The following is a 71,115-nucleotide window of genomic DNA, read 5'->3' as shown; positions in this document are numbered from 1 at the left end:
CAAGATTTGAATAATATAATCCAGTACGAAAACCTCAATCATTCAATATCATCATGAAAATCCAGCCAGTTTTGGCTATTAAAGATTTGAATACCTCATCGGTTGACAAGTAGATCCGGAGTTTTAATACCTGGCGGCTCTTGGCCGATGACGACTTAATGCGCATTCATTGTAAGCCGGAATTTTTGTAACCCGGTGGCCTATACCCTTGAGAAAATCAATAATTGATAACCCTTTTGAGACACCAATTTCAGTGATGAGCTTGGACTGAAGCATTTATATAAGTCATAGTTCTGCAAATCCTGCACAGAGTTTAAACAACATATGCCCTGGCGACTTAACGTCAAAAGCCAGGGCGGGTAACCACCCAAATGTAGTCTTACCCTGCACACAAGTAGATCACAAGAACCCCTGGCGGTTTGCCGCAGGGCGGGTCATAATACCTCACATATAACCACTGTGATATTGAATTTGTACTGCCGGTTTACATGACCTGTGCAGTAAGGGTGATAACCCAATCCTTAGAAGCCAATACTTCAAAATATATGATGATTGTCACATGTTGGCGACTTATCGTCCAAAGCCAAGCCGGGTTTCAACGAAACCACACTTATATGCTTCAGATATGAGCAAAAAGTATCAAAACCCAAAAGATTTTTTGCAAAAACTTAAACCAAATAAAAATCGAGGTTTCCGATTCGAATACGATCAGTAAATCGTTCCAAAGGGGTTAAGCTAGGATTCGAATACGATCATGTAGCCCCCAGTGGCTTTGGCGTTGCGCCGATCAAGAGGGTACCGACAGCTATGTTCTCTTTGGTTTGAATACGACCTATGTTTGAACAGGAAGCCCCCAAATGACCTTGAGAGGTTTTTAACGACCCTGATTCGAATGCGATCCAAGTCGAACCCAAAAGGGGTTAAGCTATGATTCGGATACGATCAAGAAGCCCCCTAGTGAGTTTGGCTTTGCGCCGATCAAAAGGGTTACAACAGCTATGTTCTCTTTGGTTCGAATACGACCTATATTTGAACAGGAAGCCCCAAATGACTTGTCACTGTGGCTATGAGCCGGATCAAAGGGTAATCATAGCTTAGCTCAATAAGCCGGAAGCCCCCAAGTGATATATTTCCGAGCTGTGCTCGCGGGGTGCCTATGTTTGAGTTGTGCTGTGCAACAAACTCTCTTTGGTCCCTGTAATTTTTTCTGAAAACTCGAACTTGCGAGAGATTAATTCTTTTTGAACCGGAATTTCTTAAACCGGATATTGAGAGCTTCAAAATTTTGTAAAAGACAAATTTACCTTGAGCCGGATGTTTAAACCGGATTTGAGAGCTTCAAAGCTTTGCGGGAGAGAGATGTCTCTTGAGCCGGATTTTAAACTGGGATATTTGTTTTGAACCGGCAATTTTCTGACGGCCTTTAAATTTTCATCAATATGGCGGTAGCCTCCGGAACCGGGTTATCATTCCCTCCGATGACCCGGGGTCTTAAATCTCACGATATTTGCTAAGTCATGTCATCGTAGCCCCCCGAGCCTCAAGGCGATTTGAGGAGTTGGCTTGAGATTCTCCATCTTTGACCGTGATATAAACTGGTAGGAGTCATTCAACATCTCAGTGATATAACTTGTCCTGCACTGGAGAACTTGCAAGCCAGAGTAATTGCTCTTTAAAAGGAAGCAATAAAAAATATACTGGATGAATCTCACCTGATATATCACACTGATGTATTTATGATCCTCAACGGTGTCCGTTAGTCAACCTGGCACGTTGAATTGGCCGGACCGCAGGGCGGACAGTAAAACGACCGCATCATCAGAGGCGGCACAGACAGATGAGTCGGCCGCAGTGTTTGTAAGCCGGCTCGGGCGGGAGAGTCGGCCACGACGTTGTAAGCCGGTGCGGACGCGGTACCGCCATGAGGGCAGATGAGCGAGTCGTCCGTGGCGTTGTAAGGCGGCGCGGACGGGTGAGTCGGCCACAACGTTATAAGCCGGTGCGGGAGTCCGTTGAGTAAGGACGACCACTTGTGCCGATTGATGTTGGCACACCTCCATCTCCGTAGTATAATGCCACTTTGTAATAAATAATTCTCCTGCATATAAAACACAGCAGGGCAAAGTATTTTTGCTCGGATGAATTAATATGCATTTTTAAAAATAAATAGGATAAATAGCATCTGGTATTTTTTGTTGGATGAACTAGACAATGATACTGAGTGTAGTTAGACACAAAAGATAATCTGTACATATGCACGTCATCTACGTGTTTTTCCTTTGTCTTTTCCCCCTTCCAAAGTAATGATTGCATGCATGCTGACTTTGATGTGTGGCGACGAGTAGCATCGGTCTTTTACCTCCGCAGACCCGTTAGGTCGGCACTAACTGACTCGTGAACGCATCGTTGGCTTCTGTAGTACTTTTTCTGAACAAGTATGCATCTGCTTGCTTGTGAACCAACTGGGTGCCGCGGGAGACGGACGGCGTGCGGAGATCTCGGCCCTGGCTTGGCGACTTGGTCGGGACAGCTTGCAGCCGCGGTAGCTCGCAGCTGAGGCGGCCTGGAGGTTTGTTGCAAGGCTGCAACGGGTAAGTCGGAGCACCGGCGGCGGCTTTCGAGCAGTTTGGAGCAGCGACCGGTGGAAGCGAAGCGCAACGGCGGGTCAGCCTCTCACCCGGAGGAGTGATGCGCGGCGGGTTGGATCGAGGCCACGGGCGGCCGGCTCGACGGCTTGACGGAGACCGCGGAAGCGAGGCGTGCAGAGCACGGAGCGATCCGGCAGCGGAGCTCGAAGACAGTCGTTGGTGAGGTCGCGAGTGCCGAGGTGGAGGCAGAGACGGTGCTTTGGAGCGGCGGCTTGCCCTGGCACCTGTCAAACATATGTGGTAGATGTTAGGAGATTGCCCTGGCACCTGTCAAACAGCGGAACAAACGTTGGTTTATGGCAAAAAGCAATCTCGTGCTTGCTGTGGAGATTCGGCAGGCTGCCGACCACATATGGCATAGTTTAAACAACCGCTGATTGGGACTTGAAAACGCCAGGTAGTCACCTGAACGGGATATTAGCTCCGAACCTCATACGACACAGTCAGACGGTCGGACACGGAGAGCCCTCGCACCTTTGATTTGACGATCCCGTATTAGTACCAGTATCTAGCACCACGTTGATTTGATGTGATGGCTTGATGGATCAGTAGATGTAGTGCTCAACAGCCATTGAAGCATTTAAAAATATGAAATATAATACTCTAGTAGTATTGCCTCCACGTGAGTAGTACTAGTAGATGAACATGCTTTTGGCTTTCACACGAACGGAAAATCACAAACAGCAACGAATCGACGCCTCGGGACTTGTGGCATGTCCGATCAGCAAAATAGATGTACTATAGTAGAAACCGTCTCGGCAACTTGATGATCTGACGGTGTTGCAGCGGAAATTAATCCGTGTAGATGGATCGCCTCGTCGCGCGTGGCAGTGCACACAGATGCAACCCTAACTTTTATCTTGATCCAATCTTGTATATGACGTCCCGACTATTCGTCACTAACGTGGATCCTTCCATGCCAGCGGCGGAAAACTTCGCAGCGACCACATGGAATCTGTTTGTTTGATGTGGAGCTTTCAGTTCCGGTTCTTCATGATCCGGATGATCGCGAACTCCCCAATCCCTGAGATAGATCCCTTCAAGAACTCAACACCACCATGCGCAGGCCCCACGGTGGGCACCAACTGTCGTAGAATTGTCACGGCAGATATCCTTAGTGTCAGGACTTAGTCGCAAGGCCAACGCATCTATGTGGTAGCTTGACAGGGGTTGAGCGGAATCGAGAGACACGACACAAGACAAGGGTTTAGACAGCTTCGGGACCCGGAAAACATCATCCGGTAATAACCCTACATACTGTTTGTGGCTACGTCTCATTATGATCATGAGGAAGTCGCCGGTAGGCCGGCTTTTTATGTCTAGCCCTAAAGATTATTTTTCTCTCCCTCTTTGGGAAGCCCTCCCCTTCTTATATATGTTGAAGGGGCGGGTTACATATGAAGTCCTAGTAGGAGTAGGACTAGTCTATCCTTTCTCTCAAGTTGAATACAAGTCCGGGTCTTGCTTCCTCGTAAAGGAAATAATCGTCATCCCTTTCCTCTTAAGCCGGCCCACAAGAGTATAAGCCGGCCTGCTGGGCCTTGGGCCTTGTCGTCCGTCTGATCCGTTCGCCGGGTCTCCAGTGAGTCACAATGTTCAGGCGGGTTACATGTAAACCGCCATGTCCAGGCGGATCACCAGTGAGTCGCCAAGCTCCAGCCAGGTCTCTGGTGAGTCGCCAAGCTCGGCATAGTCATGATTCCGGCCGGGTCATACCGCGGGGTATATCCCTGACAGTGTGATTGAAAAAAAAATCTTCACACTAGGAAATAGCATCAATTTTCATCCACACGATGAAAATTGATCTCAACTGCAAACTAGTACCAATATTGTGGTGTATCTAGCCAAGGAACAACTAAGTTCCCCCACCACACAACACAGACACAACAATCCCAAATATTATTTGTCCTATCTGGACCGAGATCCAGTGACTTGCCTCTAGCAAGTCATGTTGTAACATGCCCTTTTTTATCTGTCATCCAATATAGATCCAATGCACGAGATTGTTCGAAAATAAACTAGCGCACACCTACGGACTTAGCAGAAGCAAGAAAACAACAACAACATGGGACTTGAACATCTCCTGATTTCTGACTTTTACAAGTGCTAGTACAGGAATAACAAACAAACAGTAAAGCACTAGAATATCTCAAATTGCTGATTTTCACGACACACTTGCACGCTTAATAGCAAGAAACGGCACCATCCAAGCATTGGACCCTCTTTAAAGTGCAGATTGTGTACAACATAACAGCAACAACAAAGCACTAGATGCATCTTTGGAGCCTCACTTACAGGCTTAACAAGAACACAAGAAACAATTTATAACACTGGAATTCTAGCACATAACAGCAGCAACAAAGCACCGGAACCTCTCCAAAATTGAACATTTTTTTAGTACTTAACACTGAAAGTTCTAGCACATAACACTGAAAATGTGTAGAACTAACATAGTTTTTTTGTACCAACAAGTGGTACAACTGAACAATAAATTGAAGTATTGAATATACCAGGCTAGTCTAATTGTACACTTTATAAGTTTGTAGCAGCACCAGATATGAATAGGCTACAATTTCTTGTAAGAAATGAACAAAAAAGTTGCAAAGAAGCAACAACAGTGTTGGCATCTCTTGACAATACATTTCCCTTCAGATTTTCTTAAGAGACAACCAGGCAACACAACTGAACTAGATGGGCAAGGGACAACTGGACTGAACGGGCAAGGGATGCACACCACACTCCTGCGATGCGGTGGCCCCGGGACTCGTCCATCCTGTACATCGACGCAGCAGGCTCCTCACTTTGCTAGGATCCAGCAACCTTCAGAACTCCATTTTTTTGGTCAATTCAGCTTGTTTACACCTCCCAACTGCATAATTTCTTGGAGCCTCACACCCCTTGGTCCGCCCCTGGAGGAGGTGTTGCAATCACGGGCTTCGAGGATGACGACTAGGCAGCGACTGACGCCAGGGAGGTGCCAGAGGTCGCGGCCGTTGGGGCGGAGGGGGTCCAGTGGATGGGTTGTGTTTCCGGCGGCAGCTTGCTCGGATCCATGGGCGGCGCCATGGGAGCTCCCATGAGCAGAGAGAAAGATATGATAGAGAGGGAGGAAGGAAGGAAGATGAAGGGAAAAGGAGGGAGCAAGGGCCGGTGCTGCGGTTTGGCTTGCCGGCGACGGCTCGTCGGAGGAGGATGCGGCGAGATGGGCTCGGACTTGGCGGTAGGGAGGAGGAATTAGAGGAAGACACCATTGGCTGGGGACTTGGTGCGGGGGAGGAATACGGGAGGAAGACTTATGCGTGTGATACCGATCGAAGGGACACCGAGTGGTGTGGCAGTTTTGCAACCGGGCACAGGGTTGCCAAATACATATTTCGATAGTGCCAATTATATGTATAGATGTGGAGCCCACTGACCTAGCAGAATATTTTAACTCTAATCTCTACTCCTAATGGAGCAGTTGGTAGCCTGGTACTCTGGTTTTATTTTCGTCTGGTTTTATTTCCTTCCACCTCCCACCACCCCCTCCCATGGATTTTCTTATCCATTGGTTTATTTTTTACTCCACTATTTTCTTTAAAAAATCAGCACTTTCCAAACATACAAAAGATCACGGATCTAACTTTCCTAACTTATCCAAATCAACCGATCTCTCTCATCAATGCAATTTGCTTTAGGAAACAAATAAAGGATTTAAAAAATTAACAAGTAAACCATGACAAACAAATCTTATTGTGGAAGTGTTACTTTTTTCTCTACTCCTAAAGGAGGAGTCTGCGGTCATGATGGTAGGTATTGTCGTTTCGTTCATCCGCTCCGACTCATAGCATACCTCCTCCCGCACGAACATGTAAAAAAGGAAACTCCTCCGTCAAAACAGCCACGATTCACGGACGCCGAGATCATTCCCCACCACGAATCCCATCCCTCCCTGATCTACACGCTGTTTCGTTCGTTGCTCTACCGCCTTCCCCTAGATCACATCCGCTTTTCTATCCACGTTCGCGCCAGATCCATCATGTTGGGGAACGTAGTAATTTCAAAAAATTAACGCACACGCAAGATCATGGTGATGCATAGCAACGAGAGGGGAGAGTGTTGTCCACGTGCCCTCGTAGACCGAAAGCGGAAGCGTTAGCACAACGCGGTTGATGTAGTCGTACGTCTTCATGATCCGACCGATCCAAGTACCGAACACACGACACCTCTGAGTTCAGCACACGTTCAGCTCGATGACGTCCAGCGAACTCCGATCCAACATAGCTTCACGGGAGAGTTCCGTCAGCACGACGGCGTGGTGACGGTGATGATGTTGCTACCGACGCAGGGCTTCGCCTAAGCACCGCTATGATATGACCGATGTTGAATATGGTGGAGGGGGGCACCGCACACGGCTGGGAGAGATCAACTGATCAACTTGTGTGTCTAGAGGTGCCCCCCTGCCCCTGTATATAAAGGAGCAAGGGGGAGGCCGGCTGGCCCTCTATGGGCGCGCCAGGAGGAGGAGTCCTCCTCCTAGTAGGAGTAGGACTCCCCTTTCCTACTCCTACTAGGAGGAGGAAAGGAAGGAGGAGAAGGAGAAGGAAGGAGAAGGAGGAAAAGGAGGAAAGGGGGGCCGGCCCCCTAGTCCAATTCGGTTTGGGCTAGGGGGGCCGCGTGCCTTGCCTCCTCTCTCCACCACTTGGCCCATGAGGCCCATTACTTCTTCCTCGTATTCCCGTAACTCCCCGGTATCCCCGAAAATACCCGAATCACTCGGAACCTTTCCGATGTCCGAATATAGTCGTCCAATATATCGATCTTTACGTCTCAACCATTTCGAGACTCCTCGTCATGTCCTCGATCTCATCCGGGACTCCGAACTACCTTCGGTACATCAAATCACATAAACTCATAATACAATTGTCACCGAAACTTTAAGCGTGCGGACCCTACGGGTTCGAGAACTATGTAGACATGACCGAGACATGTCTTCGGTCAATAACCAATAGCGGAACCTGGATGCTCATATTGGCTCCCACATATTCTACGAAGATCTTTATCGGTCAGACCGCATAACAACATACGTTGTTCCCTTTGTCATCGGTATGTTACTTGCCCGAGATTCGATCGTCAGTATCTCAATACGTAGTGCAGTCTCGTTACCGGCAAGTCTCTTTACTCGTTCCGTAATACATCATCCCACAACTAACTTATTAGTTGCAATGCTTGCAAGGCTTAAGTGATGTGCATTATCGAGAGGGCCCAGAGATACCTCTCCGACAATCGGAGTGACAAATCCTAATCTCGAAATACGCCAACCCAACAAGTACCTTCGGAGACACCAGTAGAGCACATTTATAATCACCTAGTTACGTTGTGACGTTTGGTAGCACACAAAGTGTTCCTCCGGTAAAAACGGGAGTTGCATAATCTCATAGTCATAGGAACATGTATAAGTTATGAAGAAAGCAATAGCAACAAACTTAAATGATCAAGTGCTAAGCTAATGGAATGGGTCAAGTCAATCACATCATTCTCCTAATGATGTGATCCCGTTAATCAAATGACAACTCATGTCTATCGCTAGGAAACATAACCATCTTCGATTAACGAGCTAGTCAAGTAGAGGCATACTAGTGACACTCTGTTTGTCTATGTATTCACACATGTATTATGTTTCCGGTTAATATAATTCTAGCATGAATAATAAACATTTATCATGATATAAAGAAATAAATAATAACTTTATTATTGCCTCTAGGGCATATTTCCTTCAGTCTCCCACTTGCACTAGAGTCAATAATCTAGATTACACAGTAATGATTCTAACACCCATGGAGTCTTGGTGCTGATCATGTTTTGCTCGTGGAAGAGGCTTAGTCAGCGGGTCTGCAACATTCAGATCCGTATCTATCTTGCAAATTTCTATGTCTCCCACTTGGACTAAATCCCAAATGGAATTGAAGCGTCTCTTGATGTGCTTGGTTCTCTTGTGAAATCTGGATTCCTTCGCCAAGGCAATTGCACCAGTATTGTCACAAAAGATTTTCATTGGACCCGATGCACTAGGTATGACACCTAGATTGGATATGAACTCCTTCATCCAGACTCCTTCATTTGCTGCTTCCGAAGCAGCTATGTACTCCGCTTCACATGTAGATCCCGCCACGACGCTTTGTTTAGAACTGCACCAACTGACAGCTCCACCGTTCAATATAAACACGTATCCGGTTTGCAATTTAGAATCGTCCGGATCAGTGTCAAAGCTTTCATCAACGTAATCATTTACGATGAGCTCTTTGTCACCTCCATATATGAGAAACATATCCTTAGTCCTTTTCAGGTACTTCAGGATGTTCTTGACCGCTGTCCAGTGATCCACTCCAGGATTACTTTGGTACCTCCTTGCTAGACTTATAGCAAGGCACACATCAGGTCTGGTACACAGCATTGCATACATGATAGAGCCTATGGCTGAAGCATAGGGAACATCTTTCATTTTCTCTCTATCTTCTGCGGTGGTCGGACATTGAGTCTTACTCAACTTCACACCTTGTAACACAGGCAAGCACCCTTTCTTTGCCTGATCCATTTTGAACTTCTTCAAAACTTTGTCAAGGTATGTGCTTTGTGAAAGTCCAATTAAGCGTCTTGATCTATCTCTATAGATCTTAATGCCCAATATGTAAGCAGCTTCACTGAGGTCTTTCATTGAAAAACTCTTATTAAATATCCCTTTATGCTATCCAGAAATTCTATATCATTTCCAATCAATAATATGCCATCCACATATAATATCAGAAATGCTACAGAGCTCCTACTCACTTTCTTGTAAATACAGACTTCTCCAAAATTCTGTACAAAACCAAATGCTTTGATCACACTATCAAAGCATTTATTCCAACTCCGAGAGGCTTGCACCTGTCCATAAATGGATCGCTGGAGTTTGCACACTTTGTTAGCTCCCTTTGGATCGACAAAACCTTCTGGCTGCATCATATACAACTCTTCTTTCAGAAATCCATTCAGGAATGCAGTTTTAACATCCATTGGCCAAATTTCATAATCATAAAATGCGGCAATTGCTAACATGATTCAGACAGACTTAAGCATCGCTACGGGTGAGAAGGTCTCATCGTAGTCAATCCCTTGAACTTGTCGAAAATCTTTTGTAACAAGTCGAGCTTTGTAGACAGTAACATTACCGTCAGCATCAGTCTTCTTCTTGAAGATCCATTTATTCTCAATTGCTTGCCGATCAACGGACAAGTCAACCAAAGTCCACACTTTGTTCTCATACATGGATCCCATCTCAGATTTCATGGCTTCTAGCCATTTTGCGGAATCTGGGCTCACCATCGCTTCTTCATAGTTTGTAGGTTCATCATGATCCAGTAGCATGACTTCCAAAACAGGATTACCGTACCACTCTGGTGCGGATCTTATTCTGGTTGATCTACGAGGTTCGGTAGTAACTTGATCTGAAGTTTCATGATCATTATCATTAGCTTCCTCACTAATTGGTGTAGGCGTCACAGAAACCGGTTTCTATGATGTACTACTTTCCAATAAGGGAGCAGGTACAGTTACCTCATCAAGTTCTACTTTCCTCCCACTCACTTCTTTCGAGAGAAACTCCTTCTCTAGAAAGGATCCATTCTTAGCAACGAAAGTCTTGCCTTCGGATCTGTGATAGAAGGTGTATCCAACAGTTTCCTTTGGATATCCTATGAAGACACATTTTTCCGATTTGGGTTCGAGCCTATCAGGTTGAAGCTTTTTCACATAAGCATCGCAGCCCCAAACTTTCAGAAACGACAACTTTGTTTTGTTGCCAAACCACAGTTCATAAGGCGTCGTCTCAACGGATTTCGATGGTGCCCTATTTAACGTGAATGCAGCCGTCTCTAAAGCATAGCCCCAAAACGATAGCGGTAAATCTGTAAGAGACATCATAGATCGCACCATATCTAGTAAAGTACGATTACGACGTTCGGACACACCATTACGCTATGGTGTTCCAGGTGGTGTGAGTTGGGAAACTATTCCGCATTGTTTCAAATGTAGACCAAACTCGTAACTCAAATATTCTCCTCCACGATCAGATCGTAGAAACTTTATTTTCTTGTTACGATGATTTTCAACTTCACTCTGAAATTCTTTGAACTTTTCAAATGTTTCAGACTAATGTTTCATCAAGTAGATACACCCATATCTGCTTAAATCATTTGTGAAGGTGAGAAAATAACGATATCCGCCACGAGCCTCAATATTCATCGGACCACATACATCTGTATGTATGATTTCCAACAAATCCGTTGCTCTCTCCATAGTACCGGAGAAAGGCGTTTTGGTCATCTTGCCCATGAGGCACGGTTCGCAAGTACCAAGTGATTCATAATCAAGTGATTCAAAAAGTTCATCGGTATGGAGTTTTTTCATGCGCTTTACACCGATATGACCTAAACGGCAGTGCCACAAATAAGTTGCACTATCATTATCAACTCTGTATCTTTTGGTTTCAACATTATGAATATGTGTATCACTACTATCGAGATTCATCAAAAATAGACCACTCTTCAAGGGTGCATGACCATAATAGATATTACTCATATAAATAGAACAACCATTATTCTCTGATTTAAATGAATAATCGTCTCGCATCAAACAAGATCCAGATATAATGTTCATGCTCAACGCTGGCACCAAATAACAATTATTTAGGTCTAAAACTAATCCCGAAGGTAGATGTAGAGGTAGCGTGCCGACCGCGATCACATCGACTTTGGAACCATTTCCCACGTGCATCGTCACCTCGTCCTTTGCCAGTGTTCGCTTAATCCGTAATCCCTGTTTCGAGTTGCAAATGTTAGCAACAGAACCAGTATCAAATACCCAGGTGCTACTGCGAGCTCTAGTAAGGTACGCATCAATAACATGTATATCACATATACCTTTGTTCACCTTGCCATCCTTATCCGCCAAATACTTGGGGCAGTTCCGCTTCCAGTGTCCAGTCTGCTTGCAGTAGAAGCACTCAGTTTCAGTCTTAGGTCCAGATTTGGGTTTCTTCTCCTCAGCAGTAACTTGCTTACTGTTCTTCTTGAAGTTCTCCTTCTTCTTCCCTTTGCCCTTTTTCTTGAAACTGGCGGTCTTGTTGACCATCAACACTTGATGCTCCTTCTTGATTTCTACCTCCGCAACCTTTAGCATTGCGAAGAGCTCGGGAATTGTCTTATCCATCCCTTGCATGTTATAGTTCATCATGAAGCTTTTGTAGCTTGGCGGCAGTGATTGAAGAACTCTGTCAATGACACTATCAACAGGAAGATTAACTCCCAGTTGAGTCAAGTGATTATGATACCCAGACATTTTGAGTATATGTTCACTGACAGAACTATTCTCCTCCATCTTGCAGCTATAGAATTTATTGGAGACTTCATATCTCTCAATCCGGGCATTTGCTTGAAATATTAACTTCAACTCCTGGAACATCTCATATGCTCCATGACGTTCAAAACGTCGTTGAAGTCCCGATTCTAAGCCGTAAAGCATGGCACACTGAACTATCGAGTAGTCATCAGTTTTGCTCTGCCAGACGTTCATAACATCTGGTGTTGCTCCAGCAGCAGGCCTGGCACCTAGCGGTGCTTCCAGGACGTAATTCTTCTGTGCAGCAATGAGGATAATCCTCAAGTTACGGACCCAGTCCGTGTAATTGCTACCATCATCTTTCAACTTTGCTTTCTCAAGGAACGCATTAAAATTCAACGAAACAACAGCACGGGCCATCTATCTACAATCAAACATAGACAAGCAAGATACTATCAGGTACTAAGTTCATGATAAATTTAAGTTCAATTAATCATATTACTTAAGAACTCCCACTTAGAAAGACATCCCTCTAATCTTCTAAGTGATCACGTGATCCAAATCAACTAAACCATAACCGATCATCACGTGAAATGGAGTAGCTTTCAATGGTGAACATCAATATGTTGATCATATCTACTATATGATTCACACTCGACCTTTCGGTCTCAGTGTTCCGAGGCCATATCTGCATATGCTAGGCTCGTCAAGTTTAACCTGAGTATTCTGCGTGTGCAAAACTGGCTTGCACCCGTTGTAGATGGAGGTAGAGCTTATCACACCCGATCATCACGTGGTGTCTGGGCACGACGAACTTTGGCAACGGTGCATACTCAGGGAGAACACTTTTATCTTGAAATTTAGTGAGAGATCATCTTATAATGCTACCGTCAATCAAAGCAAGATAAGATGCATAAAAGATAAACATCACATGCAATCAATATAAGTGATATGATATGGCCATCATCATCTTGTGCTTGTGATCTCCATCTCCAAAGCACCGTCATGATCACCATCGTCACCGGCGTGACACCTTGATCACCATCGTAGCATCGTTGTCGTCTCGCCAATCTTATGCTTCCACGACTATCGCTACCGCTTAGTGATAAAGTAAAAAAAAGATATGGTCACCTACGGCCTGTTTGCAATTTTTTAGAATCCTCAAATTCCAAAAGGAAAAAAAATATGGTCAAATTTAAGTTTTTTTAAATTTTTTTCGTTAAATCTGGTCAAACTACTTATTCAAGAAGTATTAATGTTACTACATAATTATTCAAGAATATTAGTGTTACTAAATAATTATTTCAATTTTTTGAATTTTGGTCAAATCTGGTCAAACTGTGGTCAAACTATGGTCAAACTGTGGTCAAACTATGGTCAAACTTATTCAAGAAATATTAGTGTTACTAAATAATTACTGTTTTTTAGAATAATAGTTTCAAACTCAAACAGTGAAATGTGTGACTTCATGCTCAAGCAAAACTCCTGAGGGTTAATAGGATTGACATCTTACTATTGTTAGGAAAACAACAAGTGCAGACTTGGAAACGAAGGAGAATAGAACCCGAAAGTTAAGCGTGCTCGGGCTGGAGTAGTGAGAGGGATGGGTGACCGGTCGGGAAGTTAGATGATTTGGAATGAGTGATCCACACTTGAGCAGTTAAGGGAGGTGATTAGAGACTAAATCACCAAATAATTTAGAAAAATTAAAAATCGGAAAAAAAATTAATCAAAAAAATTTCCAAAATTTTCAAAAAAAATTCAAAAAAAACCTTTAGTGCCGGTTGGTAACACCAACCGGTACTAAAGGTCCACCATACCAGGGCGCGAGCTCATGCCACGTGGTGGCACTTTAGCGCCGGTTCGTGCCGAACCGGTACTAAAGGGGGGCACCTCCGAGTTCAGCACACGTTCAGCTCGATGACGTCCAGCGAACTCCGATCCAGCAGAGCTTCACGGGAGAGTTCCGTCAGCACGACGGCGTGGTGACAGTGATGATGTTGCTACCGACGCAGGGCTTCGCCTAAGCACCGCTACGATATAACCGAGGTGGAATATGGTGGAGGGGGGCACCGCACACGGCTGGGAGAGATCAACTGATCAACTTGTGTGTCTAGAGGTGCCCCCTGCCCCTGTATATAAAGGAGCAAGGGGGAGGCCGGCTGGCCCTCTATGGGCGCGCCAGTAGGAGGAGTCCTCCTCCTAGGAGTAGGACTCCCCTTTCCTACTCCTACTAGGAGGAGGAAAGGAAGGAGGAGAAGGAGAAGGAAGGAGAAGGAGGAAAAGGAGGAAAGGGGGGCCGCCCCCCCTAGTCCAATTCGGTTTGGGCTAGGGGGGCCGCGCGCCTTGCCTCCTCTCTTCCACCACTTGGCCCATGAGGCCCATTACTTCTTCCTCGTATTCCCGTAACTCCCTGGTACCCCTGAAAATACTCGAATCACTCGGAACCTTTCCGATATCCGAATATAGTCGTCCAATATATCGATCTTTACGTCTCGACCATTTCGAGACTTCTCGTCATGTCCCCGATCTCATCCGGGACGCTGAACTACCTTCGGTACATCAAATCACATAAACTCATAATACAATCGTCACCGAAACTTTAAGCGTGCGGACCCTACGGGTTCGAGAACTATGTAGACATAACCGAGACATGTCTCCGGTCAATAACCAATAGCGGAACCTGGATGCTCATATTGGCTCCCACATATTCTACGAAGATCTTTATCGGTCAGACCGCATAACAACATACGTTGTTCCCTTTGTCATCGGTATGTTACTTGCCCGAGATTCGATCGTCGGTATCTCAATACGTAGTTCAATCTCGTTACCGGCAAGTCTCTTTACTTGTTCCGTAATACATCATCCCGCAACTAACTTATTAGTTGCAATACTTGCAAGGCTTAAGTGATGTGCATTACCGAGAGGCCCAGAGATACCTCTCCGACAATCGGAGTGACAAATCCTAATCTCGAAATACGCCCACCCAACAAGTACCTTCGGAGACACCTGTAGAGCACCTTTATAATCACCCAGTTACGTTGTGACGTTTGGTAGCACACAAAGTGTTTCTCCGGTAAACGGGGGTTGCATAATCTCATAGTCATAGGAACATGTATAAGTTATGAAGAAAGCAATAGCAACAAACTTAAATGATCAAGTGCTAAGCTAATGGAATGGGTCAAGTCAATCACATCATTCTCCTAATGATGTGATCCCGTTAATCAAATGACAACTCATGTCTATGGCTAGGAAACATGACCATCTTCGATTAACGAGCTAGTCAAGTAGAGGCATACTAGTGACACTCTGTTTGTCTATGTATTCACACATGTATTATGTTTCCGATTAATACAATTCTAGCATGAATAATAAACATTTATCATGATATAAGAAAATAAATAATAACTTTATTATTGTCTCTAGGGCATATTTCCTTCACATCACCACAGTGTCTCCCCCACCCCTCGTCGTGCCATGGCCACATCGGCTTACAGTCACGTCGCGCTCCGTATGGAAATGGGGCGTATATGCACTAGAGGAGGGAAAGGAGCTCCAGTTTGATCCGATGTTTACAACTATCTCCGAGGATTTAGTATTACGTGGCCTTACTTGAGTTCAAATTATACTTTGTATCTATTAAGGATTCCCATTCAATTGTAGATTCGATCCGCCATGAGCATCAGCGGCGACGAGGAGATCCGCAGCCCGGGCACTGGCCAAGGAGAGCGGCAGATCCCGCAGCAGCCGCGGGATTCCATCCGACAACCATCACATCCTCCACGCACATCTCCGGTTGCCGCGAGACGAGGAATCCCGCAGCAGCCTCGGCGGGAGGAGCACGCAAGGTCGCTGGTGGCGGCTGACGAAGTACGAGGAGCTGGCCCCAACGGCGGCGGCCTTGAGAGTGGAAGAAGCGTGGACATGGCGGCGGCCTCGAGCGATGGGAGGATGCACTTCTCCCGTGCCACCAACCCATTCTTTGGCATGCGCTCTGCCTCCCGCGGGAGTGCTGGCGACGATCCCTCCGGCAGACGCTTTGACATCCTGTTCAAAGCCAGCGACCCACGCCGAGCCACTACCTCACCAGGCCAACCGCGGTGTCGAGGACATGCTCTCCGTGAGCTCTTTGCATTGGCACACCATGATGCTTTAACCACAAGTCCACAACAGACACAGGCAATCCTGCAAGTGAAGGAAATATGCCATAGAGGCAATAATAAAATTGCTATTTATATTTACTTATATCATGATAAATATTTATTATTCATACTAGAATTGTATTAATCGAAAACTTCATACATGTGTGGATACATAAACAAAACAGAGTGTCCCTACTCAATAGCTAGGAACGCTCCAGGCGTATGAAATTGGTCGCCTGGCCCCAGGCTAATGGTGACGCCTCGATTAGCCCAGGCTAATGACGATGGCAGGCTATTTTAGGTCAGACATTTTGTGAATCCCCTAGAGCACAAAGCAAACGGGTATCAGGCAGGTCTCAGGCACGCTCGTGGTCTCGCACAAGATCGTAAGGAAGGCATCCAAACTGACCCTATAACTGGAAACCTACATTTTCTTACGGATTGAAAGATATATTTTTTGTGACACGTAATTTATGTTTTGTTGGTCAATTCAGTGGCGGAGCCATCACCCGACGACCCTGGGGCAGCGAATGGGCTGGCCCAGGTGACCCGTCTCCTGTGCGAAGCTGCAACATTTTGCCGCAGTAAGCGGCACGACTGACAGCCCCGGTCTCTTCCCTCCCGACCAGGCCAGATCTCAGCTTAATGGGCTCGCAGCCCAAGGATAGCACCTTGTTCCAGGTCGAGAATGTTATGGTTTCGTGTTTTTTCTGGTTTAGGAATGTTCTATTCCTGGTTTTCATTTTTCTCATCCTTTCTTGTTTTCTCTACTGGTCTTTATTTTCCTTCCTTTTACTTTGATTTTCTTAGTTACAATTTTTTTCTAAATGTTCATAGTTTTCAAAATTGTTCTAGAAATTTCATTTTTTTACATTTTAAGCAATCACTTTTTCAAAAAAAATGTTCATATTTTTTAAAAAAAATCAAAACATTTTTTTACCAAAATTTATTTATTCCATTTTTCAAAATATATAAATATCAGTTTTTTACATTTATTTCAAAATCGGCTGAAAAATAACTGGAAATCGATAGAAAATCAAACTTGCATGCTCCTCTTGTCCACTTGTTTTTTGGTTTCCCTGCTTCTCTCTGTTTTTTGACCGGTTTGCGAATCAAAAAATATATTGTGAAATGAAATTGCATGCTCCTCTTGTCCCTATTTATATGGCGTCATTGCTTTGTATGCACTTTGACCATTAGTTTCATCAAAATATATTAACTATGTGTCAAAAATTATAAATCAGAAACTACATTTTACTACGAATTGAATAATATATTTTTATGACACATAATCTATGTTTGGTTTGCCAATTTTGTGGTCAAACTTGGACTTCGTAATATGTGTGTTCCATGTGATTATTAGGAACAAAGGGTGCACGTCCCAAATTTTAAAAATATTTGTGAATTTCACACGTTGTTTTCATGCAGTGCACCATTTCCAGCGTTGAGCACCCGAAAGGCTGTGGTGCGACAACACCAGTGTCAGCAACCTTTTCCATGTCAAGTACTACCTCTCTAACTTAATATAAGATTTCTTTGACACTATGACAGTGCCGAAACATGGTATATATTAAGTTACAGGGGGAGTACAAGAATGTTCACCTGGGAGTTGATGTATCAAAAAAATTAATCAAGGGAGGGGGGCAGTGCCCCCCCCCCCCCCTCCCCGCATCATGTTCGTACCTCCGCCACTGCTCACTACATTCATCTCGCAATGCGAACATGCTCCATTTCTCTTGTTAAGTGCATAGAAGAACATGTTTTGTTTCCCTTGGTATGTGCAACTCATTCACCATGGTCATCTAAGTGGCCAACTATATTTGTTTTAATCCATAAGCTATGACAAAAACAACATAGTTTCTTCCAGTCCCATTTTCCTAACTTGCATACTTGGTATGATTAGAAAAGCAATGAAATGCAACGGGCGTCTGCAAATGCAGTGGTTAACACGATGGTGGCACTAAACGGCATCGATATTACATGATAATCGTTGATGCCCTCGCCTCGTGGTGCCCCACCCCACCGCAAGAACTGCCACACGATCTACGTGAAGAAGGGTGCGTACAAGGTGGCAGATCCAATCGTCATTGCTGAGGACATGTGCAACATGACTTTGACTAGTGATGGCATCGACACGACTATCATCTCCGATGCTCAGATCCAAGACGGTGGCTACAACACGAACCAAACCTGCACACTAAGAAAGTATACTACTGCCTACACATATTGCACTTTTAAAATGTACAACTGGTTTATAAAGTTTAACATAGCAGCTTATTTTTCAGAACCAGACGTGCATGTAGAATAGTCAAATGGATACAACTAATTAATTTTCTTAGGATCATTCATTTGCACCCTAAAAAAAAAGGATCATTCATTTGCCCTGACCTTGCGCGACTGTGATCGCTGGCTTGGTCAGGATGGATGAGACGTTTCCCTTGGTATTGTGAAATGGGTTAATGGGCTGGCAGCTCAAGGACAGCGATCACCTGGTTTAGGAATATTCCATTTCTACTTTTTATTTTTCTTTTCCTTTCTTGCTTTCCCTACTAGTTTTTTATTCTCCACTTTTCAAGTGATATTTTTTAAGATGTTCACAGCTTTCAAAAAATGCTCTGGAAAATAAAAAATGTTTAAGTTTTAAAAAAATCAAGTTTACACGAAAATGGTCATATTTATCAAAAGTACAAAATATAAAAACGTTGTCCATTATTTTAAAAATACTCTGGGTTTTTCAAAATAAATAAATATGGGTGTTTTTATATTTATTTTATGTCGGAAAATAACAATAAATCAACAAAAATTTAAAGCAAAAAAATGGTTAAACCAAAAATACAGCGCTCGGTATAGACACATGGCTAACTAGGATGGCGATAGTCACAAGCGCTCTACGCGTCTCATCGACAAAGTTACGCAAAGAGCGTCATATAGGGAGTCACATTTTCTTGTGACCTCCTATTCTAACGCATTGAGCGATATGGGTCGGTCTGTTTTCTCTCTACGGGCAATAGCTGCGGTAGGTTGATTTGTCGATTCGTTTTTTGGGTTTTCCCGTTTCTCTTTGGTTTTGATCGGTTTGCGGGTTTAAAATTATATTATGAAATAAAAATTTATGCTCCTCTCGTTCCTATTTATATGGCGTCCTTTGTTTGTATGCATAAACTTTGACCATTAGTTTCATCAAAATACGTTAATTATGTGTTGCAAAAATTATATCATTGGAAACTACATTTTACTATGAATTGAATAGTACTATATTTTTGTGACACATAATCCATGTGTTTATTCGTCAATTTTATGGTCAAAGTTGGACTTTGTAATATGTGTGTGCCATGTAAAAAGGACAAAGGGTATACGTACCAAATTTGAAAAATATTCACGAATTGCATTGATTTTTCGAAAATTTTAAAAATTCACAAATTTTCAAAAAACTGTCTTGGGTCTTAAGAAAATATTCATGAATTTATAAAGTGATCAGAAAATTAAAAATTGTGGATGATTTTTTAAATCTGTGAATTTTTAAAAACATTTGATTTTCAATTATTTTCTTGAATTTAAAACAATCACCAATCTGAAAACTATACATGGATATTTAAAAAATCATGAATTTTAGGAAAAAAATACTTACTGGCCTTTGGAAAATTCCGGGAATTTTAAACATTTAAAAAGAAAAAGAAACAAAAAATAGAAAAACATCCGAATATAAAAATAGTGGGGAAGGTAGCATAAACCTAGAAATTAACTGTACGAAAAACCAGTGGGAAAGCAGCTCCTTGTACTTTGGTCTTTATGTATGGAGAGAAGTGCATATTTCAACCCCTAACTTCTGCCCTGGTCTAATTTACAACCTCAAACTTCAATACCGTCTAAATTACAATTCCCAAGTCTCAAAACCGGTCAAGATTCAACCCTCCCCTCCCTGTTGATCGATTTTGACCTAGGGTGACCAGTTTTGACTAGTCAACGGGTCCAATCAGCATGCCATGTCAGATTTTGGTTTTTCAAATTTTCAAGAACAAGTAAATAAAAATTTGTGAGACCAGGAAAAAAAATCAAGAATATATATAAAGAAAATTTGTGAAACAATATAGGCGAAAGGGAAAATAAAAAATGGATTTCTTTTTCTGGAAACATTTTTTCAGGAATTTGATTTTTGGGGTTTTTTCTAGATTTTTTTGATTTTTCGGAAATTCGTTTGTCCTTGTTTTTCTGGAAATTTGATTTCTTATTTCTTTTCCTAGATTTTCTTTGATTTTACAGCTTTTTTCCCTTGAAAATTTTGCATTTTTTGCTAACGCGGCATGCTGACTGAACTTGTTGACTGGTCAAAACCGATCAACAGATAGGGGAGGGTTGAATTCTAGCCGGTTTTGAAAATTGGGGGTTGTAATTTAGACGGTATTGAAGTTTAAGGTTGTAAATTAAACTAAGGCAAAAGTTTAAGGTTAAAATATGCACTCTCTTGTGTATGTGCTATAAAGTCCAAGTTAACCTTTTTTAACACAGTACAGACGCAAGCGCTCAGACATACGCGCATACACTCATCCCTATGAATGTACATATACACACGCTACCCCTATTAGCACCTCCGAGAAACTCATATAATTTTATGTTTTTGAAATTCACTCTGTATTTTACTTACATATACATTTACAATACATCTATTGTACAAGGGATATTTTACAGGGAAATGACCCCATATGGACATATGGTGCATCTCCGTGCGGTACGGTCAAGGCAGTAGGGCCTACCCTAGGCATTCCAGCAGCGTGACGTGACGTGGTACTACTAGTATTGCGTACACTCTACGCGCATGTCCGGTCAGGCGTTGCCGGCGGCGACGTGGAACTGCGGCGTGTAGGTGTGCGCCGTTCCCGGCCTCTCCTCCTGCGGCGGCTCGTTGAGGAAGGCCCAGTTGCTCCTCGTCCACCTGCCCACCGACCCAAAAACAAACAATTAACAGATCAAGATCCAACGGGTTGGCCACGTTAAATCAAAGTATAGAGTGCCATCATCGGCGGCTGGTCGCAATTGTAACGTACCAGTCCCGGCTCTTGCCGGCGTCGGCGGCGTCAGCTGCGCCGAGCTCCTCGTGGCCTCCAGCCACCGGAGACGACGCCGGTGACCTGCTCCTCTGCGAGCTTCCCAGCGGGCTCTTCTCCATAGGTCGACCAGGGGAGCCAAGCGGCGAGGTGACGTCGCCGCCGTCCTCCGGCGCCGGCTTCCCGCGCTGCCGCCAGAAAGCCTCCACCTCCTCCTTTGTCAGGGACCGGTTCCTCGTCACACGAGCTGCAAGCAAAAGGAATACATAAACATGGCTGCAAGCAGTAACTGAACCGTGTGTGTAGCCGCATATATACCTTTGGTGCCATCGCCAAGAACCGGCGAATCCCAACCAGCCATCAGAGACCCCATCTAGCTAGCTAGCTTCGTTCGATGATCAACTTCTTCCAGAGATCGATGTAGCTAGTAGAATCGAATATATTCGCAGGATCAACGAGACGAAGAATGTCTAGTTGTGAGTGCTGAAGAGCGTAGTGATAACATCGATGGATCTGGTCGTATCTATATATGCATGCAGCGGGGCTTGAGTGCTCGACTTTGTTTGGACACCGGAAGGTACTAGTACTGCTACAGTCTACAGATACCGGATTAGCACACGGGATTGTCGATCGATCACATCCGGAGTGGAGTGGTTTCAGTTGTAACAAAAACCTGGGGCCGAAGTTGTCTAGCCTGTGTGCTTATCTTAGCCCTGCAAGTGGCCATTGGTCAAGGCGTCCTTATCAGTGTTTTAGTACTCCCTTCATTCTAAAATATAGTGCGCCCGCGTTTCCCGAGGTCTAATTTTGATCATAAATTTAATCAACGAGACCAACTGCGGCGGGAGAAATATAATTGAAAACTTCTTTCGTATACGAATTCACTGATATAATTTTTGCTCCCGCTACAATCGATCTTAGTAGTTAAATTTAGAGTCAAAATAGAAACACTAGAATAGAGAAAGTACTACATTATGAAATGGAGGAAGTATCATTTGATACGATGTTCCTACCAGACGCACTCACAAGATCGGTGACATCGATGACAGATCGAGTACATTCTGAAGCTAGACTAGATTAGATAGAATATGCAGTGCATCGTTATCAGCGGCGGCTGTGCCTGCAGCTGCAGGGAGGTCGTCAGTGCATATGCGGCGTCGTCATCCGTTCCATTCCTCTCGCAAAAAGTCCTGGACCAAGTACGTGGCGCCAAAGCCATTAGCAATATTTGGAAAACAGGCCAGATTTTTTTAAATAATACATCTTTTTTTATTAAATTTCAGAAATATTACGCCATAATTATATTTTTTAAAAATAATACCCAGTCGGCCTGCTGCTGGCCGATTGGACCCCAGTCGGCCCACTGTACGCCGATTGGATCCAGTCGGCCCACTGCTGGCCGATTGGCGCCCAGTCTGTTTTCTTTAGACCGACAGGTGCATGCACCCATTTATCTTTGAAATGAATATTTGAAAAATGTTGAAGAAGTATTTTAAAAAATGTTGAAAAGGTATTTTAAAAAATGTTGAGCATGCATATAAAAATGTTAATCAAGCATTTGAAAAAACAATATAGAACAAGTATTTGAAAAATGTTGAAAAAAATATTTCAAACTGTTGAATAGGTATTTGAAAAATGTTGAAAAAAATATTTCAAACTGTTGAATAGGTATTTGAAAAATGTTGAAGAAGTATTTTAAAAAATGTTGACCATTTATAAAAAAATATTAATCTAGCATTCGCAAAAAATATTAAACAATTGTTTGAAAAAAGACTAAACAAGTATTTGAAAAAATATTGATCATGTATATAAAAATGTTGAACAAGTATTTGTAAAAATGTTGATCAATATAAAAATATTGATCATGTATATTATACACATGTTAAACATTTTTCAAATACTTGTTCAATTTTTTAAATACTTGTTTAACATTTTCTCAAATACTTGTTCAACATTTTTATATACATGATCAACGTTTTTTAAAATACTTCTTTAACATTTTTATATATATGATCAACATTTTTTTAAATACTTGTTTAATATTTTTATATGCATGATCAACATTTTTTTAAAATACTTCTTTAACATTTCTCAAATACCTATTCAACATTTTTCAAATATTTTTTCAATATTTTTTAAATACTTGTTCAACATTTTTTATCAAATGCTTGACTAACATTTTTATATGCATGATCAACATTTTTCAAATACTCATTCCAAAGATAAATGGATGCATGCATCTGTCGACCTAGAGGAAGCAGACTGGACGCCAATCGGCCAGCAGTGGGTTGACTGGGGCCTATCGGCCAGCAGTGGGCCGACTGGATCCAATCGGCCTACAGTGGGCCGACTGGGCTCCAATCAGCCAGCAGCAGGCCGACTGGATCCAATCGGCCAGCAGCAGGCCGACTGGATCCAATCGGCCAGCAGTAGGCCGACTGGATATTATTTTTGAAGAATATAATTACGGCGTAATATTTCTAAAATTTAATAAAAATATGTATTATTTAAAAAAATAGCGGAAAACAGAGCGCTTGTCGTAGGCCATCCACTAAAAGCATAATCCACACCTTCCTGTTGAGTGAACCCCCGGACAACCCACCTCGCTTTGTAGCGTGCCAAGGATCCGTCAGGATTGAACTTGTGACGAAAGATCCATTTGCCGGTCACCACGTTGACACCTGCAGGCTTTGGAACCAAAGACCAAGTCGAATTCATCATCAAAGCATTAAATTCATCACGCATTGCTTGTAACCAATTTGGATCTTTGAGGGCAGAACGATAGGTGGATGGTATGGGGGATATGGCAGAAGTAGAGGTGGTGGCGAGAAACAGGCGCTTGGGTATGCAAAATCCTGATTTGGCTCTAGTGCGCATGTTGTGGGAGTTTTGCGGTGGTGCAATTGGTATTGCATGCTGGGGCCGACGTGGAGGCGTGGTATAGGCTGGATCGGAATCAGAGGCAGATTTGGTGGGGCTGGCGAGCGGCAGGTGGGAGTCAGGCACACGATCCGAGGAGGATTCGGTGGAAGAGGGGCCGGGCATGGGATCCAAGGCAGGTGGGCCGCTAGGGGGGAGGCAGGTGCGTCAGATTCAGGATCCCGAGGGGAGCGGGGCTGACTGGCGGGCGCGTGTGACGAGGGCGAGCCGGTGGGCGCGTGGGAAGTGGGGCCGCCCGTGGACGGTGGCGCGGTGGGAGTGGGAGGGCTGGTGCGGGGATTGGTGGCATGGGGTGGGTGGTGGGGCCGCGCGGGGATTTGGTGGGGCCCGTCCGAGGTTGTCGGCGCGATGGGATCTGGGACTGGTCGCTGCAGCTGTATCGCAGGGCCCGGATCTTCTACGGACGGGGTAGCGGTAGGCAATGGTGTGGGAGGCTCATATGGGAATGTGTTCTCGTCAAAAATAACGTGACGAGATACTATAACGCGCCGGGAAAGTGGGTCGTAGCACCTGTAACCCTTGTGTTCTAGGGGATAGCCGAGGAAAATGCGGCGTGTGGATCGTGGAGCAAGCTTGTGGGGTGTAGTAGCGGAGAGGTTGGGGAAACAAAGGCAGCCGAACATGCGAAGGTGATCATATGTGCGGTGAAGGCCATGAAGGCGGTAATATGGTGTTTGGTTGGTAATGGCACGCGAGGGACGGCGATTTAGGAGATAGGTGGCGGTGTGAAGGGCTTCGACCCAAAAGGGAGGGGTGAGTTTGGCTTGGATTAGGAGTGTGCGAACGATATCGTTGGTGGTAAGTAAACGCTCGGCCTTGCCATTTTGGGGGGACGTGTGAGGGTAGGAGAAGCGGTAGACTATGCCGTTGGTAGAGAAGAGAGAGCGTAAATCCGAGTTGATAAACTCGCCATCGTTGTCGCATTGTAACACTTTGATGATCACATTGTATTGAGTTTTGACATAAGCAAAGAAACGATGTAGTGTAGTGGATGTGTCGGATTTGCGGCGTAGAGGAAATGTCCATGAAAGGTGAGAGTAATCATCAAGCACAACAAGGTAATATTGATAATCAGAAAAACTCACAACCGGAGAGGTCCATAAATCACAATGGATTAAATCAAAAGGCGCAAACGTGCGACTAGTGAATGAGGGAAAAGCTAAACGGGGTTGACGCCCAAGTTGGCATGCACTACAGGGAGCATGTGGAGATTTATTACATGATGTAAGAAAATCGTTGTCTAAAGAACAAAGGGTATGAGGACTAGGGTGGCCTAGCCGACGGTGCCACACATCACCATCGGAGACAGTGGTGGAAAAAGCGGTGCGCCAAGCCTTGTTGTTGCCGTGAAAGGGGTAGAGGTCGCCGGAGCTAGCGGAGATCAGGATGACTTTCCGGGTGCGAAGGTCCTTCACAAGAAAGCCAAATGGGTAAAATTCGATAGAGCAAGAATTATCCTTAGTAAATTGAAGAACGGAAATAAGGCTGGTAGTGACGTGAGGGGAGAAAAGAACATCACGTAAATGAAAATTATGGGGGGGGGAGACGTGTGGAGCCAGTGGCATGTATGGGGAGATGAGATCCATTGCCTACAATAATGCTTGATAAATTATGCTTAGAGGGGGAATTCGAGAAGGTGAGATTACCAGAGTTGCCGGTCACGTGGTTGGAGACGCCGCTGTCGAGGTACCATTTGTTGGAGGAGCCAGTGTTGGGGAAGACGTGGGAGCTGTAGGCGGCGTGAAGCATGGCGAGATGATCCCAGGACGGCGGCTGGGGTGGCGGGGGCGCGTGGTACGGCGAGTACTGCATCGGATAGGCATGGGCGTGGGATCCAGGACGCGGCCCAAGCACTCCCGCAGAGTTTGGAGGAACCCAGCCGGGGCGTGGAGGAGGGATCGCCATCCCATAGGGGGCGAAGAAGCCCATGTAGGGGTTGTAGACCGGCGGGGCGTGGCCACGACCGCCCGAGTCGTCGCGCCCACGACCGCGCCCGCGGCCGCGATCACCACCATCGCCATGACGAGAGGGGTCGTTGCCACGGCCGTGCTGCTGGTTGGGGACCCGATCCGCGGACCGATCCGCGCGCTCACCGGAGCGGTGGCCGGAGCCGCCGGTGTTGGGGAAGCTGGGGGGCCCGGAGGAGCTGCCCGTGAACAGCGAGCATGGTGGCGCTGGCGTCGGAGGCGCGCTAAGCCTGGTTCTCCTCGGCGAGTTTGACGCGCGAGAAGACAGTCTCGAAGGGTGGCAAGGGAACGGTGTCCCCCAGGACCACACGGATGGTGTCGAAGCGCCCGTCGAGGCCGTGGAGAAACTGCGAGGTGAGGTCGACCTCGGTCACGGCATGATCAATGTCCGCGAGACCGGCGGTGATGAGATTCATACGGCGCGCGTACTCGTCGACGGAAAGGTCACCCTGCTTGAGGTTTCGGTACTGCCGGTTCAGGATCATGTAGCGGGCCGCACGATTGGCAAGGAATTAGTCCTGGGTCCGAGTCCAGAGGGCATGGGTGGTAGTGGCACCGATCACATGGTCGATGATCTGATCTGTAAGGGTGGCATACATGGCGAGGACGACATGGGTGTCAATCTCATGGTAGTGGCTGTCGGCGTTGGGTGGTGGTGGATGTTGGATGATGTAGGTGACGCCGTAGCGCAGGAGGACCATCAGGAAGAAAGATTTCCACTTGTGATAATTGTTTTCAGCGGGATTCAAGAGGAATTTGATGTGGCTAGTGAGATCCACATTGAGGATGGGGTGGTGAGCGGGTGGAGCTGGTGGCGGCGGCTGTGGGGTAGTGGAGGAGAAGAGAGGGGAAAACTGAGAATTGGGGTGCTGAGAGGTGCCGGCGGCAGTGGCCGAGGACGAGCCGGAGTAGGCTGTCGAGGAGAGGAAGGCCGGCGAGGAGGCGGGCATGGTGGCCGCAGAGGAGGAGGAGTCGTCGGCCATGGGAGAGACCTGGGGACACTGATACCAAGTTAGACAATAAAATGATTGCCCTTAATCTCAGATAGATTACAGTACAACAGCTATTACATATAGAAAGCCCAAGGAAGTAGGCACGCAGGCCAGGGCGTTAGTTGAGATCCTCAAATATAGGACTGGACGTGCCAGACTAAATACAACAGTAATGTGTACATGCTAACACTAAATCCTCTCCTGGTCCCATTTTGTTTCATTCCTCCCATTCTTCTCTTACTTTGCATCGGCACCGCCCTCCTCTAACACCGTCGTTGTTCCTTTCCATCCGGCACACATGCATTACCGAACCCCTGCAACCAGCACCGACGCGCCCATTCGTCTTTTACGACGGCGTCCTCCAGCCAGGACCCATCCGTAGGTAGGGACACTTCGACCCCTCCATGGCGGACACCACGCTCGGTAGGTGTTCGGTCAAATAACATTGAGCTTATTCTCGAATGCCATGTCATTTTTGTAGAGTAGGAAGGATGGTGGGGTACTCGAGCATGGAGGATGCGTGGTTGGCCGTATCCGTGGATTTCATAGGCAGGAGCAGTGCAGGATCTTCTGGCAGTGCATGCATGATTCATTTCACGCGCGAAAGCACATTGCGCCCTACGACACGCACATCATCCAATAATGTAATGCGAGGTTGTTATCGTACCGATGGTACGCCATCCAGACCTCCGTCACCAAGTTTTCTAATGTGGTTGGTCGACTGGAGGCAATGTGGCCACCGCGCGCGGCAGATGAGGAGATCGTAAGTTTTGCTTCTTGTTGCTCAACTTGTTGATTGAATCATTGACTCAATGCTGCTCTACACATTATATAGCTCGTACGCATTGCTGTGATGTACCACGAGATAGAGGGACGACCGTTTAGCTATATACACTATTGTATGAATTTAAAGGGGCAATACATGTGGGATGACATGGCCCATTCATGAAAAAGTTGTTAAGCATTCGGTTAATCTCGTTGAATTTGAACTATTATTATACTAAAATTATTTGCATGCTATATATGGATGATTTGTGTCATTTTTCTATCTAAAGTATGATGAGTTATGTTGGGTTTGATGGATTTCCTTCGGTTTAGTTGAAACCCGACTTGAAGTATATGCGGGAAGTGTTGGATGGCCGCCTCCTGCACCCGTGTCCGCATACTGTTCCTCTCCTCTTCGCGAATAGATGTTGGAGCAAATTTACGGGTCAGCGTTGGAGATGTCCTAATGCACTTTCGCCTAAATTGTACTAATGCACATGGCCATCGGTGCAGGAGGAGGCTCCACGCCCACGTCGGGCGATCGCCGCGCCACCAGTGCGTGTAGTCAGTGTTGAGGTGCGGTCGCGTCGGGGTGCTGCCGCGGCCTTCAGGTCGCCATCGCGCGCGGCGCTGTAATCAGTCGTCGTTGAGTCGCCGCAGCCTCCAGGTCGCCTCGGCGTCTGGAGAACTGGTAAGAATGGGATAATTTAAAAAAAATTGAGGGTGGATAGTTCCAGTTATTGTTAGTAGGGGGTCATTGGGAAAACTATGATTAAGTGGCTGGTGGTATTCCCACCTGTGATCTGCGCCGTACATTTGCAATTCGATGGCCCATGAGGATAGTTTTCAAGTCTCACTGATGGGCGTTTTTCACTCGATACTTTGCTGAATATCATATCTTCACAAGCACCAAATTTTGAAATGTATTACTTTCAAATTTTCTTCACCTCCAAATGGAATGTACCACCTATGTCCTTTTGGACAGTCTTTTTTATTGTTCTGTAAACATTTTACATTTTGATATGACTACTGGAGTATTACCCGCATTCTGAGGTTGATGAGGACTGCCTTCCCTTCTTTCTTGGGAGCTCTTTTCATGGGAATATTTTTTTTAGCCTCATGGGAAGATTTTTTTACTCGCTACACAATAGTTTATTGCCTCCTTTGTTGGCTATCGTCAAAATTGTTCTCACAGAGTTTTGGATTCAAAGTGTATAAAACTAGCTAAACTAGCAGCAGTATACTTCAAGAAACTCAAGGTTGATATATAATATTTGCTCTGTCAAAACTAAATACCCCACTGTCAGTTTCAAACACACTGGTATGCCCTTCTACGAATTTCAAAGATACAAACTTCTATTCATGGACACCGTGGCCATCTTTTCAGGTTATGTGCTCATCCATTTTTTTGCATGTCCATTTGAATTGCATATTGACATGATTGTTGGCACTGCTGATATGTTATTTTCCACAAAGTTTTTGCATTTCATAAAAAAATAATTATTTTGCAGGCCATGAAATCAGCCTGAAAATTGGTTTGCCTATTAGGCTTTTGAGAAATATGAATCAATCTTCGGTGCTATGCAATTGCACACTACTCCTGGTCATAAGGCTGGCGAAAGCGTGTTTGGACAAGAGATTATCACCAGAGGTCACAAAGGCAAGCATGTTTGTATTCCGAGGATTGTTTTGGATGCACCAAGTATCAAGTGGCTATTTATATTGTGGCGATGCCAGTTTCAGGTCTGATTATGCTATAGTATGACCATTAAAAGAGCCAAGGTTAGACGCTTTCAAAAATCTATTTTTATCTTCTCAGTCCTATTTTTTCTCATGGGCAATTATATATGGTGAGTTCATGTGACTTCATGGGAAGGGCTCAAAGAAATCTTATCGACGCTGACACAGAATTCCAACAAATGTAACAAAAAGTTTTGTATAGAAACAAGTTAACCGTTCAGTGTGACTTCTCACTTACCACATAGCCAGCATACTATTTGTTTTTCTCATTAAGCAGATATTCGCCGGTTTTTCTAATACTGTACCATTGAATCTGTTCTTTTTTGCAAAGAGAAATCACTTGGATATCTAGCACGTTTTACTGATGGAATCACAACACTTCAGTGTGACTGACTGTTTATTGGATGACACTTACTAAAAAAACAAATTGGCACTTATAGGAAAAAGGAAAGAGCAAACTAACCATCTAATAAACAATTTTGTCGACCAAAAGTATCGCAATTTTGTCAGACGAGGTGAAGACAGAGTATCGCTTGGCAAGATGGGATATTATTTGTCGATCAAAAGACTAGGGAGGTCTTGGGATTGAGAACCTCGAGATTAAAAATAAATTTCTTTTGAGCAAATGGCTTTATAGGCTATCACAGGAATCAGAGGGTATGTGGGCACAAATCCTTAGAAATAAATACTTGCACTCCAAAGCGATTGCTCAAGTTACCGTAAGACCTAATGATTCACCATTTTGAAAGGGACTCATGAGAGTGAAAGAGACATTTTTTCATAGGGCGAAATCATTGTTGGGGACGGAACAACAACAAGTTTTTGGGAGGATACCTGGTTAGGCGACGCAACACTAGCTTTCCAGCATCCTTCCCCGTATCATATTTCTCAATGTAAGGAGGATTACATAGCAACAATATTGCAGACGGTACCTTTGAATATCTAGTTCAGGAGATCTCTAGTAGGGAAGCGATGGATCTCCTGGTTACACACTTGAAAGGGCATTTCCCTTCTTTATGTTTTGGATGATGATGACAACCCTTTGTGGTCTAATCGTGTGCTATATGTTTTAGGTTCTCGATGCTTAGGCTTACATCGGATTGCTATTGCCTCTTTGAAGGAAAAGATCGAAGACGTGTCCTCTACGCTTTTATTTTTCTTTGGTCGTAGAGTACCCGTACTATCAAGAGGGAATCCTCATTAGGAAGCTCTGCGGGAATCAGTTCACGTACACTTTTCTCACCCTCTCTTTGCCTTCCTCAGGTGTGTGTAAGAGAGAGAGTTTTCCTTACCTCTTCCCCTCTTTCCTGCTCACTGTTTCTGCCCAGCGGTTATACCGCTCTCTGGAGCGGTTGTACCGCTGGGTCTTGTCGCTCACCAGCTTTACTCGAGCGGTTGTACCACTGCCTCCGGGCGGTGGTACCGCCATCATGCTCTGCAATAGCTGGGGCGGTGGTTCCGTCCATGCACCGCTCAAGTACCGCTCTCGCTTCTGGTTTGATGCGGTTCTTGGGCGGTAGTGGCCCGGTTGGTCCGGTCGTCCCACGATGACCGGTACCACCGGTGGTCCGAGCGGTTCTTCCGCTCAGAACTTAGCCGCCCAAGAGCTCAAGGCCATGCGGTTGTTCCGGCCAGGCACCGCCCAAGTACCGGTGAAGCTCCTGTGTTGATGCGGTGGTTGTGCGGTAGCCAGGCGGTTAGTCCGATTGTTTTTCTTAGCTGGTACTACCGCCCGCCTGTCCGGTTGTACCGCTTGGTAGGGTTCTGCAGTTACACCATGAGTCCCGGTTGTACCGAGACGAGGACCGGTTGTACCGCTGCAGTGCAAAAAAAGCAGTAACGGTTGGAAATGTGGGTGACTATTTAAGGGAGCTTCTCCCACCTACCACTCCTACCTTTGACCTCTCTCACTTCACCATTAATGCCCTTCAAGCTCTCTTGCTCTCTCTAGCCACTCAAACTTGTTGATTTGTTAGGGATTGAAGGAGGAGACCTAGATCTACACTTCCACCAAAGGATATTTGCTTCCCCCATACTTTCTTGTGTGGATTTTATTACTCTTGGGTGTTTGAGCACCCTAGACGGTTGAGGTCACCTCGGAGCCACATTCCATTGTGGTGAAGCTTCGTGGTTTTTGTTGGGAGCCTCCAATTAAGTTGTGGAAAGAGCCCCAACCTTGTTTGTAAAGATTCGGTCGCCGCCTTCAAGGGCACCAATAGTGGAATCACGGCATCTCGCATTGTGTGAGGGCGTGAGGATAATACGGTGGCCCTAGTGGCTTCTTGGGGAGCATTGTGCCTCCACACCGCTCCAACGGAGACGTACTTCCCCTCAAAAGGAAGGAACTTTGGTAACACATCCTCGTCTCCACCGGTTCCACTCTTGGTTATCTCTTACCTTTACTTGTGCAAGCTCTTTATTGTTTCTACCCTTGCTTGCTTGTATGCTTGTTGTTATTGCATCATATAGGTTTCCCACTTAGTTGCACATCTAGACAACCTACTTTGATGCAAAGTTTAATTTGGTAAAGAAAAGCTAAAAATTGGTAGTTGCCTATTCAACCCCCCCCTCTAGTCAACCATATCGATCCTTTCAATTGGTATCAGAGCCTCGTCTCTTTATTAAGGACTTTACCGTCCAAAAAGTATGGTTGATACCGTAGACGGTGTGGAGGAACACTCCGGTGTGAATCCTATCTCGTCTACGGGAGATGGGGGAACTTCGGTCTCTCTTGAGGAGTTCAATGTGGCCTTGAAGACATTGAAAACCTCCATGATGACCGAAGTTGAAAGCATGTTTACTAAATTTCTTGAGGGGCTTAAACTATCCACCGCACCGTTGAAAGTGGGTGATCCCGCCAACAAGGTGACGGATGCTATCCCCGACAAGGGGGGAGCTAGTAGTGAAAAGGCTCCTTCTTCTAGTGGCAAGAATGGCATCGGCATCTTTGCCCATGTGGAACCACCACTTGTTTACGGTGGACCGGTTCCTTCCACTCATCTCAATCATGCCGTTCCTCCCCCTAAGATTGTGAAAAATGAGGATTTTGATTCTTGGATGTACCGCTTTAAACGTCATTTAAATCATGTGAACACTAACCTTTGGAGAATCATTGAAGAAGGTTTCTATCCACATGATCCAAGCAACTTCACTCCTCGAGAAGCCGCGGATAATCAATTCAATGAGAATGCTCTCTCCATCATTCAAGATGCAATTCCACCCGAAGACCTACCTCATCTTCGTCCCTTCGCCTTGGCCAAAGATGCATGGCATTGTGTCGTGTCTCTCTACCGGGGAAGCGCAAGCATTCAACGCTCCAACTATGAAGTGGTACAAGATGAGGCCGATGAGTTTGCAATGAAGGAAGATGAAGAACCTCGTGAGCTTTATCGGAGAGTAACCAAACTCGCGGTCTCACTACGAGATCACGGGAGTAAGGACACGGATGACAATTGGATCAAGCGCAAATTCCTCAAGGCAATGATGCCCTACCATAAGGCCATGTCCTCCGTCATTCGTCAAAGACCGGACTTCCACACTTTGACCTTAAGCGAAGTGTTGGATGAGTTTGTGGCCATGAACATTTTGGACAAGACCGCCGACAATGCGGTGCTCCGTTCTCAACGGGCAAAGAAGCCTAACCTTGCATTGAAGGCCAAGCTCACCGTGGAAGAAGAAGAAGAGGAAGAAGAGGAGAGCAACCCCGAAGATACGAAGTATGAATATCATGAACACATGGCACTTGCTTCAGGGCAATTTTGGAGCAAGAAAAACTCGAGGCCCAACTTTAGCAAAAACAACTCGAGTGGCACAAGGGGCAAGCAACGTGTAAGGACTTGCTACAATTGCGGCAACGTGAGTCATTTCGTTGCGGAATGCCCGTATGAGAAGAGGGAAGACAACGGTGGCAAACTCATCCGAAAAGACAAGGCCAAGTCGTTCCCCAACAAGAACAACTTCACCAAGAAGACTCCTCCCAAGGCTTTGGTTGCGCAAGAAGAGTACAATGAGGATGATGACGATGATGAAGATGATGAGTCGGTTGCCATGGCCTCCGTTGCCATTGCAACAACGTCACGGGTGTCTCTCTTCGACTCACCCAACGAGGGCATCACCGCCAAGTGCCTTATGGCTAAAGCCACCAACAAGGTGTTTGCTTCCGGTGGTGGATCATGGTTGCTCGATAGCGGAGGTACAAATCATATGACCGGAAGCAAGGACTTGGTGGTGGACGTGCACAAGGTTCCATCTATGCCCACCAATGTCGAGTGGGGTGACGCCTCATCTTCTAAGGTATTGGGACTTGGCAAGGTGGTCATCTCTCATGATCTCACGATCGAGAAGGTCATGCTTGTTGAGTCCCTTGCATACAATTTACTTTTCGTTCGTCAACTTGCAATCATGGGCTTAGCCACTTTCTTTGATATTGATACCGTGGCCCTCTTGTGGAGCAAGACTCTTAAAGTAGCCTTTGTTGGGCATGTCGAGAACGGTCTATATGTGATTAACTTTTCGGAGCGACCCACTAAGACCGCGACATGCCTAATGGCTAAAGTTGATGTGGGATGGCTTTGGCATCGCCGTTTAGCCCATGTCAATATGAGATCTTTGCAAAGTCTCCTCAAGGGGGACCATGTCCGTGGACTAACGAATGTTAGTTTTGCTAAAGATCGTGCTTGCAGTGCCTGTATCGAAGGAAAGCTACATGAGAAGGCTCACCCTCCCACGACTATCATTTATTCAAAGAGGCCTTTGGAGCTCCTTCACATGGATCTCTTTGGGCCTCCATCCTTCGATAGTCTTGGAGGTAGGAAGTATTGCTTGGTGATTGTGGATGACTACTCAAGGTACACGTGGGTGTATTTCTTCAAGAGGAAGAGCAAGACCCAACAAACCGTCATTGGCTTTGCAAATGAAGCACAACTTCAACACAATGCAAAGATCTTGACAATAAGAAGTGACAACGGCACCGAGTTCAAGAACTACACCTTGGATGAATTTCTTAGTGATGAGGGAATCAAGCATCAATATCCCGCACCATACACCCCTCAACAAAACGGTGTTGCGGAGAGGAAGAACCGGACGTTGATGGATGCGGCAAAGACCATGATGGCGGAGTTCAAGTCTCCGTACAACTTTTGGGCCGAAGCCATCAACACCGCGTGTCATGCATCCAATCGGCCCTACCTCCGCAAGGGCTTGAACAAGACTCCATATGAGATACTCACCGGTAACAAGCCCAACCTCAAGTACTTCCGGGTATTCGGGTGTAAGTGTTTCATTCTCAAGAAAGGTGTTCGGTTGTCTAAATTTGAGGCTAGAGCTCATGAGGGCATATTTGTTGGTTATGCTACAAACTCTCATGCTTACCGTGTCCTCAATAAATCCACGGGACTTATTGAGGAGACGTGTAACGTGGAGTTTGATGAGAATAACGGCTCCCAAGTGGAGCAAAGTGGCACTTGTGATGTAGGTGATGAAATTCCTCCTCAAGCCATAAGAAGAATGGGTGTTGGTTTTATCCTACCCATTGAGGAACCCCTTGTGGCCGAAGGAGAAGGACAATGCTCCACTCAAGTGGAGCCATCACCAACCCAAGGGCTTCCGAAGAACAAAGTGAAGGCCCTCAACCTCATGAACAAGACCAAGGGCAAGATCATACTCAAGACGGTGTTGACACACCAAGTGATGCCCAAGGTCAAGTTCTCTCCCCCGAGCAAGTTCAAGATCAAGAACAAATTCATGACGGCGCTCAAGATGATCAAGTAACAGCTCCTCAACTCACCACCAAGGAGGAATTAGAGCGTCGTGCCGCCAAGATTGCATCCAAGCTCTCCACCAAGGATCATCTCATGACGAATGTGCTTGGAAGCTTAAGAAAGGGGGTAAGCACTCGTAGACAATTAGCAAATTATTGTGAGCATCACGCGTTTGTCTCTTGTGTGGAACCCCACAAGGTCTATGAGGCGCTAGAAGATCCGGATTGGCTCAATGCCATGCACGAAGAACTCAACAACTTCGAGCGCAACAAAGTGTGGAGATTGGTGCCAAGGCCAACGGGGAACCACAATGTCATTGGAACCAAGTGGATATTCAAGAACAAGCAAGATGCCCATGGGATTATCATTCGCAACAAGGCTCGTTTGGTAGCACAAGCCTACTCCCAAGTCGAGGGTATCGACTACGGTGAAACCTTTGCTCCCGTTGCTCGTCTTGAATCCATTCGCATATTGATTGCATATGCTTCTCATCATAACTTTAAGTTACAACAAATGGATGTGAAGAGTGCTTTTCTTAATGGTCCCATTAATGAATTGGTTTACGTCAAGCAACCCTCCAGGTTCGAGGATCCCTACTTTCCCGATCATGTGTATCAACTCGATAAGGCGCTCTATGGCCTTAAACAAGCCCCACGTGCGTGGTATGACCACCTTACCGAGTTGTTACAAGACCGTGGTTTTAAAGTTGGGCTAATCGACCCCACTCTTTTTACTAAGAAGGTCAAAGGGGAGTTGTTTGTGTGCCAATTATATGTTGATGATATTATCTTTGGTTCTCCTAACAAAGCTTTCAATGAGGAATTTGCCGCTCTCATGACCTCAAAGTTTGAGATGACCTCCATGGGAGAGTTTAAGTTCTTTCTAGGGTTCAAAGTGAAGCAAAGAAGAGAAGGAACCTTCATCAATCAATCCAAATACACTCAAGACATGCTCAAGAGATTCAAGCTAAGTGACGTCAAGCTGGCTTCCACTCCAATGCCCACCAAGTGCCAACTTGACTTAGATCCCAATGGTAAAGTGGTGGATCAAAAGGTATATCGTTCCATGATTGGATCCTTGCTTTACCTTTGTGCATCTAGACCGGACATCATGTTGAGTGTGGGAATTTGTGCACGGTTTCAAGCCGCACCTAAGTAAAGTCACTATGTGGCGGTCAAACGAATCTTTCGATATTTGGCTCATACCCCAAACTTTGGCCTATGGTACCCTAGAGGATCAAACTTCAAGCTTGTAGGGTACTCGGATTCCGATTGGGCGGGAGACAAAGTGGATAGGAAGTCCACTTCCGGAGGGTGCCAATTCCTTGGTTGCTCTTTGGTAAGTTGGTCTTCCAAAAAGCAAAGTTGTGTGTCTCTCTCGTCCACTGAGGCGGAGTATGTTGCCGCCGGTAGTTGTTGTGCTCAACTCCTATGGATGAGGCAAACTTTAAAGGATTACGGTGTCACTTGTGACAAAGTGCCTATTTGGTGTGACAATGAAAGTTCCATCAAGATCTCTCTCAATCCGGTGCAACATTTCAAGACGAAGCATATTGAGATCCGGTATCACTTCATCCGGGATCACATTAGACGAGGAGAGATCGAGATCAACTATGTCAACACTCATGACAACCTTGCATATATTTTCATGAAGCCCTTGGATGAAGCAAGATTTCGCGAGTTAAGGCATGAGCTAAATATCATTGATTCGAGCAATGTGGCTTGAACCCTTGCACACCCTACCACGCTCAATTTATTGTCTAGTTTAGGTGTAGGCATGGACATAGGGGGAGTGTTGTTCTCTCAATGAACTCTCCCTCCCCCCATTATGCATAAATTGATTGTGTCTTTCACATTAGCCATATTTGATGGTACTTGTGCTTCAACGACGAGTTTTGGTCATGGACCCAAGGATAATTTTTCGCGGTGCCATACCAATTGACTCAAACATAGGTGGCCTCGGCCACCGTCCTCTCTTCGGGAGGTTGGAGTTAGCCTTGTTGTTCTCGTGTTGTTTTCTCTCTTTCTATCTTTGCTCTTTGTGTTAGGTTCTCCTAGGGTGTTGTTTCTCTCCTATTTTGTGCCCCTTCTTCCTCCCTTCGGATTGCACTCATTTGATCTTGGCTTGGGCTTAGGTGGTCGGGTGGTACAACCGGTACCACGAGCGGTTCTACCGCTGGTACCGGGTTGTGCCGTCCCAAGGGTCTCCGTTCGGTGCTTGGGCGGTTCCACCGCACAAACCCATGGTAACCCACGTCTGGTACTACCGGTTGATGCCGTGCGGTACTACCGCTGCCTCCATCCACCGATCTGTACCAGACGAGCGGTACAACCGCTCCCCTAAGCGGTTCTACCGGGGCGTGTGTACGGGCCTATATATACTCGACGGGGCTGAAGGGTTGTCTTTTTTCCTTCGTCCTTGTTCCTCTTCTTTTTTGCCCTAGCCTCCGGCCATCTCTACCCCTGCCCCGGAGTGCATCTCGCGCTTCGGATCCTTGGCTCTCCGTGGATTCTCTCCGTGGAGGCCTCCCGATCTCTTCCCATGGATGGTGGTAATGCCTCGTGTTCTTGGCCTCTAGATTTTTTAGGGTTCATCCTTGTCTAGGGCTTTACTTATCTTTCCGCGTTTAGTGTTCGATCTATGGCTTAGAAGAGTTCTTTGTTAGCCTCCTGTCTTGTTTGCAACACTTAGAACTCGGAATATTACTTGTGTGATCCGTATGCCTCGGTTAGATCTATCTTCCCTGGTAGTGCCATGGAGCGGTACTACCGCCCCTACGGGCGGTACAACCGCTGGAGCAGTACTACCGCCCCTACGGGCGATACAACCGCTGGAGCGGTACTACCGGCGGAAGATCTGGTACAACCGGAGTATATCAACCACTAAGCACTGTTCTATCTTCTCTGTTGTTGCAACTTGTTCCTTTTCTGCTAGTGGGTGCAATCCTCTCATCCTCGTTGGGTTTTTGTGTGTTCTTTTCGTGTGTGTGTTCAGGTGGCTCTAGTTCTCGCTCTGCTCCTCGCAAGACCAAGAAGAGGGCACGAAGGACCTTGCGCCCGGTTGTGTCTGATGATGAAGAAGAAGTTGTGATTCCCACCAAGCCCACTCGCCGTGAAAAGTCTGCAGCTGCTAAGCAACGTGTGGTTATGCCGTTGCATCGTTGGAAAGTCAAGGATTGGGAAGCCTTCCGTTCAAAGAATCCTTATGAGGTTCCCATTGCTCCCCGTTGGACCACTGTTCAGTTCCGGAATGAGATGCAAGTGCGGATTGTTCATGAACTCTTTGAGCACAACAAGAACAGATATGCCAAGCAGTGGACAATTGATTTTGACCATTGGAGAAACAACATGGAGTATTTTGGTGAGGCACTGGCTCTCTGCGAGGAGTTTGATCTTGTCAAGATCATGTCAGTCAACTGCGACTTTGATGTTCAACTTATCCATCAGTTCTATGCCACGGTTCATTTTGGGGAAGATGATGTGCGCACTCTCACCTTCATGTGTCGCGATGAATTGTTTCATGTTCCCTGGAGGGCTTTCTGCAATGCTATTGGGTACGAGGATACCGGTCTGGAAGGAAAGGGTGGCATTCGTCCTCATGATTTTCCTGAGTCCATGCCTAAGGAGAAGCTTGCCTCTCTGTACATTCGGGGCCGTGGGATTATTGGAGAATCCAAGGATTTGGAGAAGGTATATGACATCATGCACCGAGTGTTCCACAATGTGCTCTTGCCCAAGGTGGGCAATCAAGATGAGATTCATGGCTATCTGGTTGATTTGATGGTTGCTATGAAGACCATGGTGGGGACAGGGGCAACGTTTGATGTGTCAAATTGGCTGTGGCATGAGATGTACAACATGGTCATCTACCGTAAAGTCCCAATCTATGCTCCGTTTGTCATGTGCTTTCTGAACTCTGTGTGGGTTGTTCGTCGTCCTGGAGAGCTCCTCACTTCTCCAGACAACCTCACTGTTCATGAGGTCAAACTCCTTAAGAAGAAGAAGCATGCCGAGCCTCGCTTCCCTGAACATGTTCCTGAGGATGTCTATGCTACTTCTGACGATGAGGACTTTGAGCTGGAGCCAGGGGCCAAGCTTTCGTGGGTGGCCAAACTTACTGCCAAGGTGAAGAAGACCTTTGTCTCCAGGCTGACATCTAGAAGATGTATGAGGCACATGTCAATGAGAAGCTTGCACGGCGTCGCCAAATTGCAATGATGAAGCACCTCAACATGCAGGTTCAGAGTGGCTCTGAGAAGAGCATCACCCAGAGGAGCATTGGATCTCTACCCATAGCACCTGGACTGATGATGAAGCCCCTCCCCAGCCATCATCCTCGTTTGCAGCAGCTGACAATGCCATGGAAGAATCTGATCACGATGATGATGACGACTCTGATGATGAAGATCCAGATGCAACCGAGGAGTCAGAGGAGGACGCCTGAGCTTTGGGTCGCTAGCTTCGCTCTTTTCCTTTTGGGTGTCTTGATGCCAAAGGGGGAGAGGGTTCTATAGGTCTCGGGGATTTGCTTGGGTTTTTCTCTTGTTCTCGTGTTTTGTGTTTGTTTGTGGACTTATTTCGTTCCGTGCTGTGTGTGAGACTTCTGTTCTCCGTTTACCTTTCCATTCGTAGGTCTTTATCGTTAGTATTGCCTCTAAGTATTATATTGTCTCTCCTTTTGTGCTCAGAGTGGTGAGTCTATAAAATCTAGGGGGAGTCTAGTCCTGAAAGTGTGCCCATGCTTTCTAACAGCTAGTTCTTGTTGGGGCACACATTCAGGGGGAGTTCCGTCTAGATTTCATTGACTTATCTCTTGCAAATCGTGTTGTTGTCATCATCCACCAAAAAGGGGGAGATTGAAAGGGCATTTCCCTTCTTTATGTTTTGGATGATGATGACAATCCTTTGTGGTCTAATCGTGTGATATATGTTTCAGGTTCTCGATCCTTAGGCTTACATCGGATTGCTATTGCCTCTTTGAAGGAAAAGATCGAAGACGTGTCCTCTACGCTTTTATTTTTCTTTGGTCGTAGAGTACCCGTACTATCAAGAGGGAATCCTCATTAGGAAGCTCTGGGGGAATCAGTTCACGTACACTTTTCTCACCCTCTCTTTGCCTTCCTCAGGTGTGTGTAAGAGAGAGAGTTTTCCTTACCTCTTCCCCTCTTTCCTGCTCACTGTTTCTGCCCAGCGGTTGTACCGCTCTCTGGAGCGGTTGTACCGCTGGGTCTTGTCGCTCACCAGCTTTGCTCGAGCGGTTGTACCGCTGCCTCCGGGCGGTGGTACCGCCACCATGCTCTGCAACAGCTGGGGCGGTGGTTCCGTCCATGCACCGCTCAAGTACCGCTCTCGCTTCTGGTTTGATGCGGTTCTTGGGCGGTAGTGGCCCGGTTGGTCCGGTCGTCCCACGATGACCGGTACCACCGGTGGTCCGAGCGGTTCTTCCGCTCAGAACTTAGCCGCCCAAGAGCTCAAGGCCATGCGGTTGTTTCCTCCAGGCACCGCCCAAGTACCGGTCAAGCTCCTGTGTTGATGCGGTGGTTGTGCGGTAGCCAGGCGGTTAGTCCGATTGTTTTTCTTAGCCGGTACTACCGCCCGCCTGTCCGGTTGTACCGCTTGATAGGGTTCTGCAGTTACACCATGAGTCCCGGTTGTACCGGGACGAGGACCCGTTGTACCGCTGCAGTGCAAAAAATGCAGTAACGGTTGGAAATGTGGGTGACTATTTAAGGGAGCTTCTCCCACCTACCACTCCTACCTTTGACCTCTCTCACTTCACCATTAATGCCCTTCAAGCTCTCTTGCCCGATCTCTCTCTCTAGCCACTCAAACTTGTTGATTTGCTAGGGATTGAAGGAGGAGACCTAGATCTACACTTTCACCAAAGGATATTTGCTTCCCCCATACTTTCTTGTCTGGATTTTGTTACTCTTGGGTGTTTGAGCACCCTAGACGGTTGAGGTCACCTTGGAGCCACATTCCATTATGGTGAAGCTTCGTGGTTTTTGTTGGGAGCCTCCAATTAAGTTGTGGAGAGAGCCCCAACCTTGTTTGTAAAGGTTCGGTCGCCGCCTTCAAGGGCACCAATAGTGGAATCACGGCATCTCGCATTGTGTGAGGGCGTGAGGAGAATACGGTGGCCCTAGTGGCTTCTTGGGGAGCATTGTGCCTCCACACCGCTCCAACGGAGACGTACTTCCCCTCAAAAGGAAGGAACTTCGGTAACACATCCTCGTCTCCACGGTTCCACTCTTGGTTATCTCTTACCTTTACTTTTGCAAGCTCTTTATTGTTTCTACCCTTGCTTGCTTGTATGCTTGTTGTTATTGCATCATATAGGTTGCTCACCTAGTTGCACATCTAGACAACCTACTTTGATGCAAAGTTTAATTTGGTAAAGAAAAGCTAAAAATTGGTAGTTGCCTATTCACCCCCCCCCTCTAGTCAACCATATCGATCCTTTTCAACACTTGGTGTGGAGGTTGATGGACGTTCAACTCTCAGACCAGGGAGACACCTTGACCTGGAAGCTAACGGGTAATGGAGTGTTTTCGGTTAAATTGATGTACTCAGACCTTATTAAATCTGGCCCAATCCCGAGATCGATACACATTTGGAAAGTTAAGGTTCCCTTGCAAATTAAATTTTAGGGCATGTGCAATGGTTGATAAGACAGTCTTATCTTAACTCTTGCATGTAATTTAGAGATGACAAAAAAGTATGTCTACAATGGGTTATATCTTAGCCTTATTTTTAATAATTAGCAATTCCTTAAAACATGGTGAGACAAATTGTGCTAAGAGATCATCTTTTGTCTTATCTTAAATAAGAGAAGACAAGCCTTTTTTATGAGTTCTCTCTCCTCCATCTCATCATTTATCCTACGTGGCACTCCTAAGATAGCACCATTGTACATGCCCTTATGTGGTTTGTGCACAAGCAAGTGATCCTTACCAAAGATAACTTACAAAAGCGACGACGGGTAGGTAATTCTCGATGTTGTTTTTGTATTCATGACGAAACAATTCAACACCTATTTATTGATTGCCCTCTCGCGAAGTTACTTTGGCGGTCTTTACATATAGCTTTTAATATTACTCCTCCTGTTAGCATTGATGCGTTGTTTGAGATGTGGCTAAACAGAGTGAGAGCATATCCAGTTGTTCGGCCCCCAGGGCGCTAAAAAAGAGCGGTCTGGGGGCGAACCGGCGCTAGTTCGGCCCCTGGGGCGACCTAACTCTCAGTCACGCCCCCATGCGCCGCCCCCAGGACGTGAAAAATTCGAACTTGGTCGTTCCCGCTCACAAAATGCGCCAGAAATCGGGCGATCGCAAGCCACAGTTTGGCGTACAGAAAAATAGAGCGGCAGAAGTTCGTGTGTGCAACGCATCACTCGGCGAGCTCTGCCCCAGGCGTCGGCGGAGTTGGCGTGCGCGGACTTGGCGGTGTCGGAGCTGCTTCTGTGCTGGGCGGTGTCGGTGCAGCTTCGGTGGTGCTGGGCGTCGTGGAGGCGTCATCACGCGGGCTTGGTGGCGGTGTGGGCGTGGGCGTCGGCGTCGGCGGCCTTGTCGAGGGAAGCTGGTTCAGGATGAGGCCGCGCTCCGCCAAGTACCACGCCTTGACCGCCTCGTCGGTGCTCTGGAGCATGTCCGCCCCGCCCAGCAGGAAAGCCAGGTCGGTGTTTCTCTTCTTCGCGGCGACGTTCGTCTGGAGCAGGTCGAGCTTGACGGCGCTTCTCGACATCAACGCCGACCACCGCGCCTCGGTCTTCTCTTCACGAAGGACGGCCCGGGCCTGCACGTCGGCGAGACAGTGCTCAATGGACTCCTACACTCGAGTGGTGGCCGCGTCGGCGTATTTCCCCTTCTTGGCACCTTTGTTGCCGTCCGGCCGCCCTTCCGATGCGCCAGGAGTCGGCGCGTCCGGCTTGTAGGTCTCCTTGGCCTTGTCGAGGGTGCATCGGACTTCCGCCCACTTCTCACACTTGTCAATGCGCTTGTAAACGTGGAGGTACTTGAATTCGGCGTCGCTGTTGCTCTGCCGGTACAGGGCGAACATGCGCAGCAACTGCGCGGAGGAACAAACAGTTGGCGCGCGTACACGGCGAAGAGAGGCGGGAGACCGGCGTGGCATACCTGATCCTCAACGCTGGCGCCGCTCTCCGGGCGAGCCGCGACCTCCTCGACGACCCTATGCCATTTGTTGCACGCCCCTGGATACGCCCCTAATGGTTCGCCATCGCCTTGGAGCCGCGCTGCATGTAGACGCCTTTGAAGTAGGGGTCGACGAGCTTGCGCTCGTCGAACTCGGCCTTGATGCGGTCCCAGTACGTCTCGATGCTTTGGTTCGTGCCGGCCGTCGGGTCGAGGCAGACTACTTTCCATGCTTCGGCGAGGCATTCCTCCTTCTTGGACGCCCACTTGATGCGCGGTCTCGCCTGACCTGGCCGCCCGCTTCTTCTTCTTGCGCTCCTTCGCCGGAACAGGCGTCGGCTCCTCCTCCTCCCCCTCCTCGTCGTCCTCCTCCTCCTGCTCGTCCTCGCCGTAGACGTAGCCGAGCTCGCCGTCCATGCCGCCGCTGAGATCCACCACCTCTTCCTGGGTGACGAACCCGGGAGACGCGGCGGCCGCGGCCGAACCTGCCACGATGATGTCGTCCATGTCGGCCTCGGTCTCGTCGGTGTCAAAGAGGTGCGAGAAGGGCAGCAGGCCACGGCGTAGCAGGGGCGTCGGGGAGGAAGCGTAGGCGGGTGGCGAGTAGTTGTATGGAGGGTACTGCACGCCGGCGAAGGCGGGCGAGGGCGTGCGCTGGGCCGGGTGTCCATGGGGGAAGGTGACGTTTGGGTTGAACCCACCGTACGCGCCCCTATCGGCGTAGCCCGGCGAGGGCGATCCCCATGGCTGTGGAGAGCCGACGCCTTGCTGGCCCCAGGGCGCGTACTGGGCGTGGCTGCCGGGTGGATTCATCATCCCCGATGAGGCCTCAGCTTGGTCCGCGGCAGCCGCAACCGCACGTGCCGCGTTGGCGCGAGCCTTCTTGGCGATGGCCCTGTTCCGCCGATCGGCGGTGATAGCCTCCCGTTGCTGAACTTCCGCCCTCCACTCGGCGTTTGGCATGCCCGGTGGCTTGGACGGCGGCGCCCTCGGCTTCCTCTGCCTCGGCTGGGCGACGGAGGCGGTCGCGGTTGCCGCCGCGCGGGGGACGACGTACTTCTTCGGTGGCATGGCGGCCGACTGCAAGGCGAGCGGGAGGGAGATTGGCGGGAGGAAGAAAGAGAATGGGAGGGAAGTTGGTGAAAAGCGGGAAGAAACGGCGGGAAGAGGCGCTCGACTCACCGACAGGGCGGACCCACGCGTCCTTTTCGCTTGTGCCGGCATCCCAGGCGCCCTCAGGGCGCCGGGTTCGGCCTGCGTCCGCCGGCACCAGTTTCGGCCCGAGCCGGCAAAAACGGGCTTCTGGGGGCGCGACTGGGCCGTTTTTTCGGCGCCGGCGCGGCAAAAACGCTTGAGGAGGACCTGTTGGGGGCGCAGCTGGAGATGCTCTGAATCCTGAGATTGCGTCAAGTATTCGGATTGGAAATGCGCACTTCTTTGGGCTATATGGAACTGCAGGAAAGATATGATCTTTAACAGACTTTCTATAATTAATTTCTTGCAGGTTATCTTCAGAGCTACGACATGGATCCGTACGTGGTTGCTACTCACTCCTACGGGCTTCAGGGAGCATTTGGCTACTGGGTGCAACCGATGGAAGATGATCGCACGGCTATTTTCAATCGGTTTGGATGACGAGCGCATAATAGGATTGGTCCTTAATGTCTTTTCGTCCAACCGGTTGTGGCTTTGAGTTGTTCTACCTTTTTAGCTCCTTCTGTGAGCTGTACTCTGCAGACCAGACTATTTGTTTTTGCTGAATTTGATTTAATAAAGTGGCCGCATGCATCTTTCCAATGCAAAGGCCAGGGGCAGTCCTTCTTTTCTTAAAAAACAAATAAATAAACAATTTTGTGGGCAGGAAGAACGGAATGTTGTTTGTCATTTCTCACATGGTAATATTACTGTTGCGGATAAGGTCCCATCAGATGATTTAGAAAAATGTGGAAGATCTCTTTGAAGCCATGGGATTTTTACGTAAAAGAGTGCAGAAACTTACAGACTCTGCTTTCTTAAGGTCATTTGCCCGTCCTTTATCATCACACACTCTGATAAAGCAGTAACCATGTTACTGGAGGCTGAAGTACAACCTGGATTGCTCACAATTCAATGATGACCTCCCTAATTTATATTTGTCAGCGTCACTTAATCAGTTGAGATCAACGTAACAGGCTTGCATGCCGTTTACGCACGCCGGAAGTACTCGAGTACACTGTCGGCTCATTCAGCTACTGAAGGCACACATCACAATTGCTGACAATGCCCAGGGCTTCTATGAGTGCACGAGGTATACACACAAGTGATCTGTTTGGTGCACGGAGGTAGAGAACATTCCAGGGGCATCTCAGAATCAAGAAGTTGCAACTAAAGCTATGACCATCAAGCGAGTGTGTTACCTCCTTGGTCCTGTTGTAAATGTTTCCAATCTTTCTCATACCATCGTGTATTGTAATATTGTATCAAATATAGGCATAGAGAAAAGACTAGAGAGACCATTGTATTTACACTTTAAAGAGGTGTTTATGCCGCTCAATTGTTATCTTATCGTTTCATACATCTATGAACGAGTATATGGACCTGCCATGCCTCAATTATTTGAGAAAACTCACATACCAGCATAAATATATGTTTCATATCCAGATGTCTTCATCATGTACATCAATCTCTCGCCGCCGTTATGGCTAGACCTCTAAGTGCTTTTTATTGACATCCTACATCCGTGGCCTAATTGTTGGTAATAAATTCAACGAGGGGCTTAAGCCAACGCGGCATGCCGTCGTGCCTCTACCTGCTAGTATTTCTAAAGATACTAAGCTCTCCAGAAAGAGATCTCTTTGGTGCATTGTACTGGATTAGACATGTGGGTCTGATTTGTAAGATGGTGTTCGTTGTTGGGGGTGTGCCATGCGTGTAGATTTCTCTTGGTCATGTGTCACATATACACTCACATCACTATCTCGCACTCGGGCTACCATTTGATAATTAATATCATATGTGTAGGAACTTACAGCCACAAACACCTACCACCTTTGCAATCATAGTAAATTACATGTCCAGTGAAAATATGAGGACCAATCAAGCCACCAACGTATACAAAAACAAACATCATAGCACACATCATACAACAAACACCAAGAATAATAAAACGACTAAAAAACTACACAATAGACGCGGCATAAGAAAATCGGCACAACGAAGCGTTTGTTAGCCTCTAATATATATAGTGCGCGTTGAATTCACAAAGCAACAACATCAAATAGAGCTTCTTTCAATCTCATTTCCTAGCTTGCATAGTTGGTTCAATTGGCAAAGCAATGGAATGCGAGGTGGCATTTGCAGATGCTGCGGCACAGTGATCACATTGGACGGTAGTGGGAACTACCCCACCATCGCCGATGCTCTCAAGGACGCCCCGCACCACAAGATAAACTGTCACATGGTCTACATCAAGAGCAGAGTGTACAAGGTTGCGGAGCCCATCATCGTTGCTGAGGACATATGGAACAAGATGCTGGCCGGCAATGACATCAGTACCAAAGCTATGTAGAGCTTAGAGGAGGGGGGGGGGTATCCTCGATGTGAACGTCATCTCGGCGACCAGAGTGGCAGCATTGCACATTTGATACATATATGAATATAAGCAGTATTATGCGCAGATTTGATACATATATGAATATAAGAAGTATTATTCATTAAATAATGAATGTTATTATGTAACACATTTAGATGAATCCAAATTTCAAAACATGCATATACACATATACATAACACATTGATGCCGTTGAATTCCAAGCATGCGTTTCACATGCCGAATTTGTAAAAGACGTTGTGCATTTCACCACAGTTCAAAGCATGCATTTGACAAGATGGCTCCAAACTGCTGAAGTTGCGGTGGACGAATATGAAAAGAACAAATTTGAGCATAGATACCAAACATAACACATGTATTGCTACATAGCAAACAATGACATGATTTATGAACCAAAGGGCTCGCTTTTCTGCCATGGAAGCATGTGTGTATAAACAGGACTCCTCTCTCATACTCCTGGGTGTGTATCTGTCTTAGAGAGTTGCTGGTTATTGGATGTACTTTCATTAGTTATCCGTACTTGCATGCATTAACAACCCCCAAAAAATTAGCGATCCGGTGCACATCACTCTTGCCGAACATTTTTCGTTTGGCGAACGGTGTGGTTCAGGAGGACATATCCCAATCCACCAGGGTTCAAACATTGGTGCTCGCATTATTTCCGAATTTATTTTAGGCTTCGGCAACCTCTGTCCCATAATATAAAAGCGTTTTTGACGGTAAATAATGTCGTTTTTTTTACTTTCATCCGTATGCAATTTAAGTGGCGCTGTCGACATAAACAAGAGAGAACACAACACCGCTTGTAATAAAATCTTTGAAATACCACTATCACTACAATGCAAACTATCCAAGTCATAAAAGCCACAGCAAAATTTTGGTTACGATCTGCCTAAAACAACCTAGTACAATCATAGCTTTTACTTCACACCATGACCATCATTTGGATTCTGGAGACTCTTAATCATCACTGCTTATTACTAGCAGACGCCGGTCCATTTGGATTCAGTTCGTAGCCGAACAAAAACAACCGTTTTCAGTCGTTTTTTCCTGTCTTGTTAGGGTTTGTGTCCTGTTTAGGAAAGCGAGACGGCGGCGGCTCCCTGAAGATGGAATAAAGGTCTCACCGCCTAGCCCTCGTTCCGGCGGTGCATCTAGCATCGTTGGTGGGCGTGTGGAGGTGTGTCTCCGGCGGATCTATCTTTGGTGGATTTGCTCGGATCTCGTCGTTGTTCGTCTACGTTCATGTGTCTTCGGATTGAATCCTTCCAACCTACGTTATTTTTCATCGGCGGCGGTTGCTGTTCTGGTGTGCTGGTCCTATGGGGCCTTAGCACGACGACTTCCCGACTGTTTACTACAACAAGTTGTGCCCGACTCCGGCGATGGAGGGGTGATGACGGCGGCGCGCCTTCGGCTCGCTTCAGTGCTTGTAGTCGTCGCTAGGTGGTCTACGGATCTGGATGTAATTTTTATTTCTGGTGTTCGTTGTACTGCCATGATTGAAAATGAATAGATTGGAAGTTTTTTCGAAAAAAACAACAACAGACTTTTGCAGAAAAAGAAAAATAACCTCGTTTTTTACTTTCATCCGAATGCAATTTAAGTGGCTCGCTCTCAACATAAACAAGAGAGAGAACACAACACCACCCATGGTTTACTTTGTAATAAAATCTTTATAGCTTTAACAGAAATACTACTATCACTGCAATGCAACTGTCAAAGTCATAAAAGCCACAGCAAAAATTTGGTTACGATAATCTGCCTAAAACAACCTCTTCTCAAAAAAAAATGTGCCTAAAACAGCCTAGTACCATCATAGCTTTTTTTACTCCAAAAGGCAAGATAAGATCGGTAGTTTCCCACCATGACTGGATTCTGGAGACTCTAATCGTCACTGCTTGTTACTGGCAGACGCTGTTGGACGGGAGCGCGTCGAGCTGGTTCATGACGGTGTCGATGTGGAGGACGAGGCGCTCGGCGAGGGTGCGACTGAACTCCTCCCGGATGACGACGCGGAGCACCGTGACGTGCTGCGCGTCGGCGGGCATGGTGTACGCCGGCACGATCCAGCCGAAGCGGCGCAGCATGTCGGAGACCTCGAACTCGTCGTGGCGGGTGTGGTCCTTGAGGGAGAAGGCCACGAGCGGCACGCCTTGGTCCTTGGACACGATGTTGAAGCGGCCCGTCCTCTCCAGGCCCTCCTTGACCACCATGGCGTTCTCCTGGCAGTTCTCCATGATGTTCCTGTACCCCTGCATCCATCGTGTAATTAAGATGACAAATCTCCTCCCGATCAATGGATGTTTGAACTGCGAGTCCTCATGAGCCGGTAGCTAGGTATAGTTACCTCGAAGCCTTGGCGGATGAACTGGTAGTACTGCGCGATGACCTGGCTGGAGCCCTTGGAGAAGTTGAGCGTGAAGGTGGGCTGGTCGGTGCCGAGGTAGTTGATGTGGAAGACGAGGTCGTCCGGCAGGTCGTCCTTGGTGCGCCAGACGCACCAGCCGATGCCGGGGTAGACGAGGCCGTACTTGTGGCCGCTGACGTTGATGCTCTTCACCCACGGCAGCCGGAAGTCCCACTCCAGCTCCGGGTACAGGAACGGCGCGATGAAGCCGCCGCTCGCCGCGTCCACGTGGATCGCCGTCTCCCACCCTGTCTCCTTGTTCTTCTCTTCGAGCAGGTCGTTGATGCGCTTCACGTCCTCGAACTCGCCGTTGAGCGTCGAGCCTAGGATCGCCGCGACGCAGATGGTGTTCTCGTCGACCATCTCCACCGCCTGCTCCGGGTCCATCACGTAGTACCCCTCCCGCAGCTTCACCTCCTTGAGCTCCACCTCGAAGTACCTGGCGAACTTCTCCCAGCAGACCTACGTACAAGAGCATTACAACCTAAATCTCAACTTGCACCTCAAAGGAGAGGAATTCTCGGCTCTCAGTTTCATGAATTCGTGAGCTAGGAGTTACTTGGACGTTGGCGCCTGTGACGATGTTGGGCTTGTCGAATGGCTTGCCCTCGGCCCTGCGCTTGTTCTGCCACTTCCTCTTGAAGGCCAGCCCCGCCAGCATGATGGCCTCCGATGAACCCACCGTGCCCACGCCCACGGCCGTCTCCGACTCACCCAGTGGCGCGTGGAAGAGATGCGCGATCATGTTCACGCACCGGTTCTGCAATGCCCCCGCACAAAGTTAAAAACAACTTCTGTGAGGCTGCAGGTCAAAGCAGAGATCGACTGGTAAAATTAAAAAAAAGGACTACGTAAAGTACCTGGAACTCGGTGGTGACGGGGTACTCGTCCATGTCCACGTAGTTCTTGTTCATGGAGGCCATGATGAGCTTGTCGCACTCGGGCTCCATCCACGTCGTGACGAACGACGCCAGGTTCAGCCGCGGGTTGCCGTCCAGCATCAGCTCATCGTTGATGATCTGGTACGCCGCCTCCTTGGGGATCGACTTCTCCGGCATGTGGTACCTGCACGCACGCAACGGATCCACCAGCCGGTCGATTATAGGAAAAAATAGGCCACGAGAACGTCGAGCAGGAAGAAGAACAAGCCATGCATGCATGCATGCGCGTATATACCTCGGGAGAGACGACCGGACATAGCGCGAGGCGAACGTGGAGTGCACCGACACGTCGGTGTCCGAGACGGCCCGGGAGAGCACCATGGCTGCAACCACCGTGTGAGTCGACCTAGCTACTCGCGTTCTTGGCTCTAGCGAAGCTGGCACTTGATGAATCAGCAGGCGCGATATGATGCGACGATTTTGGTGTGCGCTATGGCGGAGGCGACACCCCGGGTATATATACGCGGACGAGGGACGACGCGTGGTGCAAACATGGAAGTTCTTGGCCGTGCGGTGGTGCGTTTGCCATTGGCCTCGTATTGAGACACTTTCAAAAGGAAAGGCTAGAAGAGGAAGGAGAGAGTCAGGCTCAGGCCTGGTCCAGGAAATATTCGCCTTGTGCCGTCAATAGGCAAGAACTAGCAGCACGGGGGAAGACTGCCTTATATTTGTGGTTAAACATGAACAAAGCTTTTTTTTCGTGAGAAAACTTCTAATCTATCATCATCGATCATGATAGTACAACGAATACAAGAAATAATAAAAATTAGGTCACATCCAGATTTGTAAAACACCTACCGACGAATACAAGCACTGAAGCAAGCCGAAGGGGCGCCGTCGTCATCACCCCTCCCTCTCTGGAGCTGGACAAAACTTATTGTAATAGACAGTCGAGAAGTCTTTATGCTAAGTCCCTGTAGGACCAGCACACCAGAACAGCAACCACCGCCGTTGTAAAGATGCTTAGATCGGAAGGATCCAAACTATAGACACATAAACAAAGACTGGATCCATGTAAATCCACCAAAGGCAAATGCCGACCGAATCCCATGAGATCCGCCGGAGACAAGTATCCACACGCTCTCAGATGATGCCATAAGCACCACCAGAACAGGGGCTAAGCGGGGAGAAACTTATTTCATCTTCAAAGAGCCGCCGCCGTCTCATCTCTCTGAGCAAGACACAAACCCTAAGAAAAACATCTAGAAATGAAGTCCTCCCACCGGGAATGGCCGAGATCCACCAAACCTCCATGTCTTTAAGGCCACATGAGACGAGGCAGACCGGTGCTGGTGCCGGCGGGAGGCAGAAGGAACACTAGCAGCGGCTAGGTATGAGGGCCTCCTGAACAACAAAGCTTTTTTTGTACACCACACGAACAAAGCTTGAAACTCTTGTCAAACAACAGATATTTTTTTGCGAGAAAAACAACAGATCTTTTTGGCCGAAAAATGTTAAACAATAATTCAACCAAAAGCTTATTGTGTTTTCTCGAGGGAACACCCTCTGGTGCGTCCAATTCCGGATGCCAATCTCAAAGCAATGAGGGTGGCAATCTTGTTCGCCCCCAATACATCCTCCTGAGAGAATGACGCGAACGTTTGCTCTCATATACTCTTCTAAGAAAATGACCCCGTGTGTAGCATGACACTCCCTTATGATGTAACATGATAACATGATAATTACTGACGCATCTATGTGGCCTGATAATTCGAGCTGTTGTAGCTTGGAAATTGGTGAGCAGGTGGGCAACTCACCTTTTCTTAGCCTGGCATTTCTCTTTGCCGCAGCATGACAAATACCTAAAACGCATGCCAATTTTCGCTGCTGCAACATGGCAATCCTGGAGCCTACGTGAATTCCAACTGCTATAACATGATAATTATTATTTTTAGCATGATAAATCTCTTTGTTATAACATGGTAGTTCCTGCAAACATTCCACGTGAGTGATTTTTAGGGGAACACTTACTGTTGCAGCCGTTCACTCGAATAAGCCTCCCAGAATGAAATATCGTTCGCGTCAGGGACACCAGGGAGGACACGTTCTATCCCTGTAAGAATCTTAATTCAAGACAACACTTACATATTTTAGTTATATACTTGTACTGCCTGTCTGTACACGCCAAGCATGGCCAAAGTCAGTATTCCACAAAATAAAAGCATTGGCAATACAAGGTGCACATTGATCTAACATAACAATGGTTCTTCATCTAAATAACCATCCTATCTGCTCCTAGTGCTTCCCTTTTATTTTTCATCGATTGTTCTTTTCATTCTCTTAGCTACATATCAGTGTTGGAGCTATATGTGAATGTCGGTGCATGGAAGTTTGGAGATGGGGTGGGGTTACGGGAAAATAAGACAATTTACTTCAATTTAGGTCCTGAAAAAAGCCTCAATGATTTCTTCTAGGCTAGGGACGGTGCCCCCCCCCCCCCTGCTACATATGTATGTCTGTTGTGTCTGACGCAATGGTGACATTGGATGATAGTGGCAACTACACCACAAGCATGGATGCACTAAAGGATGCCCATAACGGAGCACGAACCGCCACACCATCTACGTCAAGAAGGCCAGGTGCGTACAAGGTGGCAGAGCCAGCCGTCTTGGACAAGGACATGTGGAACCTCATGCTGGTCGAGGACGGCATTAGTCGCCAGCCGGGTCTTGAACTCAAGACCTCTCTTGGCTCTAATAACATGTAGAACTGCACGCACCAGCCAGTTCACTCAAAAGCTCAAGATGATGAGGAAAAGTGGGCTATACATTTATACATCAACAAAGGAGGGGCACCGCCCTCAACTTGTTATACTCACGGACTAAAAAACATAGCTCGGGTTTAAGAAAGTGTTGTCATATTTCACCTCACCCAAACGTTTCTTCTTCTCACTTTTGCCCTCTGTGACACCCCTAGATATTAGTCACTTTCTTCTTCTCTGATTCACGTCCGGCCATGGTTCGATCGGTTCGCCTTTTTTTGTTTTTTCTTCCCTTTTCGATTCTTTTTTTCGTTTTCTATATTTTCATGGGGGTTTCCATTGGTTTTCTTTGAATTTTCTATTTTTCTTTGGTGTAACTCCCATTTTCTTTTTTCTTTGTCATAACTTATGTTTCTTTTTTCCACTGGTTGTTTCGTCACTGTTTTCGCTGGTTTATTATTTTATTTTTTTCCTTTGGGTTTTGCTCATTTTACATTATTTTTTCTGTTATTTTTTCTTGGTTTCTTCATCTCTCTTTCTTTTTCCTTGCTTTCTCTCACTATTTAATGATTTACTTCATTTCTCTTTCTTTTTATTCAGTTTTCTTTGGTTTTTTATTTATTTCTTTCTATGTGTTTTTATTTATGGTAATCGATGATTTTTCTTTGTTTTTAGAACCATCTTGATTGACTTGTTATTATTTCTTCATGTGTGGTTTGTAATATTCTCCCTAATTCTCCCTAATTCTTCTATATACATTTTACATGTACATGTAAAACCGTATTTATACATGTTAACATTTTCAAAGTACACAATTAATTTTTTTGATGCCTACATTTTTCGTATACAACAAGAACATTTTTTAGTACTTGATCAAATTTTCAAATACAATGGTAACATATTTTGCAAATACATCTTTGATGTCTACTTTTTCCATAAACATTGTATAGTTTCATATACATCTGAAACATTTATTTGATATATGTTTCAAATTTTCTAAATACATGATTAACAATATTTTATAGTTCACATACATTTTTTTGAAACGCGTTAAAAATTTTAGAATATCACTTTTTTTATTATATCAATGTTTTTCATATATACATTTGAAACATTTGTTTTATATATGTTTAGGATTTTTATAGAATATATAATTAATTTGTTTTAAAGTCACACACATTTTTTTAAACACGTGAACATTTTAAAATGTCACAAATTTCTTTTAGTATGCCACCAACAATCAGTTTAGTTAAGCTAACAATTGTTTCATGTTATGTTAAACTTAGAATAAAAGAAAAAAGTTAAAAAAAAGAAGGCAAAAACAGGGGAAACCACAAACTTACATGGAACCTACCGGGGCCGGTCCATTCGCAACAAACTGTCATGAGCGGTCGCTCCAACTCGCATTAGGCGAGGTATAAGCACGCGCCGATCCAGCAGCTCCAGTGTTTTTAGTGAGAACGATTCAGCAGCTCCAGTGTTTTTAGTGAGAACGATCCAGCAGCTTCTTTAAATCTATTTGGCGAACTGTTTTTTTCCTTCTTCAAGGAAAACAGAGAATTTGAACGTATCTTAAGTAAAGTGTTTATGCACAAAAAGAAAGGAAGGATTAAATCAAAATGCTAAACCAATTATAGAGCTCATGCTTTCCATAAAAATAATTGTCGATGGATGATGAACAATAAATCAGAACTGAGAAGTGTGGAAAGGTATATTTAGGCAATTGTCTTGTGTTTATTGAATTTGTTTTTTCTGTGCCAGGAGCAAATGTTCAAATTCCGTTTTCTCTTTTGATTGTATGTAAATAAACAACAAGCAACATTTACTCCAAAAGATCTCTATTTCCAGAAAACGACCAATTGAAAAGAAGGTAAACTATTATTGTCTCATACTTTACACTGCTACTATCATATTAACTATTGGCCTCATATTTGCCTGGACATAGCAGTACTGGAGAGCCAACTACTAAGTTGACATGTGTGAAATTGAAATTATCTGGCATTAGTTGATTTGCCTGCATGTTGAATGCATGATGATTGGTAGTTAATGAATCGAGTGTGTGTGTGTATGGACGGCATTAGTGAAATACAGTTGTAAGTGATATGTGTAGTTTAGTTTAGTTTTTTTTTTGTAGAGTGTCGGCGATGATAGTATTAAAATACATATATAAGTGATATGTGCAGTTTAGTTTTCCTGGAAACTATCAGAGAATACTCAAATGTTTTATGTTTTATCTTTGTGTATGGAGATCATGTGCATGGGTCTCAGTAATGACATTCCCTACGAAACATGTATTGCTATTCATACAAAAGTATAAGTGTCTTAGGTTGGTCGTAATGGGAGTATCATAGATTGTATCACGCATGCCAACTAGGCAATTTTGATGAGGTGGCACAAGATTAAATGAAGAAAGAGAGAGTTGAGTATCATATCATGATACCGTATCATAATACATATTTTGCTATTATGTGTCATGCATGTCAATAAATAAGGTTATCTATGATATTTTGCATTACAGATGTAGTATCATATGCATGACACTAAGTTATGATACGGGTAGCCTTACTTCAGCACAGTCTTGGTGTGCATGATGGTTAGACCTACTAAAGTTAGTACTTTAAGTAAATAGAAATGCTAAAGTTGTGCCCGGCTCCCAAGGGAGGGGCGATGACGGCGGTGCGCCTTCGGCTCGCTTCGGTGCTTGTGGTCGTCGCTAGGTGGTCTATGCATATTTTTTTTCTGGTGTTCGATGTACTGTCATGATTGAAGATGAATAGATTGAAAGTTTATCACAATTTCTTTTTGCTAAAGAACAGCGGAGGTGTCTCTCTACGAAGTTAAGAAATATTACTTGATCAACAATGCATAACCTGATTTTGTTGTTTCCTATTAGTAGTAGTATTACATTTGTTTAGAATTCTTAGTACACGTTACAGTTATAGACAGCAACTCGTTCGTCATTGGCATACTGAACATTCCGGAAATAGCACAAGCACGAGTGCAACTGATAAGATTGTTTCACATTTTCTTTCATCTTTGGTGCGATTGGATTTGAGAAAAAGACACTAGCTAGTGCAGCTGACCTGGGCAAAGCACGACCCACGAGTGCAAGTGTGCAACTGATATGATTGTTTCACCTTTCCTTTCTTTTTGCTGCCATTGGAATGGAGACACCATTAGCTGGTGCATCTGGAAGCACGGCCGGGTCTGACCCTACGTCCACTACCATGTGACATGCACGGGTGTTTTTCAGTTTTCTCAGTTCTGGTTGCTCGGCGTGGAAGCCAAGCACCACAGGATGTCAGGATCGGTCCGCTACCACAAAGGCTGTGACGACCAACATTGTGCACCCTCCCTTGTCTACGAAATACTTCCCTTCTTTCGGTAAAGAGTCTACAGAAATGCTATATAATTTCCATCCAATAAAAAGCTTGTGGGTTGAGGTACATGGATGTTTCTGCCGGGATTTTCTTTGTTGTGGCGACTAACCGTGCGGTTTGATTAAGAAAACGACGCTCGCCAATCATCTGTTACGTCTCATGGCAAAAAATTGTCGGCAATTTCAACATGCACTATCGCTAACTCTAAGTACAATGGTAGAAATGCCATCCCAAGAGTGCGCCATGACTCTTATTTTGGTCACATCATGATCATCGATCTAATCAGTGGAAGTTCCATTATCATACATGTAATGGTGGGGTATACTTAACCCCACTATGGATGAATAACATCCGATCCGGTGCCAAAAGTGCCAAGCACGCACCCATCCATCCTTCAAACGAAGAAAAACGTGAAGGTGTACAATTATATGCCCATATGTTGTTGATTTCTGCTTCCATGATTTCGCCACCGACAACAGAAATATGGTGATTCAGCTCCACTCACAACATTCCTCCAAAACCACAAGTCCACAATCTAAAATCTACAAGCAAAATCATAGCCGGTGATCCTCTGCATTGTGCTCCCCGGGTCAGGTGCCTATCACCATTGGCCAAGCAAAGTATCATTGTCCATGTTGCCCTACCACTGTCCACTCCACTTCATGGAGCAGCCTTGCCAATTAGAGCCTGCCACTTGCCGCTTATGTTCCCTTTACACTCCCTCCATCCCACTATAAATAGCTGGTGAGCTGCACTTGAAAGATCGCACAAAGACACAGACACTCACGTAAGCATCTACGGAGTAGCACACATTACTTGCTTAGCTCAAGAAATGGCCAAGGGAGCGGTGATGCTTCTTGTGCTCTTCACGGTGCTGTCAGCGGTGAGCCAAGCCCAGCTGCAGCACGGGCCCGGCCACAGGACCTTGTCCCACGGGCACCGCCGGTCCGCCGACCCAGCGGCGCCGACGCACCTCCACTTCTTCTTCCACGACACCGTGAGCGGCGCGTCCCCGTCGGCGGTGCGGGTGGTGGGTCCGGCCGACCCGTCGTCGCGGACCTTCTTCGGGATGGTGAACGTGATGGACGACCCGCTGACCGAGGGCCCGGATCCCGGCTCGGCGGCCGTCGGCCGCGCCCAGGGCCTGTACATGGGGGCGGACCAGGCCGAGCTGGGCTTCCTCCAGACCATGAACCTCGTGCTCACCTCCGGCCCCTACAACGGCAGCACGCTCGCCGTGCTCGGCCGCAACTGCCCGCTCACCGACGTCCGCGAGATGCCCGTCGTCGGCGGCACCGGCGCCTTCCGCTTCGCCCGCGGGTACGCGCAGGCCCGGACTCACTGGCTCGACTTCAAGACTGGCGACGCCACCGTCGAATACGACGTCTACGTCATGCACTAGCCTGAAAATGCTTTGAGGGCTTACTTTCGGCTATGCTTTGAGATTTGAGCGTTTTCTTTGTCCTACATATCGGTGCATTTACTTGGGTTAATTGTGCAAGTTGCAAGAATAAGTGGCCCTATGTGAAATAGTGAAAGGCGTATACTCTTTTTATTAGTGGAACTTGTTTAACGCACATTTTTTTTCTTTTTCTTTTTCTTTTTGCTCGAGAGATGCAAAAGCCTCGTATTTTGAACTTTTGTTGCATTCATGTGTAAGATCAAAGACGCAAAATCGCTGGGGCACGCACCTACCAACCCTGCCCGGCCGCTCGATTACCTCGCGATTCCTGAAGTAGTTGGATCCCATACGAGAGCATACTAAGTTTTAAGTTTCACTCGTTGAAATGTATGATTTTTCATCTAAAACTTACGATTTTCTCGCACGCCTTTACCAAGTTTTATAGATAAATTTTTATGACATTTCTTTTGCCAGTTGCAGGCACAAACATTGTGATTTCATCGGTCGCACGTGCTAAGTTTCAAGAGTGGAAACTTAACATTTATTTCAAGATTTGTCAAAAATTATTAAAAATTTGGATCTTATTTGAAAGTCCTTGCCAAGAGAAACATGAATACGAACATTTGATCTTTTTGTTTAAAAGATATATAAGTTTGAAAATCGAAAGCCAAAAATAAAAGCACGCCTGAGGGACTGCATGTTGTGAGACCTGCGCGCCACACATCCTTGTCCAAATCAAAGAAGGGTAACGTCCGATGGTTACAACACGGCTTCTCTTACTGGTAGACACTGCCATCGCCTAAAGCAACGTCGCAAGGCCTCTCGATTGCCTTGTCATTGTTTGTTCAGAAACTAATAATTTTCAAGTATTGTGGAGAAACGGACTTCTTACAGATCATTAGCTCACTACTATCTTCATTTCACAATGTAGTGTATATTTTGAAGTAAAATGCACGTATGGTCCTTAAACTTGGTGGCGTTGCCCACAATGATCCTCAAATTCAGAAAATGCTTCAATACGGTCCCAAAAGCTGAGAATACTACTTCAATATGGTCCTTAAATTTGGCGAACTAATCCTGGGATACGTCTCACACACCTTTTGTGTGCATCGCGCACAAGGGATTTTTGCAGAAAACCGCCATAGATTTTATTTAATTACATAAAAAAACTAAAATTAGAAATGTGAGTCCCACATGTCAATATGGGAGTGATTTTTTCGGAATTCCGACATTATCCGGTTTAAATAATGGTGCGATGAGCGCACAAATATCACTCATCACCACACGCAAATGCAATCCAGGCCTAGTCACGCCAAGCGGGAATGGTTTTACCATGTGGATGTGCATGGAGATATTGGCCTACTATATCTCATCGATGCATCCAATAAGTTGCATCTGATGTATTTACCTAATGAGAGCAGGGCAAGGGGACAAAACTCTAATATATTGGAGTACTAGACACAACCGTTCAACCAATGCATGCATTTTTTCACTCCTCGTGCAACGATTAAATCTTCGATCAACCCACATGATAGTAAACGTGGTAGTAATGAAATGCCTCAAACGAGATTTTTTAGAAAAGGAAGATCAAACCCCGGCGTCTGAAACAACATAGTATCTTGCGGTTACATTCTGTAATTAGAACTGACCTGATGGTTATAAAAATGAAACATAGTATTCCTAGTGACAGAAAGGGGGATATTCACATGTCTATATATGCTCATTTTTATGTGTCTCCATATTTTTGGGAGATGTTACGAACCTATGAACAAGAACCCCTTCAAACAAAATACCCACATCAAACATGCATTGCGTACATTAAAAGCTAGCAAGTATTCTTATTTTCCCGACACGGCGAATGAAAGGCCAACATGCCAAATAAAAAAAGCCAACATGTAGCCAGGACGTGTTATTGGAAGCCACTCGTCGACCTTGGATGAAGCTTCGGATGGGAAGTTGGTACCTCGCAAAAAAAAACTATTTGTGTGGGAGGGGGTACACCAACTACTGAAGTGTGTGGATGTGGGTGGGGGAGGGGGGGGGGCTTGGCCCCCCTCTTCCTGATCAAAGCTTCATATAGAGAGGCCTATTAATCACTAATTGTACATATGGCACATATAGAGCATATACATGACACTCACATGCATTGAGTACTTAACAATATTTTCTCAGATGTGGTGAATCAAATCTCGGGGTATAGTCGACACATGTCGCTGGCAGCCATATCGCCTTGAATGAAGTTCCGGACAGTGCCTTCTGGAACACCACAGCCGGGGCATCAAAGAAGAAATTAATGGAGCCTTCGATCTAGCATTCATAGTAAATCTGCCTATGATCCCTGGCGTAAAGGGTGTCCTGGTAACCGAGGATGGCGCACAGTTAGACAACAGACTTGTCAGACTCGGACAAGAGTGTCGCTACCTCGTGCTTTGGGGGCTCCTACCATGTTTTCGGTGGTCATGTCGTGGGCGATGAAGCCTTGCCCTAGAATTATAACTCGAAGCTCACAAGCTAAACGAGTAGCTTATGACTCGGCTCAAAATCCTTGGCTAACGAGTCAAGCTAAGTTTTAATCTGAGCTCGTTAACAAAATGAGTTTAAGGAGTCGAGCAAACAAGTTACTTGTTTAACTCTTAAAGCTTGTTAATCATAAGGAACATAAGTTAAGCATCAATATTGTAGTTGATTGTTGTCATTTGTGGCGTGCAATATGTGCCCCTTTGGCGTAATGTTTTTATTGGTATGACTTGTGAAGAAAACCAGGTGTTCATTTTATATATATATTACTACATATATAATAAATATTATTTGGTGTGCACATTTTACAATATTTTACTTGCAGTTTTGGTTAACCGAGTCAAAATTTGAGCTTGTTATGATAACGAATCAAGCTAAGCTAACTCATTATCCTAACAAGCTCAAGCGAGTCGAGCCAAACCATCTTGGATCGAATACTAGCCCTGACGGTTGCCATTGATCTAGCACACAAGTGAAGTTGCGCATGCATGTTGGCATGCATACAAGTATATTGTTGGGTGTGACAAAAGCTCAGCGGACTAAGATTTTGTTTAGGTAATTGATCACACGTATAACTCTGTCGATCACATACATCTCTACACCTTTCATCAAGGTTTTTCATTGGCTACATCTGAGAGCTGGCATGTGAGGGCATTTCTAATAGTTGTAAGATAAGTGTTGATAGAATTTTCCAAAAAGGAATATTTTGGGATGCGGCATAGAATAAATGAGGATAGAGAGTAGGGTTGTAAGTACATGAACCAACAACCCTTGGATAAGCTCCAAAGTGAAATGAGAGATCAAGATTATAAATACTCTCAACTCTCACTGGAGACACTACATACACTCTATTAGAGTAGTTGTATGATGAGTTGTTGACTGATGATATGGCTACTTTTACCAACAAACTATTAGAAATGACCAAAGAGAGTGCATTGAGGGTGAGATGGAAGAATTAATGTGAGCAGATTAATATATGGCTTGGTTCAAAAGAAGTGGACCTTGTGGTGGAGACTGTTTGTGCTGAAGCCGAGCAATTAGTTTCGGCATCCCAACAAGATTATTCTGCTCACATGCATAGAGTTATGGAGATCAGTTGTTGTTATCTCAAGAAAGGAGGATTCATATAGTTAAGATCAAGTGTAATGTAAATTTAGCTAGTCATACTCTTGCTCAAATGGGGCGCATGCAACAATGTACTGCTTGTTGGCCGCATACGTCCCCTGATGAGATTGCGAGCATCGTTGCCGCTGGTTGTAATCACATTACCAGATGAATGAAATTTCCTTCCCTGCAAAATAAAAGTCGCCCTCGGGTCTGATAAACCCGTACGGAGGGAATATGTTTATTCCCCGAAGGTCGGTTTCTGGTTTGTTTCTCGTAGTGCATTGGGCATTTGGGCTGCACCACACGACAAGACTTATCATAATGCTTGCGGTTTTATTTTGTCTTTTAGGCTGAGCTTGCCTCTACATATGTTGTGTTCTGCCTTTTTTGGCTTGGCTCTTCTCGCCTAGGCTGGTGTTTCTTTGATCTTTTCCCTTTTCTGAAACAAAAGCAGTGGGTTAGGTCTTACCATTTGGGAGCTCCTATGTGACTGACACATTAAGTATCAAAATGCTAGCGTTTGGTGCAGGCATGCCCGAATGGTCCGACCTATTGTTGTCATTTGTGGTCTGCAATATGTGCCTCTTTGGAGTAAATTTTTTATTGTTACGATTTGTGAAGAAAACTGTGTGTTAATTTTTTATTAGATTATTACATATATGATAAATATACATCACATATTACAACATTTTACTCACAATTTGCGCAAGGCAAATCAAGTCTAAATTTGAGCTTGTTATGTTAATGAATCCAGGTATGCTAACTCCTTATCCTAGCAAGCTCTAGTGACTAGCAGACTAAGATTTAGCAAAGGTGTATTTTTTTGTGAAAGAGCAAAACTATACTCCCTTTGTTTCAGAATATAAGATGTATTGTTTTCCGTGCAAGTCAACCATTTCAATATTTGACCAAAATTATAGAATAAATTAACATCATATGTAATATAAAATATGAAACTAGTTCTCATGATGATCAAATGATGTAAATTCCATATTGCAGATATTGGTATATTTTTCTAAAAACTCGGTCAAACATGCACTCATTTAAGTTTTTCAAATACACCTTATATAAAGAAACAAAGAGAGTATCGTTATAATACTATTATTGGAGCAAATATTATTATACTATCGCCAAGGTCACATGAGCAACAATAAAAACATGACATGCCGCATAATACTCACTCCGTTTTTTTAGTCTGTGCATAGGATTTGTCTGTCAAACTTCATAAAGTTTGATCGACTTTATGGAGAAAATATCAATAATCATAATAAAAAATCAATATCATTAGATGCATCACCAAATTTACTTTTATATTATGTAACTTTAGTGTGGTATAGATGTTGATATTTTTAATGTAAATTTAATCAAACTTCACTACATTTGACTTCGGACAAATTTTATATGCAGAGTAAAAAGAAATGAAGAGAGTAATATAGAAATCAAACATGGGCCAAGCCACTTCAATTACATGGCGGGTACGTACGTATTTACAGGGTTATAAGGGCATCTCCAGCCGTTGGCCCCCCAGAAGGGGCAAAAAATTGCCTCCTGGGGGCGCACCGGCGCTAAACCACGCACTGAGGGCGTGATGCCCCCCAGTTGCGGCGCCCACGTTTTTTTAAAAAAAGTCAAATACGGCGCAAACATGACTCAAATTTAACGCAAACATCGGCGAGTTCGTTCAAACTTAAACATAATTTCCAAAAAAAGGAAAAAACTACCGCGGGCTACCTCCGCCGTCTCCCTCGCCGCCCGCCTCGCCGCCCGCCCACACGGTTCTACATGCCGAGGAGGCGGTAGAACCGCGTGTAGTCACCGCCGCCATCGTCGTCGTTGTCGTCACCCCGCCGACGCCTCCGCCGTCCCTGCTGCATCCCTCCCCCGGTTGGCGCGGCGGGTTGGACGGTCCGGGGGCGTCGTCATCGTCGTCGCTGTCGAGGACCACGACGCCGTGCTCATCCTCGCGCCCACGCTTGTGGGCGGCGATCTCCTCCAGGGCCCGGCGCTGCCGGACCATCTCGTCGCGGAGGTAGTCGTCCCGCACCCACCGCAGGGCGTCCTCGTCGGAGAAGCCACGCCGGGCTACCTCCTCGTACTCCGCGGGGAGGCCGGGCTCCGGCTTGGGCTCGACGAGGACGAAGCGGTCGGTGGGGGAGGCGTTGTCGCCGATGCGGACGCCGGAGCTGCGGGTGCGCGCGCTGACAGGCGCGCCCTGGGGCTCCGGCTTGACGGGGCGCAGGTGGAGGCAGGGGGAGCCGCCGGACGAGGAGGAGGACCCCCCGGTCTCCATGCGCCTCGGGGTCCAGGAGCTTCCCCGGCGGCGTGTGAAGGACGGGGGAGCGGGGTACTCGAGGCACGACGTGTTGCCGCCCTCGATGTACTCGAGGACGGCCTCCAACGTGCGCCCGGGCACGCCCCACCACCGACGCCGGCCGACGGCGTTGAGCCTGCCGGAGGGCTCGACGCCATTGGTGGCCTCGAGCTGCTCGGCGTGACGGCGGCGAAAGTAGGGCTCCCAGAGCGGGCTGTCGGGGACGTACCGTGGCCCCTCCCTCGCCACACGCGGCAGGGACGAACGGATGCGTGCGATCTCCGCACGCCGAGCCGCGCCGGTGGGTATCGGGGGCACCGGCATGCCGCCGGCGCTGATCCTCCATGCCCCGGGTACCCGCATGTCCGGCGGGACCGGGTACTCGGCCTCGAAAAGAAGGCGAGCCTCGCTTTCGTGAAGATGGCGGCGGCCGAAGCCGTTCGCCGTGTCGCCGTCACCTGGGAAGCGCTCGGCCATGGGTGCTGGAGACGGCGAGAGAGAGGAGAGGGAGGAACGACGACGGCGAGAGAGAGGAGAGGGAGGAACGACGACGGCGAGAGAGTACGAGTCGCCGAGTGCGCTGGGGCGCGTCTTATATAGGCCGAGGCGCCGCCCGTGCGCGAGCCGCCGTGAGTACGCGTGGCGGGCGAGGGAGGGCGAGGGACGCGCGTCATCCGGCCTTCACTGCGCCGCCCGTGAGGCATCAATGGCGCAGGCTGACCGGCGCGGCAGCGCGGCAGCTTTGGCATTGATTCGCCGCGGGAAACGAGGCGATGAGGACGACGAAGGGGCGAGAAGAGGGTAGAGTCGCTGACGCGGTGGGCCCGCGGCTGTTTCGCGCCAAAACAGTTCGCCCCGGCGCCCCTGGGCGCCCCCAGCGCGCCGGGTTCGGCCTGGGTCCGCCGGCGCTGTTTTCGGCTCAAGCCGGCGAAAATTGACGACTGGACCGATTTTTCGGCGCCGGCGTAAAAAAAAATGCGTGGGAAGGCCTTCCTAGGCGCGGCTGGAGATGCCCTAAAGCTGGCCGAGCAAACTAATTAAAGGTGACGATCAGACGGCGGCGGCGGCGCCTTGCCCAACGCCCCTCTCGCGGCGCTGCTGCGGCGGTGGCTCGTTGAGGAACGCCCAGCTGCTCCTCGTCCACCTGCATGCACACAACCGAGGTACGTACGTCATGGATGCACGTACACATGCATCCATGCATCATGCATGTTACGAATATGTACTCAAGCAGCTCATGCTAAGGTATACGTACCAGTCGCGGCTCGTGCTGGGGCTAGCGGCAGCCTCGCCGGCCGTCACCGTCCACGCTGCCCGTCATCACCGGAGGCGACGAACGGACGTGAGACAGAGTCGACGGACGCGACAGCGGCGAGGTGAGGACGGTCGTGCCGCCGTTAACGTTGTCCTCGGGCGCCGGCGGCTTTGTCTGCTGCCTCCAAAAGGCCTCCACGTCCTCCTTGGTGAGCGACCGGTTCCTCATGAAACGAACTGCATAGACGCGTGTATGTACTGTCAGGGTTAATTATTCGACCAGCTGCTCTTGCAGCATCGATCGATGATGGTGGACGGTTGCACACGGCGATAGATAGTGTGTGCCTTTGTGGTGGTAGCGCATGTGAGCTCCAGCCAGCCATCAAAGAGCCCATATCGACCTAGCAACTCGACCTACTAGCGTGGACGCGTGGTCCACGAGCGTGCACACAAGTGATCGATCGGTTGTGAATACCTGTGATAAACCTCTGCAGGTCATTTTATACCCGCTTGCAAGCATGCATGGATAAGCCTGAGCTGTCCAAGCACGTAGTAGCTTGCGTACACATCGGCGTCGCCCGGCCGGTGCTGCGTGTATGGCATGCACGCGCCCGCGATTCAGTGCATGCATGAAGGCTGGTGCGTGTGCGTGCGGCTCATTTCGTCGATCGTCATCCTCTTGACCGTCCTGTTCGGCCGTCGGCCGGTCTCTAGTTAAGCTAGCTGCAGGTCATCGTTGTCGGCAGCTTTGAAGGCTAGATGCGGCTGCACTGCATGCATGGATGCCGTACATTCGCTGCGACGACACGAACGCGCTTGGGATGATGTCCATTCTCCTTTCTCTCTGTTTTCATTTCGGCGCCTTCGTATGGGAGGTGGCCGTGCGACGGTCTTGATCATATGCAGTAACAAGTGGACACATGAAGCACAAGTATTGTCGCATGATGAGACCATGGTCATACCGCCGAGTCATTACTGATACATTATACACGATCCCACCATGGAACATACTTACATACGTACGTACTGTATACAACTACAAACTCCTAACCACTACACTACCCTGCCTCTGCCTGATGATCCCTGGCGGGCCCAAAAACAAAAGATCCACCCACCAGGATACAGACAGGGATTCGGCAGTTAGCAGAACCAGACCTACTAACATACTGCTACTTGCAACTATTGTACGACGTACTTGGACATCACACCGCCAGCACCGCCACCATTACACTACACTACAGATCCACCCAGCACCCAGCAGGATACAGGATTAAGCAGACACATGCGTCAGCGTGAATCAGACGACGCTGCCGGAAGAGCCCCAGAAAGCGTCCGGCACGAACAGGAAGTGTCGGGGCTGGCACCCCTCCAGCCGGCGGACGTACTGCACTCTCCCCGACGCCGTCAGCGAGGGCGACCCAGGCCCGGGCTCGCCGCGCATCACCACCATCCTGTACTCAACTTCCTCGTCTTCTTGGTCGGGCTTGGGATGCGGGCAGATGCGGACCAGCGACAGCGACCGCCCGGTCAGGACGTCGCCGCCGTTGAGCAGGAGGATCACGCTCACCCTGTCGCGGTGAAGGAGCGTGTGGACAGGCTCGTCCCGTCGCAGAGTGACCGTCGCGCCCCGGAGCAGGCCGCCCACCATGTGACAGTTGGGCGCCGGCGCCGGCGCCTGCGCGTGCTCGTCGTGGACGTGGTCGTAGAGCAGCGCGCCGCGGTAGGCGCAGCCGTCGAACGGGCAGCTGTAGGTCGCGTATGGGCACGCCTCCTCCTCGTGGCTCCGCAGCTCCGTGAACTTGACGGTCTCCCCGCAGCCGAGCTTGCGGAACTTGCATAGCCTGGTCATGCCGGAGAGGACCTTCTCCATCGCCCGGCAACGGATGTCGCCGATGCGCTCGTGGCAGCAGGAGCACTTGTGGTTCATGCCGATGCAGCAGTTGCCGCACGCCGCATGTCCGTTCTTGCACTGCTCGTCAATCAAGTCAGAGAAACAAGCCATGCAAGTTATTAGCAGAGTAAAGATTGAACAAAATCATGCTGCAACCAATGCAGAAGTCAAGTTTTTCAGACACTTGCCATGAAGATCTGAGAATCAAAAAGGCAGGGAGCAGATTTCACATTCAAGGGTGTCCATGTCGTGGGAGAAAACATTGTCCGTCTCTAATTCTTCCTGCGGCGCCGTCATGCGGTCCCGAGTTTCGGTGCTGATTTTCGCCTTCTTGGAAGCGCTCCTCTTTCGGCCCATCACGCACGCGTACGCGCAGCCTGCCAAAAGCAAACAACGACGACGGTTCAGCAACATGAACACCAAGCAGCATAATGCAGAAGAAGCATTGCATCAGCATGCTCGCCTGAATGAATGGAGGTCGGGGCGAAGGAATCTGCACCGGGAGGCGGAGGCCCGTCGTGTTTGGCGATGTCTCCTGCGCGGCCGGGTTTTCATAGGCAAGCACGAGAGCACTGGACGACCAACGTGGCCACACGGCAGGACATGGCAGGGAACAACTGGACACGTCAACACGCCGCTTAATGTCCGGACGCCACGCAGACCCACACGCGGAGCGGTAAAAATGATCCGTGTAGACAAGTGTGCCCGCACGGGGTTGTTGTGCTGTGGTCACCCTTCTGGGATCCATCTGTCATAATCGTGCTCAAAACGGTCTAATTCGGTGCCTATTTTTTTATAAAAAAATATGAAAAAATAATACTGTTTGACACAACTCTGTAAATACGTAGTTCCTGCAAACCTTACCTAAAGTGTCGATGTTTTTTACCATTCACTCCCCCTAGCGGAGGAGCCCCGCAACCTAAGACAAACGATCTTGGCCATCACAAGCTGGAACCCAGCACCTGCACCGTAGCCTCCACCTCTTCCTTGGTCAGCGATTGGTTTCTTATGAAACGAGCTGCACATCTAATCTCGAGGTCAAATGCACTGCATGAACCGTAAATTCCAAAAAGTATAGTAAAAAACAAAAAACACTGATTTTTTTAGGTCAGTATCAACAAATACTCTTCATCCTGCAAATTTTCTCCCCGAAAAGACATCCGCAGTGCTCCAAAATGCTTCCCCTGAATTTTCGTTTTTTGTAACATCTGAGATGCTAGTGCAGAAAGTGACATATACACATAGTATATCTCCAAGGTTACATGAGTGATAATACAAAAGGTGACATGCACTCCACATCGTATAGAAATCAAACATTAGCAAAACCACCACTCCAATTACATGGCTGGTACGTACTCTCTCCGTAAACTAATAAAAGAGTGTTTAGATAGTGATCTAACGCTTTTATATTAGTTTAAGAGAGTACTTATTTACAGGGATACAAAGCCAGCTTATAGCAAAGTAATTAAAGAGATGATGATCAGACGGCGGCCGCGGCGCCTTGCCCAACGCCTCCTCCTTCGCGCTGCTGCGGAGGTGGCTCATTGAGGAACGCCCAGCTGCTCCTCGTCCACCTGCATGCACGCAGCCACAACCAGCCGTACGTGATCGATACATGTAAACATGGATCCATGCATGCTATGAATATGTTCATGTATGAACTCAAGAAGCTCATTTCGCAAACAAAAAAAAACTCAAGAAGCTCATTTCGCAAACAAAACAAAAAAAAACTCAAGAAGCTCATGCTACTATGCTATAAGGGATACGTACCAGTCGCGGCTGGCGCTGGGGCTAGCGGCAGCCTCGCCGTCGCCGTCGCCGTCCACGCTACTCGTCATCACCGGCGGCGACGAACGGACATGAGATAGAGTCGGCGGACGCGTGGTCGACCTCGGGCTCCCCTTCTAATTAACCAACACATGCAAGCAGAGTTAAAAAATCAAGTATACGCATTTGACAAGCTTGATTAAGGAACCCGATGCAAATCCGACGGACGCACGCATGGGAACCGGTTACGTACGCGGGGAGAGGAGGCGACGACGGTCTCGCCGCCGTCGACGTTGTCCTCCGGCGCCGGCTTCTTGTGCTGCCTCCAGAAGGCCTCCACCTCGTCCTTGGTCAGCGAACGATTTCTCATGAAACGAGCTGCATAGATAGAATGATAGATACCATTATACTACAAGGCTAATTATGAATCTTGCAACGTGAAGTTGCATGCACTATCGATGGTGGATGGTTGTAGATACACGGCGGACGTACCTTTGAGGTCGTCGTCGAGCGCATGGGAGCTCCATCCAGCCATGAGAGAGCCCATATCGACCTAGCAAACTCGATCTTTATCTGGAAAGATGAAAAAGATCGATGGATCGGTGGTGATAAGCCTCAGCGGACAGCATGTCATTTTATACCCGCTTGCTAGCATGCGTGGATAAGTATGAGCTGTCCAGCACGTAGCTTCCGTACATATCGTCGTCGCCCAGTGCTGCGTGTCTGCCATGCACGCACCTGCGAGTCAGTCCATGCATGCTCGCTGGTGCGTGTGCGTGCGGCTCCTTTTGTCGTCAACCTCTCGATCGATCGTCATGTCCGTCGGTCGATCTCTAGTAGAGCAGTAGGTCATCGTTATCGGCAGCTTTGTACGCTAGCTGCGAGTGCACTGCACTGCATTCCGTACATTCATTACGACGACACGAACATACGATGAAAATAGAGGGGATCGATGTCACGAGTGCGGCGGGCTGTAACCGTACATATCCACCTCACATACGACGGCGCCGAAATGAAAACAGAGGGGGTGTCACAAGCTTTCACCCGAAGTTCGTTGGCCTTCGTTTTGAACAACGAAAAGAGTACTCTTTGTAAATGTTACTCTCATTTCTCCTGTGCTGATAAGTGATGCACTGCATCATTTATCACAACCCGTTAGGTTTTTTTTTCTTTTTCATAGATTTATCTTTCATCCCTTGAACAGGACGTCCAAATTGTTAATTGTTTTCATCGTTATATTTCTAGCGCTGAGATCTTCAAAACTAGATCATATGTTAAAAGATGTTGATGATTTTTATGAAAAAAAAAGTGGAACGCTCAAAATGGCGGAAGGCATTTTAGCCTAGTGCTCGTAATGGGGAAGGCACTAGTTTTTTTTAAGGCGGAACACTCCTAGAATTTGGCGGAAGCACTATACGTATTATTTTTATTCTTCAAATGCTACACACTCTTATCTTTTTTTTCAGGTGCTCACACTACTCCGAGCGATAAAAAAACTAATACATACGCACATGTTTGGCGGAAGGCACTAGTGACAATGTTAGGTATTTGATGGAAGGTAATTGTTGTTAGACTCGTATAGAGTTGGATGGCCGGCTCTTGTATCATATCTGCGGATGCGTCCGGACACGACCAACGGATGGATAGTGCGTCCATTTTAAAAGATAGTGTTGAAGATGCGAAGCGACTTTTCGGTGGACGGCGGCTCATGTGGACTTAATCATGGCCGTCCAACCGTTCCTGGGGATTGGCAAACATCACTTCGCTGTCTCCCCCCTGTCCGTTCCCTAGTAATAGGTATTAGGTTCATAGGCGTATCGGTGTGGAACAACTGTTTCGTTGCTGTGGAGCTGGACTCGCGGAGTGCGTGGGCTGGTACACGGTGCAGCTGGGTTTGGTATAGTTGCAAAGATCACGTGACTAGTCTCGAGTCGAGGCGCAGGGCATGTTGGCCCACATCGCGTGGCCAGCTATCCCTTTCTCAAAGCACTGGCCGTCAGGGCACAGGCCCATACGCCTCCTGCTACTCCTTTCTCCAGTTCGTCTTCCTCCTCTGGATCGAGACCTTGCAGCCTGCTCCATGGACCTGTCCATGGAAACGAAGGGCGATTCCGAACAGATGTAATTCAGATGCCACTTAGCAGAGCTACTAGTTTTTGTCTCACGCAAAAGATGAAGTTAGGATTAGATCTGGTTGCCGTTTGTCCCTGAAATTCCTTGATTTGATTTTTTCCGCTCAGGATTAGCCGCGGGCATGCGGGCAATACTGGTGCTGCCCGGCCTATAGAGTCCCAGGCTTCTATCAGCGTCGCCGAGGCTGACATTCGCCGTGCAGGGGACCTCC

At 46.9% G+C, this 71,115-nt stretch overlaps 5 protein-coding genes and 2 pseudogenes across 5 annotated transcripts; 2 read left to right on the top strand and 5 right to left on the bottom strand.

The window, feature by feature from the left end:
- Positions 1-20,741: 20,741 nt before the first annotated feature.
- Positions 20,742-21,816, bottom strand: LOC125554312. Its single transcript, XM_048717890.1, has 3 exons — positions 21,505-21,816; positions 21,187-21,433; positions 20,742-21,074 (listed from the first exon to the last, which is right to left on the bottom strand). Exons 1-3 carry the CDS (start codon positions 21,557-21,559, stop codon positions 20,966-20,968), a joined length of 411 nt encoding a protein of 136 aa, XP_048573847.1. The 5' UTR covers positions 21,560-21,816; the 3' UTR covers positions 20,742-20,965.
- A 27,137-nt stretch (positions 21,817-48,953) lies between these two features.
- LOC125554311 (glutamate decarboxylase 1) lies at positions 48,954-50,762 on the bottom strand. Its single transcript, XM_048717889.1, has 5 exons — positions 50,677-50,762; positions 50,361-50,565; positions 50,060-50,260; positions 49,441-49,962; positions 48,954-49,345 (listed from the first exon to the last, which is right to left on the bottom strand). Exons 1-5 carry the CDS (start codon positions 50,760-50,762, stop codon positions 48,995-48,997), a joined length of 1,365 nt encoding a protein of 454 aa, XP_048573846.1. The 3' UTR covers positions 48,954-48,994.
- A 6,515-nt stretch (positions 50,763-57,277) lies between these two features.
- LOC125554310 (dirigent protein 22-like) lies at positions 57,278-58,080 on the top strand. The gene has a single exon (XM_048717888.1). It carries the CDS (start codon positions 57,355-57,357, stop codon positions 57,922-57,924), a length of 570 nt encoding a protein of 189 aa, XP_048573845.1. The 5' UTR covers positions 57,278-57,354; the 3' UTR covers positions 57,925-58,080.
- Positions 58,081-64,909: 6,829 nt separating this feature from the next.
- LOC125554462 lies at positions 64,910-65,508 on the bottom strand (annotated as a pseudogene).
- Positions 65,509-66,066: 558 nt separating this feature from the next.
- On the bottom strand, positions 66,067-67,739 carry LOC125554309. Its single transcript, XM_048717887.1, has one exon. The coding sequence runs from the start codon at positions 67,113-67,115 to the stop codon at positions 66,411-66,413; it is 705 nt and encodes a 234-aa protein (XP_048573844.1). The 5' UTR covers positions 67,116-67,739; the 3' UTR covers positions 66,067-66,410.
- A 535-nt stretch (positions 67,740-68,274) lies between these two features.
- LOC125554308 lies at positions 68,275-69,373 on the bottom strand. Its single transcript, XM_048717886.1, has 4 exons — positions 69,264-69,373; positions 69,025-69,149; positions 68,775-68,908; positions 68,275-68,578 (listed from the first exon to the last, which is right to left on the bottom strand). The coding sequence occupies exons 1-4, from the start codon at positions 69,316-69,318 to the stop codon at positions 68,485-68,487; spliced, it is 408 nt and encodes a 135-aa protein (XP_048573843.1). The 5' UTR covers positions 69,319-69,373; the 3' UTR covers positions 68,275-68,484.
- Positions 69,374-70,890: 1,517 nt separating this feature from the next.
- Positions 70,891-71,115, top strand: part of LOC125552947 — a 3,740-nt pseudogene continuing 3,515 nt past the window's right edge.

This window comes from Triticum urartu, chromosome 4 (assembly GCF_003073215.2).
Source record: "Triticum urartu cultivar G1812 chromosome 4, Tu2.1, whole genome shotgun sequence".
Classification (NCBI taxonomy): domain Eukaryota; kingdom Viridiplantae; phylum Streptophyta; class Magnoliopsida; order Poales; family Poaceae; genus Triticum; species Triticum urartu.
The sequence above is the reverse complement of the archived record's forward strand: the minus strand, read 5'-3'. Positions and strand labels throughout refer to the sequence as shown.

Bases quoted from the DNA above. Each gene is read 5' to 3' on its own strand.
- LOC125554312 (XM_048717890.1), bottom strand. From the start codon at position 21,559: ATGGGGTCTCTGATGGCTGGTTGGGATTCGCCGGTTCTTGGCGATGGC. The intron at 21,434-21,504 runs GTATATATGCGG...TTTTGCTTGCAG, and splicing joins TCTTGGCGATGGCACCAAAG to CTCGTGTGACGAGGAACCGG. The intron at 21,075-21,186 runs GTACGTTACAAT...GTCGGTGGGCAG, and splicing joins GCCGGCAAGAGCCGGGACTG to GTGGACGAGGAGCAACTGGG.
- LOC125554311 (XM_048717889.1), bottom strand. From the start codon at position 50,762: ATGGTGCTCTCCCGGGCCGTCTCGGACACCGACGTGTCGGTGCACTCC. The intron at 49,963-50,059 runs GTAACTCCTAGC...TCTTGTACGTAG, and splicing joins TCACAGGCGCCAACGTCCAA to GTCTGCTGGGAGAAGTTCGC. The intron at 49,346-49,440 runs GTAACTATACCT...CGATGGATGCAG, and splicing joins TCATCCGCCAAGGCTTCGAG to GGGTACAGGAACATCATGGA.
- LOC125554310 (XM_048717888.1), top strand. From the start codon at position 57,355: ATGGCCAAGGGAGCGGTGATGCTTCTTGTGCTCTTCACGGTGCTGTCA.
- LOC125554309 (XM_048717887.1), bottom strand. From the start codon at position 67,115: ATGGCTTGTTTCTCTGACTTGATTGACGAGCAGTGCAAGAACGGACAT.
- LOC125554308 (XM_048717886.1), bottom strand. From the start codon at position 69,318: ATGGGCTCTCTCATGGCTGGATGGAGCTCCCATGCGCTCGACGACGAC. The intron at 69,150-69,263 runs GTACGTCCGCCG...CTATCTATGCAG, and splicing joins GCTCGACGACGACCTCAAAG to CTCGTTTCATGAGAAATCGT. The intron at 68,579-68,774 runs GTACGTATCCCT...GCGTGCATGCAG, and splicing joins CCCAGCGCCAGCCGCGACTG to GTGGACGAGGAGCAGCTGGG.